The sequence below is a fragment of the Somniosus microcephalus genome, chromosome 24, assembly GCF_052327205.1.
Source record: "Somniosus microcephalus isolate GS21.2 chromosome 24, FLI_Smic_1.0, whole genome shotgun sequence".
In the NCBI taxonomy this organism is placed as follows: domain Eukaryota; kingdom Metazoa; phylum Chordata; class Chondrichthyes; order Squaliformes; family Somniosidae; genus Somniosus; species Somniosus microcephalus.
Window position 1 is genome coordinate 15,284,078 of NC_141010.1, and position 72,089 is coordinate 15,356,166.

At 44.3% G+C, this 72,089-nt stretch overlaps 1 protein-coding gene across 1 annotated transcript; it reads right to left on the reverse strand.

Moving 5' to 3' along the window:
- Positions 1-1,330: 1,330 nt before the first annotated feature.
- sumo1 (small ubiquitin like modifier 1) lies at positions 1,331-56,969 on the reverse strand. Its single transcript, XM_085966251.1, has 5 exons — positions 56,857-56,969; positions 39,765-39,836; positions 39,561-39,638; positions 33,928-33,999; positions 1,331-4,159 (listed from the first exon to the last, which is right to left on the reverse strand). The coding sequence occupies exons 1-5, from the start codon at positions 56,866-56,868 to the stop codon at positions 4,091-4,093; spliced, it is 303 nt and encodes a 100-aa protein (XP_085822377.1). The 5' UTR covers positions 56,869-56,969; the 3' UTR covers positions 1,331-4,090.
- Between the last annotated feature and the right edge of the window lie 15,120 nt (positions 56,970-72,089).

A 72,089-nucleotide genomic window follows, 5' to 3' on the forward strand; every position in this document is an offset into this window, starting at 1 on the left:
TACACCAAAAGATGTGAAAAGTTTACTGGATACCCTGAACATCAATATGAGTAAATGCAGATGTACAAATTCCTTCAGAAATAGGAAAAGGTCATTAGATCGCCTTTCATTGAAAAAGTAATAAGCACACACCTGTTACTTCAGAGGAACACAATGCATATTCAATACGGATGTTTGGAACAGTAACAGTAAACATTTCCAAAGCCCAAATATCATTTCATTTCCAGTTTACTGACACAACTGCAAGTGACAGTAATAGATCAGGCCTTTAGATGCAGTACAAGTCCCCCAGACTGTATGTAACCATATGCTGTTCTGTACAGATTACGTGCCAGAACTCATTGACCTGCTCTGGTTTGAGTACTGGCATCTAACGTGTATAGAACAGGCATTCATCTGCTGATGTGTTTCTGCAGCAATCACCATGAGCTATCTCACTGGGCTGGACATACTCTGCAGAGTTGCACGGCGATTGACGTCATTAAAATACTTGCGGTGAGCGCAGGCAATGGCAGCGCTGCCGACCTGCCCAAAATGGCGGCCACCGCGATCCTTGCTGGAAGCAGGGCAGCCGCCATTTTATTCTTCAAAACCTGCCGGGGCTAAAGGTTCCAATTTCTAGGCCACAGCCATTGGGTGAGCTTGCACACTATTTCCTAACTCTTGGTAATACCATCTCCAAAATAGATTAAATGCTGTACAGAAAGTGTTACCTGGCACACATATGTTTAGAGTATACCTAAAAAAGAAACTGTTGATTCAATTTTTTTCCCTATTTCTCTCATTATGCATCAGCTTTGGTGACATTACATTAAAGTTTATTTTACTGGTTTTCTTCAGATCTAAAATATATTTTGATAGAAAATTACTTTGGTGATAAAGAAATAATCCAGGACCATTTTAGTTAGCTGTGTTTTAGAAGAGTTTAGATATTTCCTTTTGGATTACAAATTTCAGGTCAGTGTTTTATTATAATTGTCTTTTGCAATTTTCGCTAATCCACACTAGTGACCTTTTAAAGCAGCTGAAGGTGGTGGCAATTCAACTTCCAGAAACGGTGTAATGTTGCATTATTGTGCTAAATTAGATCAGGTTTGGCAGAACCCCATGAAAATGGCAGCCTCCAAAGATCAATTATTAAGCCACCGAGATCACTAATGAGCGTGACCACCTTTTTAAAATGTTTGTTATTTGATACGTCCACTGAAAACTGAGCTTTGCCCTTTCTTTATTTTCCACACCTGTATGAAATGTAAAGTTCAGTTCTGAAATTAAAACCATGCACTTTATTTGTAGCAGTGAAAACATTAAGTGAAATAAGCAAGGAATGGACCATCCATAGCATTTATTGTACAATTAATCTTTACATACTTCAAACATGTCAATTTTTGGAGAGTGGGAGGATTTGCCAAAGAATAGAATGCTTTTCCAATTTGAGCACCGAGTCCTAGTATCGAGCATTCCTAGATAAGGTATAACATTGGGTAGGTACAGGGTCCACCTCCCTGTACTCTGGTCAGTAATGTGCTTTATCCTACAAATTCGGAAGACCGACTCCTACAAAGTGTGAATCTTCTATTTCCCACTTGCATTTATATAGCACATTTAACATAGTAAAACGTCCCAAGGTGCTTCACAGGGGCATTATCAAATGAAAATTTGACATCAATTACAAGTGATTACACTTCACAAAGTACTTCATTGGCTGTAAAGCACTTTGGGACGTCCTGAGGTCATGAAAGGTGCTATATAAATGCAAGTCTTTCTTCTACAGAGCAAAATAAGGACAGGTGACCAAAAGTTTGGTCAAAAGAGGTAGGTTTTAAGGTGCGTCTTAAAAGGAGGAGAGGTAGAGGGGGAATTCCACAGCTGAAGGCACGGCTGCCAATGGTGGAGTGATTAAAATCAGGGATGCGAAAGAAGCCAGAATTAGAGGAGCACAGAGATCTTGGAGGATTGTACGGCTGGAGGAGGTTACAGAGATAGGGATTGGTATGATGTGATAGAGGTGTATACCAGCCACTTGTATGATTTTGGTCAATATATTTCCATATTATGGAAAGTATTGTGCTGTGAACTCAATACTCATTAACAAACTAGGTTGAGACTGTTCTAAACTCATTTCATTTAGAACCCTGTCAGCTAATAGACAAAGGTTTTGACTGTATCAGTCTGGGCTGAATTTTAACTTGGGCCCTTGAAGTGAAAGAAAAGAGCTCTAACTCACTACTTATTATTAGTTACCACCTAACAGCCTTTTATTACTGAAAACAACTTACGAGTTTCAGTGTGAGGGTGTTGTTAAACACAAACAAAACTAGCACTTTCTCAATAAGTGTTCTGGTCGCTTATTTTCTCAACATGTTTTTATTCAGCATCTTAACATAAGATTATGTACAAAGTTGAACAACCCTCATTCATATCTTCTTAAGAACTGTGTAAGAAATTTTTGGGATTCCATGAGCATAAGCAAACACAAATAAAAATTGGGTCGCTTAACGGTTTAGATCAAACGACCAAAAGGATTTTTCAACAATTATTTTTTAATTAAAACTGCTCTTACAACATTATATCCGTTGGTTACTTGGGGGTAAACTAGACTCTTCAGCATGTTTATGCAAATGGTTACAATTCTTCTGATGGCATGGTTGTAATGGCAAAGAACTGCACTGGTATAGTCTGCATACAGCTAATCAGAAGACAGCTTCCTCCCCCTTTCTGTACCACATCCATCAAATCCAGTCTGACTGAATCACACCCATGTAGGAGTAGTCAAAAATGTCTCCCATATTTTATCAAGTACAGCGTTCTAAAATCAGTTTACAGCTATTGATAGCTGTTCTCTCAAAAATTCTCAACACTGTTTCTTTCCAACAGATAAGCAGTGTTGAATTTGTGGCCTTAAATGCCTAATGCATATGGGGTACATACAAATAATTAAATTTTTATGTTCATTTTTTTAAAAGTTGCAACAGCTATGATAGTTATACTGCAGCAAATGAAGAAGCAGTGAATGATTGCAAGTAAATTGTGAGGTATTCACTTAAAAGAAACCCTCTCCTGAAATTAAACTAGATCGACTGGTATCTACAATGAACAAGACCAAGTAAATCTGAATTATTTCCTGCCACTTTCTTCTACAAGTAATCTCTACGTAACCCCTTCACTGACTGATTTCACTGAAAAGTCTAGTGTGGCGGTACAGTCTGTCTGTCGTAGTTTGTCTTGAAGTATTTTTTGAACTGCACAGCTTTTTGTGTCTATTACACAAACTAACCATGTTAATTTCACAAAAGAGAAAAAGATACCCGTGCAAAGTTAATTGTAAGTTTTCAGTGTCCCGGAAGCATTTTGCTCCAATAGACAAATAGGTTTAAGCGGTTGAAAGGGTTAAACCAACAGGGAACAGCATGATGAACAATGATCCTGGCACAGTCACTCTGTTTTTCACAAGGGTATTTTCATGCAATACAAAGGCAGTACTGTATGGTTACTGCCGTTGTACCACATTTTTAAACAGCTTGTGAGTTCATAACCACCTTATACATGGTGCAGCGTTTGTGCTTTTTTTCTCCCTAAAAGTTTCTGAACAGAAAACGTTAAAATTTTGTTTGGCCAAATAATTAAGGACCAGAAAGCAAGATAATTTGCTGCTTTTAACTTACAATTTCAGTATGACATTTGGGAATGTATCTTTTAGAACATATCTTTACATGTCAGAAACCTTTACACAGCATTCTTAAATCCATTTTTTCCTACAATTTGAAAAAAAGCACTTCCAAAACGGTCTTTATTTATGTAATGAAAAATATGAATTTATAAAGCCATGGTACTCAAGTCACAAACTTCTATTAAAAAAAACCTCAGTTGGCCTTTTTTTTGGCCATTTATGCTAAATATACGGAATTGGTTGTATTATAGTATATACTGAAAATAAGAACTTCCAGCTGGGCATCAACGTGTCGTACAAACCATATGAAAGTTGCTTGATTTTTTTTCTTTTTTTTTATATAAAATCAGTGATTACAGCCAACAAGAAACAATAAAGAAATTATACAGATGATCGGGATTCTGATACAGTGACCAGGAGTTAGACTCTCAACCACCCTCCTGTCTGTTCCTGATAAACTTCAACCACGTCTTCATCCTCCATGCCAAGCTGTGGAAGCAAAAAAAAAAACTTTTTGTAGCGTTTAGAAACAAAGACAGTTTTCCATAAAAGATACATCATTAAAATTCACACTTTCTCAATTTGTTTTCTTCTGTTCCAACTGAATGTAAAAATTGTCGTAGATAAACATTCTCCTGCTCATGACTACAAAGTTCTAAGACTCCTTGGTTGAATACAACTGATATTTCTCTGCAAACCGTGGTAATATATTACATATTTTTTTGTGTCTCTCCTTCCATAGCTGCTGATATTTCGTCCACATTTTTCTATTTAACTCCATGTAATAATATCAGTAATAAAACAAACTTGAATGAGGTGCATGCAGTAACTGTATTGTTTAAACATGCGATTAAAAGCAAGTAACAGATTAAAAAGTTATCGAAAGATTAATCATGATTAATTTTTAAAAATAATTTGACAGCCCTAAGTTGAATGTGTCTAGACTTTTAGCATATTTTTCCCAGTTGCGTTCTTTAAAAATCTACAAAGCTAACTGAAAGCTTACAATTTAGCCCTGTCCGCAAATCCAGACATTTGGATTCTTTTTCTGAGGTCCAGACCTTGCTCTGTAGAGATGATGTATCATGATGTGGTGCTGGACTTGAGGAGTCGGTGGCTTGCTGGTGCAAGAGGCCTTTACCCTGTACCTCTCTTGCTGACAATGTACTTAGAGGACAGCAAGACAAATACCCAAAAGCTGAAAGTTTGAAAAACCCTCTGGAACCAAGACCATCAAGCTCCAGTCCATGTTGGACTTATAAAAAGGTTAAGGAGCTGAATTTGGGAGTCCAGTAGAGGCTTTGAAAGGAAAGGGTGGGGGTGCTTCGCATCCGTAGACTCTGGGTTTTACAACTAAACCTCCACAGCAAAGGCTGTAGATTTTCTGAGGCCCCAAGAATAGTAGGAAGAAAGAGAGTAATATACTCTGCCAGTTCCTGAACCAAGACATTCACTCTCTTGCTAAAAAGGTCAGCCCTAATTTAGAAGATGCTGGGGAAATGGAAGCTACCGGGTCCGTAGTGATTTTGACCCTTGGGTTTTAAGTAGTCACATTAGTGTGGGGCATCAACTACAACAAACTTACATAATGAACTGATGGATTGAAGACTCACTCAGAATCTGGGGTTAACGGTTGGGCAATTAACACATTATTGAGGGTAACGTCACAGTGCCCCAAGTGCTGGTCAAATTGCCCTCAGATACCTGTGCTCATCAGTCAGTGTCATAGCTACATCCAAACACCAGTTTGAAGTTGGGGCTAGAAATCACCAGATCCTGCATCAGAAGACTTGATGACGTCTGGTACTGGGTATCTCAATGATGGCAGTGCGGAAGGTTTACTTGATGCAGAATGTTTAATGGATACCAAGCACTGTGTTGAGTGTAATTAAAAATCAGTATATTTACGTGCTTGAAAGCTGCTCGAGAAGAAAATTACCAGATGTTGCAAATAGACAACTTCATGTGCCAGTCCCATGCCACACTTAGTCACTCCCCATACCTCCTGGCACCAAGGAAGAGGATGGAGAGAATGATCATCAAAATGGGATGGTGATGTGGTTTTGGAGCATTGAATTGCTATGGCTGGTTGGTGCAAAAAGTCCAATCTTGAACAAGTGGCTTCCTCTTCAACTGGCCTCGTGGATAAAGAGCAGACACACTTCATATGAGTTGGTTATGCATCAAACAACGGCAATGAAGAGTCGCTGTCTACCACCAAACAAAGCCCAGTTACACTTAGAAGGGTACATATATGTAATGAACAAAGGCATTCTTAAACAATACAGAAAAAGAAATGTGCATTTCACATTATCTGGCTGTCCTAAAACAGTTCATAACCAATGGGTGACTTATGAATTGCCGTCACTGATGTTATGTTGGCAAATGCAGCAGCCAATTTGCGCACAGCAAGCAAGACGGCAAATGAATGTTAATTTTTGGTGATGTTTATTGAGTGAATAATGTTGGCCAGGACATGAAGAGGACTCCCTGCTCTTCTCTGAGAAGTGCTTGGGCTCTTTTGCATCTACCTGAGCAGACAGACAGGGCTTCGGTTTAACATCTCATCCAAAAGTTGGTACCTCTGACAATGCAGCACTCCCTCCCAGAGCGTCAATCTAGATTTCATGCTCAAATCTGTATTGAGGCTTGAACCTTGCGACTCAGTGACAAGAGTGCTGCCAAACAGGTACTTAACAAATTCCAAGGAATACAATGACTGAAGTAACCTTTTCCACAAGAAAAAGAAAACTCATGCTTAACAAATCATCACACAGAAAACAGAGGGAAAATGGACTTTACTTTTTACAGCATGGGAAGAGACTCACATTGGCCATTTTGTGACATAATCTCCAGGAAAAATGGGACTGGAATTATGTTCATGTTACTTGGATCTTTTAATAACCTGGGGTTACTATTGTACTATGCAGAGGATACTGAATGAGGTGTGGAAAACAAACAGAAAACAAATAAGAACTGAACTAAGAATGAGAAAGTCAAGGAAGTGAAAAACAGGAAAAGACAAAATAAGGAAACAGGAGAAAATGGAAAAAAACAAACACCTACCAGGCCAGTTAGCAAGATCTTCTTGTAAACCAGTAGAAATAACTTCTAAAATGTTCTCTGACTCGCTGAAAACACAGGCCAGGAAGCCGGACTCCAGATTTAGTGAGCAGATATTTCTACCCTTAGTTTACACCACAAATGTTGTGGCTAATGCCATCAAATGTTAAATATCACTTTGATGAGTTACATGTCGTGCTATTGGTGTGGGAGATTCTTTGCGCTGATAAGCGAGTGACACTCAGAGATAAATGTGGCCCATATAATACGTTTAAAAATTACAAATATACACACACATGCTTGCCAGGGAAGGGGTTAGATCCCAAACCAGAAGTTAAAACCTCTCGTTTATCTATAAAGATTTTTTAAATAAGAAGAATGATTGATTGTATGTTAAACTGGCTTTATGGTTCACTAGAATCCAACACCGAATGATAATCAAATAGATTTACTTCGGTTAAAAAAAGTTACAGGAAACTTTCTGGTATCCGGCACGGATGGGACCGAGCTGGTGCCGTTAGATCAAAACTGCCGTATAAACCAGCGGCAATGTTAAAACATACAGCGCTTTTCAGCTCCGTGTGAATCAACAAACCCTGTTGCTTAGCAACAGCTTCAAAACAGTCGGCTGCAGCTGCAAGTGTCTCTAGCTGAAGCTGTTGCTTAGCTACAGACCTTGCAGAGCCTGACTGGGAAAAAAAATGCAACGAGAAGTAAAAAAACTTATAGAAAACGGCTCCTGAATTTTGCCGGTAGATAGAGCTTTCCGGACTTTTAACCTCCCGTTAAATGAAAGTTTCCTGTACATTCATAGAATCTTCACCTCCATGCTTTAATTTTTCCAGATTGCTTCTAGCTGGTTTTACTCATTTCATACATTGTCAGAAACTGATTGTGAAGAGAATGTCTCTAAATATAAACACACTCAAAATGATGTTAGAAGGTCAATAAATGTCCATTCATCATCATTACAATGCCTACATCAACACTGACTACTGAGAACTAAAGACAACTGCTGTTTTCTGTGACATAGGGGCGGAATTTGCAGTCAGAGGCGTAGCTCCGGCGTACGCCACCGACCCGAAAACAAATACGAACCTACCTGCCGGCTCCCGGGCTTTGGAGACTTCAGGTTCTGGGCCTGCAGGTATACGCCTGCGTAATGGCCCACGGATCCCAGGGACACAGGCGGTTCGGAAGGGTCCCTGGGATTACATGGGCCAGGTCCTCCCATCAGAAAAGGAGGATTCCACTGCAGTCATTTCCAAATGGAATCCCCAATGACAAGCAAATGGAATCCCCAAATAATTAAAGAATTTACACAATTCTAATAAAAATAAATGTTCCTATTTTCACATTTAATTAAAAGGCCCTTTAATGAAGCATTTACAATAAAAATTTAATATTTTGAAAAATAATTTTAAATATTTTAATCTAGACCAAAATTTACATAAACTAATTTTAAATGATTGTGGATGATTTTTAAATTTTTTATTTAACATTTACGTTAACCCTTACCCTGGTAAAAGCAGGCTCTAAACCTGCTTTTACCAGGCATAAGGGTTTTGTGAGCATTTGCTGCGTAGTTGGGCAAATAGTCCAACTTTGCACCAGCGAGAGTGATTTTTCTTTCGGTTCAGAGGATCTGTAAAGGCGAACCTTGACAGACCACAAGTTCCGGGTTTTCGCGCATGCAAGGAGGAGGCCGTCATCAGCCCTGCAAAATCCAGGCCATAATTTCGGGTCTGTTTTAGGTATCCACTCAAGCTCAGTGATACAGGAATGGTAGCATAGTGGTTATGTTACTGGATTAGTAATCCAGAGACGCGAGTTCAAATCCCGCCACAGCAGCTGGGGAATTTAAATTCAGTTAATTAAATAAAGCTGGAATAAAAAGCTAGTATCAGTAATGGTAACCATGAAAGTACGGATTGCCGTAAAAACCCGTCCTTACCCGGTCTGGTCTGTATGTGACTCCAGACCCGCAGCAATGTGGTTGACTCTTAACCACCCTCTGAAATGGCCTAGCAAGTCGCTCAGTTGTAACAAACCGCTACAAGAAACAATAATAATTTTTAAAACGGACAGGTCAACCTCGGCACCAGCTTTGGACACGACAAAGGCATACCCAGCCCAGTCGACCCTGCAAAGTCCTCCTCACAGTCAGAAGGTTGTGGGTTCAAGTCCCACTCCAGAGACATGAGCACAAAAATCTAGGCTGACACTCCCGTGCTGCACTGTCGGAGGTGCCGTCTTTTGGATGAGACGTTGAACCGAGGCCCCGTCTGCTCTCTCAGGTGACACTATTTCGAAGAAGAGCAAGGGAGTTATCCCCGGTGTCCTGGCCAATATATATCCCTCAATCAAAATCACTAAAACAGATTACCTGCTCATTGCTGTTTGTGGGAGCTTGCTGTGCTCAAGTTGGCTGTCACGTTTCCTACAGTGACTACACTTCAAAAAGTACTTCATTGGCTGTGATGCGCTTTGAGACGTCCAGTGGTCGTGAAAGGCGCTATATAAATGCAAGTCTTTCTTTCACTAACATCTGGGCACTTGTGCTAAAATTGGGAGAGCTGTCGCACAGACTACTCAAGCAACAGCCCGACAGTCATACTCACAGAATCATACCAAGCTGATTCGGCTTGAATGCCAGTGTCGGGTTCATCGGGTTCCAGTATCACCGGATCGGAGGTAGATATGGGTATCTCTACTTCATCGTTAGATGTATAGAGTGGTGGTGTAGGCTGTCCCTTTTCGGATGACTTAATGATTTGGTCAGCATGGCGCCTTATTATGCTTTCTCCGATGTCCACGGTATACATCAGTGGTCCTAGTCGTGTGCAGATAGTTCCAGGCTGCCATTTCTCGGTACGGTAGTCCCGGGCCAAAACTTGTTGACCTATCTGGAAGGTTCTAGTTGGCCTTTCATTCATGCCTTGAAACTGCCGGTTCTCCACGTCCCTTCTGATGTTGGGCTTGACCAAATCCAGCCGGCATCTTAGGTTTCTATTGAAGAACATCATGGCGGGAGTTTGGTTGGTAACCATATGTGTTGCATTCCTGTATGCGAATAAGAAGTTATCCACCTTGTGCTGAAGTTTTGTCGTCTTCATTACCCATGGCCTTTATGGCCTTCTTGAAGGTCTGGACAAACCTTTCAGCCAATCCATTGGTGGCGTGATGGTATGGGGCGGACGTGTAGTGCTTAACCCCATTGTTTTTTTAAGAACTTTCTGAATTCTTCGGACACAAATTGCGGTCCATTATCAGAACAGATCTGTTCCGGCAGCCCATTCCTGGCAAATATGGTCCTTAATACTGTGATGGTTTTTTCCGTGGTGGTGGAGGACATCTTTATTACCTCCGGCCACTTGGAGTGTGCATCAACCGCGATCAAGAACATCGAGTCCATAAATGGACCAGCAAAGTCGATGTGTACCCTTTGCCAGGGAGAGGAGGGCCACTCCCATGGATGCAGAGGGGCTTGTGGTGGAGCGTTTTGGACCTTCTGGCATCCTAGGCAGCTCTTGGTCATTTCTTCGATGTCTCCATCGATACCTGGCCACCATACAAACGCCCTGGCTAGGTTCTTCATTTTCACTCCACCCAGGTGCCCCTCGTGAAGCTCCTTTAGCACTTTATCCTGGAGTTTGGGTGGAATCACCACTCTGGATCCACACATCAAGGTTCCTCGGCACACTGACAGCTGTTCTCTTCTTTGCGAGAATGCTGGCAACAGTGGTTCGCCATGTGCTGGCCATCCTTTCACTGTTAAATCGTAGACCCGTGAAAGAGTCGGGTCATTTCTCGTTTCCCTTTCAATGGCAGAATTTGTTACTGGTAGACATTCCACTATGGTAGAGTGGAACATCTCCATTGGGTCCACTGTAGGTGCCTCTTCTACCGTTGGCAACGGTAGGCGCGATAAACCGTCAGCATTCCCATGCTGTTTTGATCCTTTGTATTCTGTGTTGTATTGGTGTGCCCCTAGAAAAAGGGACCACCGCTGTAGCCTTTGTGCTGTCATAATGGGAACACCCTTTTTAGGGTTGAATATGGAGATGAGGGGTTGATGGTCAGTCAACAAGGTAAATTTTTGTCCGTGTAGGTAATGGTTGAATTTCTTTACTCCCCATACCAGGCTGAGTGCTTCCCTGTCGATTTGGGCATAGTTACGCTCAGCTGAGTTCAATGAGCGTGACGCAAAAGCTATCGGCCGTTCCGAGCCATCAGGGAATTTATGCGATAATACCGTAAGGGGATGCATCGCACGCCAGTCTGATTGGCAGTGATGGGTTGTAATGAGCCAAAACTTCTTTGGATGTGATTAAGTCTTTGCATTTATGGAAGGCATTTTTGCAGTCTTCGTTCCATTTCCAAATTACTCCTGTTTGTAGCAGTTCATTAAGAGGGTGTAGAAGAGTTGATAAGTTCAGTAAAAATTTATGATAGTAATTTATTAATCCCAGGAATGACCTTAATTGTGAAACATTTTCAGGTGCTGGGGCTTTTATAACTGCTTCAATTTTTTCAGGTGACTTATGCAACCCTTCATTATTAATTATGTGGCCACAATATATCTGATTTTGGAAAAATTCGCACTTGGGGCGATTTGCTCGTAGGCCCCGTTCTTTCAGCCTAGTGAGCACCTGCTCCAAATTGGCAAGGTGCTCGTTGTCGTTTTCTCCTGTTACAAGGATGTCGTCTAGGTAGCATTGAGTCCCCGGAATCCCTTGGAGGACTTGCTCCATAGCTCTTTGCCAGATAGCTGGAGCGGATGCTACTCCGAAAACCAGTCGATTGTACTGGTACAGACCTTTGTGTGTATTTATCGTGAGATATTTTTTAGAGGCCTCTTCAACCTCCATCTGTAGGTATGCCTGTGCCAAGTCAATTTTGGTGAAACGTTTCCCTCCGGATAGTGAGGCGAAAATATCTTCTATCCTCGGAAGAGGATACTGTACCGTGTGAAGGACCGGGTTTACAGTCACCTTAAACTCTCCACAGATGCGAATTTTTCTCTGTTCTTCAGATCCATCACCCTTCAATGCTTTCTTCATGACTGGGACGATGGGTGTTGCCCACTCGCTCCAATCTATTTTAGATAATACGCCTGCCTTTTCCAAATTCTCCAGCTCTGCCTCGACTGCTGGACGAATTGCGTATGGCACCGGTCTTGCCTTAAAAAACTTGGGAATTGCTGCATCTTCCACTTTTATTGAGGCGGTGATGCCTTTCAAGGTTCCTAGTTTCTCTTGAAACACTTCCTTGGCGTTGGCCAAGATGTCTTTTAATCGTTCAGGTATGACGTCATCATCATTTTTTTCCTTACTGGTCACCGTCAGTGCCTGAATGGAGTGCCAGTCTAAACATATTTTTCTGATCCATTCACGTCCCAACAGCAGTGGACCACCATCTTGTAGAACGTATAAATACAACTTCTGTATTTCCTTGCCGTTGTATACAACGGGCACCCTTATTTTTCCCTTGGGGTATACTTTCTGCCCCATATATGTTTTCAAGATAATGGATGTGTCTTTTAAAGGTATATGCTGAAATAGCCGCTCGTAATCCCGTCGATTTATGACGGTCAGAGCTGATCCTGTATCTAGCTCCATTTTAACTGGGGACCCTGCTAGTGTGAGGGTAACCCAAATGGTCTGGTAATCTTCTTTGGCAATTACATTATGTAATTTGAGAGAGCTTAGTCTCTTGTTCCCGGAGTCGCTATCGCTCTTCTGGTCTTCGGAGCTACTGTCCGTCATCATTTGTACCTTTCTGTGCTTTTCCTTATTGATTCTTTTCCCGTTAGTGGATTTTTTATTTTCAGATCGGCACACACGTGGAATGTGTCCCATCTTTCCGCATCGCCTGTATGCTTTTTCCTTGAACCAGCAGTCCCTCTGGTCATGGGTGGATCTGCCGCAGCGATAACATCTCTTGAAACCCCGTGTCATTTCATGGGTGCCGAAGTCCTGTGGCCTTTGCTGTATCTTTGCAGCTCCTATTGCACTGAAAGCCTTATCCAGTGTTAAATCTTTCTCAGAAGATACCTTTTTTTGTGTTTCTACACTTAGGGGATCGCAGATGAATTTGTCTCGCAGAGAATCTGCCAGTCCTGCCTCGAATTGGCAGTGTAGGGTATCAACAATCTCCTCAAAATTCTTGTCCATCGGTTCGGCTGGAGTGATTAAGTTTCGTAACAGCTTGTATGTCTTTGCGCCCATTAGATCCAGAAGCACTGAAGCTTTTTTTTCCATCTTCTATTCCATTTGCGGTGCAATATACCTCCACTCTTTCCACATGTGGTCCAATCCTCTATCTCGTTATCAAAAACATCAATATTGCCAAAATTAGGCTCTCTTTCGCTATCAAAAGCATCAATATTGCCAGACTTAGGCATTTCAGAAAAGATATGGCGCTTCCCGTGCTTTTTTTTTCTTCTTTGCTGTAGCAAAGATATGGCGCTTCCCGCGCTTTCCCGCCGCTGCTGCCGATAACAACGCTGTTTACTGCGGTTTCTGTTCTCTTTATTTATTTATTTATTTAATTTAATGTTGGAGACTCGTTCCCGCCGGAGGTCTGAACGCTGACCTGCTTGCCGCGCCAGCCGTCTCCCGAGTGCTCCCTCCCAGTCCGTTATTGCTTGCCTCCGATTTCGCTGCCTGTCTCAGCTGTAGAGCCCGCCGCTGGAGCCCCAGCCTGACGCCCAGGAAGGATTAGCGCAGTACCTGCCACCAGCTTGGCTAGCCGGTGAAACCACAGCTTCTCTCACTTCCTTGAGTCTTCTGGACGCCGGAGGAATCGATGTCCTTGAGGTGCTGCCGAATTGCAGGTAAGTCCGTTTCCACTTCGTCGCCACTGTAGTGTCCGTGTGTTGATAAAGACACTGAAGACAGGAGTTGGTTCATAGGTATTTACTAAGCAAAGTCTGGGGGGGGGGGGGGGGGGTTTCTAAAGGATATACACAATACACAGGCTTATATAGCCCAAGTAGCAATTACCGGCATTATGCACACCTGGGGCTCTTAAAGGCACATATACCACAGTGTTGTGTGGCACTACCACCGTGCTAAATGGGATAGGTTCAGAACAGATCTAGCAGCTCAAAACTGGGCAATCATGAGGCGCTGTGGGCCATCAGCAGCAGCAGAATTGTACTCCACCACAATCTGTAAACTCATGGCCCGTCATATCCCTCACTCTACCATTACCATCAAGCCATGGGGCCAACCCTGGCTCAATAAGGAGTGCAGGAGCAGCACCAGGCATACCTAAAAATGAGATGCCAACCTAGGGAAGCTGCAACACAGGACTACATGCATGCTAAAAAAGGGAAGCAGCATGCTACAGACAGGGCTAACTGATCCCACAATCAACGGATCAGATCAAGGCTCTACAGTCCTGCCACATCCAGTCATGAATGCTGGTGGGCAATTAAACAACTAACGGGAGGAGGCGGCTCCATGAATATCCCCATCCTCAATGATGGGGGAGCCCAGCACGCGAGTGCAAAAGACAAGGCTGAAACGTTTGCAACCATCTTCAGCCAGAAGTGCCGAGTGGATGATCCATATCGGCCTCCTCCAGAGGTCCCCACCATCACAGAAGCCAGTCTTCAGCCAATTCGATTCACTCCACGTGATATCAAGAAAAGGCTGAGCGCACTGGATACCGCAAAGGCTGTGGGCCCCGACAACATCCTGGCTATCGTGCTGAAGACTTGGGCTCCAGAACTAGCAGTGTCTCCAGTCAAGCTGTTCCAGTACAGCGACAACACTGGCATCTACCAAGCAATGTGGAAAACTGCCCAGGTATGTCCTGTCCACAAAAAGCAGGACAAATCCAATTTGGCCAATTTGCACCCCATCAGTCTACTCTCAATCATCAGCAAACTGCTGGAAGGTGTTGTCGACAGTGCTGTCAAGCAGCACTTACTCACCAATAACCTGCTCACTGATGCTCAGTTTGGGTTCCGCCAGGACCACTCGGCTCCAGACCTCATTACAGCCTTGGTCCAAGCATAAACAAAGGAGCTGAATTCCAGAGGTGAGGCGAGAGTGACTGCCCTTGACATTAAGGCAGTCTTTGACCGAGTATGGCATCAAGGAGCCCGAGTAAAATTGAAGTCAATGGGAATCAGGGGGAAAACTCTCCACTGGCTGGAGTCATACCTAGCACAAAGGAAGATGGTTGTGGTTGTTGGAGGCCAATCATCTCAGCCCCAGGACATTGTTGCAGGAGTTCCTCAGGGCAGTGTCCTAGGCCAAACCATCTTCAGCTGTTTCATCAATAACTTTCCCTCCATCACAAGGTCAGAAGTGGGGATGTTCGCTGATGATTGCACAGTGTTCAGTGCCATTCGCAACTCCTCAGAAAATGAAGCAGTGTATGCCCGCATGCGGCAAAACCTGGACGACATTCAGGCTTGGGCTGATAAGTGGCAAGTAATATTCGTGCCACACAAGTGCCAGGCAATGAATATCTCCAACAAGAGAGCGTCTAACCACCGCCACTTGACATTCAACGGCACTACCATCGCCGATTCCCCCAACATCAACGTCCTGGGGGGGTCACCATTGACTAGCAACTTAACTGGACCAGCCACATAAATACTGTGGCTACAAGAGCAGGTCAGAGGCTGGGTATTCAGCGGCGAGTGTCTCACCGCGACTCCCCAAAGCCTTTCCACCATCTACAAGGCACAAGTTAGGAGTGTGATGGAATATTCTCCACTTGCCTGGAAGAGTGCAAGTCCAATGACACTCAAGAAGCTTGACACAATCCAAGACAAAGCAGCCCGCTTGATTGGCGCCCCATCCATCACCATAAACATTCACTCCCTCCACCACCGGTGTACCGTGGCTGCAGAGTGCACCACCTACAAGATGCACTGCAGCAACTCGCCAAGGCTTCTTCGATAGCACCTCTCAACCCCGTGACCTCTACCACCTAGAAGGACAAGGGCAGCAGACGCATGGGAACACCATCACCTCCAAATTCCCCTCCAAGTCACACACCATCCTGACTTGAAAATATATAGCTGTTCCTTCATCATCGCTGGGTCAAAATCCTGGAACTCCCTCCCTCACAGCACTATGGGAGTACCTTTACCACGCAGACTGCAGCGGTTCAGGAAGGCAACTCACCACCTTCTCAAGGGCAATTAGAGATGGGCAATTAGAGATGGGCCTTGCCAGCAACGCTCACACCCCAGGAAGGAATATAAAAACTCTCAGTTGCTCCCTGCTGCCAATTTCCTGGACGTCAAGACTACGCTTCTCCACTGGACTACACTGTAAGACTCAGCTGCTGTGTCTTTGATCTGTTATTCAGTTGTTTAAGTTTTAAGGTAACTAACTTTGTCTAGCTTACAGCCTATCCCCCACCGCTGCTGTTACCTGCTAAGCTTGTGACTGCCCTACTGGTCTTTCAGCTTCAGCTAGTCTGGTTCGTGGCCAGAAATTCACTCTCCTGGGCCGAAGTTCATTTCTCCGCTGCCTCTGGATCTTATAGTGACCTCCAAATTCGCCATCATTTTTCTGCCCCACGATCGATGCTACACCTTTCTTGGCTCTTCATTCCCATGGAAATACCTCTAGCAGTGCGTCCTCCGATACTATACCCATCAAATAGCTTCTGGACTTACTCGCCCTCCACACCTGTCTCCGAACCTGGACATCAGTTCGTTGATGCTCCAAGCTGACTCCACACTATATATGTCAACTTTATCCCACCACAGGACCCCTGACTTTAACTCTGGACTCCATTCTATTGTCTCCTCTCTATTCCTCGTTTATTACCAAGGCATATCTATCCTGATCTTGCTATGCAACCAGGCCTATGCACCTTGAATTTCCATGTGGCCTTTCACATGTGTGTTTTGGCTGCCGCTCCAGACCCGAGCTCATCACTTCATTTCCCCTTTTTTACTCCCCCATTTTTTTCTTTACCCCTCCCAGGCCCCTCTTTCCTGTCGTCATGCGTCCTTTCATTTCTCCCCTCGGCTACTTTGCCCTCCCAAATCCCTACCCTAACCCTTCAGCACTCCTCCACCTTCCTACTCTCCTGCTGCCATCTCAGGCTTGACTCCCTCTTAGATAAGCCTACAGCTTCCTCCTGTGCCTCTCTGAAGGGCACATCGAGGCCATCCTTACAAGCAGCAACCCCAACTGCTCCATTCTACTCTCTCGACGACCTTCCCACCCAGTGCACCTGCTGGGGGCTAAACTTTCCAATCTTTTTCCCGTCCCACTTACCCCTCCCAATGCTGACCCTGTGGACTCTCCAACGGATCAGCCATTAGCGCCCCTCTCCGCGTCTCCCTCCAGAATGTCCGTTCACTTGTGAACAAGGCCCTTGGCATCCATGAGCTTATTGTGGATGATTGCATTCACATCAATGACAAAAACCTTGCTATGGGTTGATGACACCTTCTCCCTTAAATGAAGCCTCTCCGACTGGCTATACCTTCCATCACCAGCCCCACCCAGACCGCCGCGGTGGCAGTGTGGCTCTTATCACCAAATCACACCTTGGTCGGTCCCCCCACTCCTCTGGCACCTTCTCCTCCTTTGAGCATCTCACCTTGTTCCACCCCTCTTGCCTCTCATTTAAACTCCTTGTTCCCTACCGCTTACTCAAGTACCACGCCTAGTTTCTCATCGCGTTATCTTTACTGCTTTCCTCCCTCAGCCTCTGCTCTGAGTGACTTCTCATCCTTGATGATTTCAACCTCCATCTCATCATGCTCTCTCTCCTGAGTTCAGTATTCCCCTATCCTTCCTTAATCTCTCCCTCCATATAAACTCCCCATATTCACGGCTACCCCCTTGACCTTGCCAGCTCACGTGACCTCGCTACTCCCATCGTGTCAAATCACAGATATGCCATATCTGATCACTTCCTTGTATCGCTCTCCACACACCTCCCCCTTCCCAACCCCAATTCCTTCTGTGTCCGCCTCTGGAAAAAACTCCCCCCCCCAAAAGTCATTTCCAACTGCACTTTCAAATTCCAACTGTCTAGCCTTTGACCCTCCATTCACCACGACATTTCTGCAGCTACCAATCTGCTCAATCACACCCTCACCTCTGCCTTTGATGTCCTTGTCCCCATTAAAACTGTTACTCTCTCACACCCTATTCCAGGATCATCCTGAAATGCAAATAAAACAACGACTTCACATCAAACCGTCTTCTTAAACCCCTCTTCCCTGTCCCTTCCACCCTCACCTCCAACAAGTGCGAGGAGCTCATTGACTTCTCTTGTTACCAAGACCGAGACCACCCGTTCAGGTGCCTCCGCTGCTTCCCTCCCTTCCCCTTCCCCACCGGGTCAGAATTCCCCATATGTTCCCCGCTGCCCAAGCCCTGAACTCACATCCTTCTCTAGTTTCTCTCCTATTTCCCTTCATGCTCTCTCCGAGCTCACCTTATCTACGAGACCGACCTCCTGCTCCATCGAACCCTATTCTCACCAAACCGCTGACCACCCAACTTTCCTCCTGGCCCCTACGTTAGCTGATATTGTTAACGGTTCCCTCTCCTCAGGTACTGTCCTCCTCCCCTTCAAATCTGCCATCATCATCAATGTTCCCGCTAAGCTGAGCAACCGTGCGGCGATCTGCAGATCCTGCTTGGGTCCGCTCAACGGTGTTATAATGGGGGGGCAAAAATTGAGCATGCGCGGTAATTTGAAGGGGCCGCACACCCCCAAAAAATTAGCAGGAACATTGGTCATCACCCTTCTAAAAAAAAAAAACACCTTGACCCGTCTGTCTTTGCAAACTACCACCCAACCTCCCTTTTCTCTCCAAAGTCCTTGAACATGTCGCCTCCCAAATCCGTGCCCACCTTTCCACAACTTCATGTTTGATCCCCTCCAATCAGATTTCCGCCCTGCCACAGTACTGAAACGGACCTTAAAGTCACAAGTGACATTCTATGTAACTGTGCCTGTGGTAAACTTTTCCTCCTCGTCCTTCTCGACCTATCTGCAGCCTTTCACACGGCTGACCACACCATCCTCCTCCAACACCTTTCCTCCGTCACCCAGTTGGATGGGACTGCACTCACCTGGTTCTATTCTTATCTATCTAGTCGCAGCCAGAGAATCACCTGCAATGGCTTCTCTTCTCGCTCCCACACTGTTACCTCTGGAGTCTCCCAAGGACCTATCCTTAGCCCCGTCCTATTTCTCATTTACATGCTGCCTCTCGGTGACATCATCCGAAACATCAAGTTCCACATGTACGCTGATGACACTCAGCTCTACCTCACGACCACCTCTCTCACCACTCCAATGTCTCTGATTTATCACACTGCTTGTCCAATATCCAGTAATGGATGAGCAGAAATTTCCTCCAACTAAATATTGGGAAGACCAAAGCCACTGGGGAGAATTTTAACCCCCAAAAACGGGTGGGTTTGGGTCAGGTGGGAAGTAAAAATGTAAAACATCTCAAACCCGAACCCAACCTGCCTCGAGCCCACTTCCGGTTTTAATGGAGGTGGGCAACCAACCCACTTTCAGGAAGCGGGCCGTTCATTTAAATATTTTAATGAAGCTGCGTACCTCAGATTTTTTTCTCTGTTCCAACTTTAACGCTGGCCAGCCGGGTTTCCCAGGCCTCAGGAAACCCGGCATTTAAAGGGGGGCAAGGACTGCTGCATGTAAAAAAAGTAAATGCATTTCCAGCACTGCTTGTGGGCCAGGAGGAGCAGGAGTGTTTCTCCCCTGTAGAAAGTATATACAGGCCCTTAATTTTTAATATTTCTTGAAATGCTTTGCCAGGCCAAAAGGGTTTTTTCAAAGTGAAATAAAGTTGTCACTGATAAGGGACATGGGATTTGCTTTGATAGACAACAGAGATAAACAAACCCCCTTAGTTTTGCAGACATCGTGGGCTGGATTTTCTCAATGGGGAGCTTTTGGAGGCAGGACTCCCACTTGTCGAGTTTTAGTCCCGCCTCCATCGACTTGTGGCCAACCCACGCTATTTTCCCTTGATAGGCCTTGTTAAGCCCGCCCAGCGGGCTTAGCGGGCCAATTAAGGGAAAGCCGGTTACAGGTGACGTCAGCGAGTGACGTTTCATCTGTCAAGAGCTTTTGACAGATGAAATGTCAGCGTTTGACGGCTCTGTGAAGCTGTCAAACATTGACAATCTGTCCTCTAAGTTGAGTCCTTCCACTCAGGCTCAGTTAGAGATCTCTCCTGAGCAGAAAGCAGAAGGCTGCAGCTTTTGACAGTTCAGCGGCCATTCTGCTTTCTGTGCCGGTGAGATGAGGGACTCCTGAGACCTGAAGGGGTGAAGTCTGCAGGAAGAAGTAAAGGTAAGTAAAACTTTTTAAAAACACTTTACACTCACCTCACACAAATACCTCTCCACACTTGCACTCATCACTACACCTGCACAAAGGACATCTCGACCCCTCCGACCCCCGCAGACCGACGGCCCGCCTCGCTGACCCTGGTGAGGTTCGGAGCCGTCGGAAAGCTCACACTTCAGGGCTGAAAATAGGGATTCTCCAAAAAACTGCTTGTTAACTACCTGTTAACAGGCAATTAATAGACACTAATCCCCTTCCCGCCTTGGGGAGGCGGCTCCCAGCGCGGGTCGGGTATCCGCCTCCTGAGAAGATGGCACAGAGGCAGGTTGGGTACCCGCCCCCCAGATTCTGCCATTTTCCCAGCAGTCCCACCTCCTTACCCGCCTCCCCAGGGCTGGCAAAAGTCCCCCCCGAGTCTCTGATGATTTTTCGGAGGTTAAAGGGGAGAAGTCAAACCCTTGAAGTTTTGGAATGCGGAATACGACATAACTCATGAACCTAACCAAGTGCTTTTCTGCCACTTTTGTAAACTTTAGGAGTGAACGAACAATTTTGGGCTGTGATAAGGACAACTAATGGATAGAGACACAGGATGTGTGAGTGTGAACGTTTGACAGCTCAGACCAACATTAAAAGGAACATTGTCACTATCTCTGAATGATTGATTTACTGCAAAAGGCAAGGAAAGCTGTATAAAACACAGTGGCTAAAGAATGTCGGCACTGCAGTCAGAAGAAGGTGGTTTGGCCAGTCATTTCGCCTGCAAGGATCAGGCTACAGTCGGAAGGAGGGGCCTAGCCAGTCTTTTCGCTTACGAGGACCTACAATCAACGCTGGACCGATCACCAGCGGGTGGTGTATGTATGATTTCCTGTAATATTATTGGTGAACTGCTCGAATAATGGTTGGGGTTTTGAATCTGTCTTAGGAACAATAAAAGGTTAAAGGCAGAACCCGTGTGTCTGGTGTAATTTCTCATAAGTCTAAAGCCCGAACTCTACAACCTGTTGGACAGAGCAATGGGGTAATTCCACACGCCTTACACCCCGGACCCCAAGCAAACCTGTTAATTCCCCAGCGATCGGACCCCCACCCCACGATCTGATGCCCTCCCGATGTCCTTCACAGCCCGCGATCTCCTCCCGGCCCCACTCATGTCCTCCAAGGTCCCCCGCGATCCTCCCCCCTCTTTCCCCGATCTCTCTGGCCCTTTCATGATCTTCTCCCCTCCTCCCCGATACGTCCAGGCCCCCCCCCCCCCCTCCAATCGATGTGTGTTCCCCCTCCCCGCCCCCAGCCTTGATCTCTCCGGCCCCCCACATCGAATCCCCTCCCAACCTCTCCAGCACGCCATCGATGCCCCCCTGATCTCTCTCTCCTCCCCCCCCCACCTGATCGATGCCCCCCATCTTTCCCTCCCTCCCTCCTTTCCGCTCCCCGGTTGCAGCCGGACAGCCTCTCAATCTGGCTGGCTGAGCCCAGGAAAAGGATTCAGAAAATGGTAATCAGGTCCTGCCGCTCTTTCAGGTGCCCCCACCCGCTAATATTAAGGCCATTGTCTTCGGTCCCCACCACATGCTCCGTTCCCTCGCCACCGGTGCAAAACAACTGGCCTTCCAACTTTTAAAATCACCTCTCAGTTTCCTATGGATGCCTATCCCAGCATTGGGCTCTCCAAGCAAACTACTCCATCAGGTCAACTTCTGCCCATAATACATATCAATATCACTTTTGTCTAAGTGTTATATTGTGGGGGAAAGAAAATCACAAACAGATATTTTTGATAAAACTATACATTACAGTATGAATTTATTATGCTTAATAATCTCCACTATACAAATCTGATTGGTAATAATACAATTATAATAACCTTCATATTCTTTTTATTAAGGGGGCATCCATAATTGGTATATTTCACAAGAGTATTCTTACTGCATCAACCTCACCATCTCAAATTGATTACAGGTACTGTAAAAATAAATAGGAAAACTGATCCATATATACTGGTGGAGCTCTTATGGGATTGCTTACAGTGAGTGAGAGGACATGGTAGAACAGAGAGAGAGAGAGAGAGAAGTGGATATTGGTGCTGTTTTTGATTAGCTCACATTTCCCAGGAGCCAATCAGCAATCAGGATAAGCGTTTAGTGGTGAAATGTTTTTAATTGGTTCAAATTTCGGTCAGTTTTTTTTAATTGGTTGCTGGCAATTTAGAGCCAATCAGAATAAGGTGACAACATTCTGATGGTGCACATGCATTGGGGAGAATTTAAAAATAAATTAGATCTCAAAGCCAACCCCAACCCATCCAGTTCCGGTTTTAATGGAAGCGGTTCGAGATATGGGGGGGGGGGGGAAGAGATCAAGCCACTCTTAGGAAGTAGGTTGGTCAGTAAAATATTTTAAGGAGCCTCCATTTTAACAGGATTTTTATTTTTAACCTATGGAGACCAGGTTTCCCGGGGCTCAGGAATACCGACAGTTAAAGGAGGCGAGATGGGCCGGATCCATCAGGTAAGTACATTTACAGCACTGCATGTGGGCCGGGAGGAGCAGGAGTGTTTACTCCAGGCCCAACAAGCAAACCTCTTTACACACCCCACAATCTCAGACAGCTCCCACCCCCCGTGATATCTGACTCCCCCCCCCCCCCACGATATCCGACTCCACCCATCCTCTGAACATCTCCTGTAAAATGGCCAGTCAGGTTGTGTAGCCAGTTCCTCAGTGCTGACTTACATCTATTGCGTTAATGTTTCCATCAGATCTCTAGAGGTGCTACCTCACTCCAATTTGGAAGTAACCAGTTTAAAATAAATGAGCTACTGCCAGCATTAAAGTAATGCCAATCAGAAAATCCAGATTTAACTGCATGAAACAACACTAAAAACTCTGTAAACGTTGTGCATGTTCACCGATAACTAATAGGTTAAGCACAAGTGATTATTAAAGCTATATTTAGTTACTGTAATCCATAATGCAGTGGGTTCCCTTGTCGCAAAAAGTCTCATTTTTCAGGCACCGTCACTTTGAGTTGTTTCAATGTAACCAAAGTAATTTTACACTTACCAAGTGTGTAGAAACAGAAAAAATATTTCTACACTATCATAGCTTTAACTGACACATTAAAATTACATTATTAAAAAAGTAATTCATTTGTAAAATAAAAATCAGCTTTAAATATAATTGCTGTGTATTTCTGAACTGTCGACTTATGTGCACAAGTTCTGGAGCAAGACTTGTACATCAACTACCATGGTGGCATCGACAATAGCGAGAATGGCATTATGGGCTACATAAATTGAAGGCTTTGCAATTACAAATGCAGCAGAACTCCCATAAAATGGATGGATGCTTGGCCAAGATTTTTGATTTATATTTTGCCGTAATACTTTCTTAAAATAGATCACAAAACAGGAACAAATAGCTCATTCAAACCAGTGATGACTGCAGCTTCATTCAACTCTGACAGAATTTGCATTCAGAAAGTTAAACTGCATACTAGTACCCATCTCCTCCTTCAATAAGCAAGAAACGCTGCAGCATGGGAGGGGGAGGAATATAGCGTTCACCATGGGATAACAGCAAGGTGGTGCAACTCTGACAAACCTTCATAAATGTTAAATATTGATTATATTTGGTGTTCTTTGATAACCGAGATTGGATAAATTCTATTGCCCATACGGGATGCCCATGAATCAATTCTCAGATACTGCATCTATCTGTATGCTATGTTAGTGTGTATTCTGGCTCTGGGACTTATTTACTGCAGGATTCTTTCTACAGTGGACGGACATTACCGAGAAAAAATGGGCTGGAGAGGGAGAAAATCTTCCACTGTTGAGTGACAGGATAGTAGTTAGAGACTTGCCAATTGGTTTCCATTAGTTTTTTTTCAATGACTTTCCTTGTTTACCGGGAGCTGGTATTGATGATACTTAGTGTAAGAAGTCACTGCATTTTCATAAATGAATGCATCTGGAAGATTTTTTTTTCAAATATCAACTCCCCCAGAAAGGTGTCCGTGGCCAGGAAACTGTTACTATCCGTTCTGACAAATGGTTCCTGAACTCAAGAGTTATGTATATTTGGTTCCACCCAGAGGCTGAATGGTAACTGCTAACTGTTCACTACACAGGGGTGGCAAGGTAATGGACTTTACTGTCACCTCAGAGTTATGCACTGCAGAAACTATTATTGTCATTAACTGTTGCCTCCTACCCACACAATTTTTCATTTTACCCGAGCTTCCAATCATTGCCCATTAGCTGCACGTTACAATTCCCAGCACTCCCGATCAGCATTACCTAGTTCCGTAGGAGAATAAGTGTCCAGCAATACCCACTGACTAACACAATAAAAGAGCTGTCAGGAAACTGTTTATTTTCCTTTATTAGCCAAGGCATAGAATATTAAGCATCAGAGGGAGGCTATGCTTGAACTGTATAAAACACTAGTTAGGCCACAGCTGGAGTACTGCGTACAATTCTGGTCACCACATTACAGGAAAGATGTGATTGCACTAGAGAGAGCACAGAGGAGATTTACGAGGATGTTGCCAGGACTGGAGAATTTTAGCTACGAGGAAAGATTGGATAGGCTGGGGTTGTTTTCTTTGGAACAGAGGAGGCTGAGGGGAGACTTAATTGAGGTGTATAAAATTATGAGGGGCCCAGATAGAGTGGATAGAAAGGACCTACAGGAAACTTTGTGATATCCGGCACCGACGGGTCCGAGCTGTTGCCGTTAGATCAAAACTGCCGGACACGTTGAAACATACGGAGATTTTCAGTTCCGTGTGAATCAACAAACCCTGTTGCTTAGCAACAGCTTCAAAACAGTTGGCTGCAGCTTAAAAGCGTCTCTAGCTGAAGCTGTTGCTTAGCTACAGACCTTGCAGAGCCTGACTGGAAAAAAAAGCAACGAGAAGTAAAAATACTTATAGGAAACGGCTCCTGAATTTTGCCGGTAGTTAGAACTTTCCGGACTTTTAACCTCCGGATAAACCAAAGTTTCCTGTATTTCCCTTAGCAGAGAGGTCAATAACCAGGGGGCATAGATTTAAAGTAATTGGTAGAAGGATTAGAGGGGAGTTGAGGAGACATTTTTTCACCCAGAAGGTGATGGGGGTCTGGAACGCACTGCCTGAAAGGGTGTTAGAGGCAGAAACCCTCATCACATTTAAGAAGTACAGGAAACTTCGCGATATCCGGCACCGACGGGACCGAGCTGCTGCCGATCTATCAAAACTTCCGGATAGACCAGCGCTAATGTTGAAGGATACGGAGGTTTTCATCTCCGTATCCGACAACAAACACTGTTGCTTAGCAACAGCTTATAAACACTTGGCCCGTACCTTGGAAGCGTCTCTGAAGCTGTTGCTAAGCTACAGAGACACTTTCCAGAGCCTGACTGTTAAAAAAAATGCTAGGAGAAGAAAAAAAACCTAACCAAAACGGCTGCTGATTTCTGCCGTTAGATCGAGGTTTCCGGACATACAACCTCCGGATAAACCAAAGTTTCCTGTACTTGGATATGTACTTGAGGTGCCGTAACCTACAGAGCTACGGACCAAAAGCTGGAAAGTGGGATTAGGCTGGATAGCTCTTTTTTGGCCAGCACAGACATGATGGGTCGAATGGCCTCCTTCTGTGCTGTAAACTTCTATGATTCTATGAAACCGAGTCTGCGAGCTAGTAATGCAACAGTCGAAACTCCATGCTCGATGGCTGGCAAAGTGCAGGTGTTGCTGTATGAAGTGGGTGTGGAGAGCCACCCTGATGGCCATTCTACCAATGGCTGGCAGAACAAGACGGCCAGGCTCAATGGGAACATAGTTACCGAGGTAAGCCTATCCAACGGTTCCATTTACCATGCACATGGCCCATGTCAAGCAACCTGTTGAACATTTATCATTGACCAATGCCAAGCTCTCACACAAGCAAGCAGTGAACCATGCAGTTCTTTCATTCATATTATATATATCACATAAAGTACATATTACAGCCATTACAACTGAAAGCCTTGGCGCATCTTTAAAGGGTTTCACGCACTAAACAATTTAGCTGCTTGTTGCATCCTCATTTAACAACTGCGATGGGCTGCCAACATTGGCACATGTCGGTCACAGTGTGTATGTGCTTCAATCAACTTACAACACATCAAGACTACTTCTTGCATGACAAGATGGCACTTAAAATAAATGAACAGGCCTGAAAAAGGATAAGCCCTTGACTTCCTTGAAGGAGGCCACACTGAACAACCTGCCTATAAGAGCATCAAGAGGGTAAGAGAAGGTGAAGCAGTGGATCAGTAGCATCCAGTTAATAATATAATTTTTCTTTAACTTTACACACAAAGAGAAGTATACTTTTTGATTTGAGGTAAGAGTGCCCAGGGATATAAAGGTCCAATTTAGACACAATGGGGCAAATTTTAACCTAAAAAAAAAAACAGGTGGGTTTAGAGCATAGGTATGGGAAATTGTTAAACATCAAAATCCCGACCTAAACCCGCCCACTTCCGGTTTTAACAGAGGCGGGACAGGACGGGGGGAGGGTAGGGTTGGTGGCGTGGGATGGGGCGGACAGCCAACCCGCTGCCAGGAGGCGGGACCTCAATTTAAATATTTTAATGAGGCTAGAAGCCTCTTCTTTAACTTCCATTTTGTTTTTAATGGCAGCTGGACAGGTTCTCGTAAAACCCGGCAGTTACAGCAAGGCAAGTACTGCTGCAGCCAGGAGGGGAGTGCCTTTACACCTACCTCCTGGATCCTGCCTAACACAGCCCCCGTGATTGGGGACACCCTCACGATCGCCTTCTCGCCGCCCCCCCCCCCCGCCCACCCGCAACGATGATCTGGTGGCCGGCCATTTTCAGTGCTCCAGCTAAAAACTGGTTTATTTGTTAATAGAATGTCTCTGAATTACATACTAAAGTAAAGAGACATATATAAATGCTCACACTGTATAATTCCAAGCGAGCTCTCCCGGTGTTTCTAGAAGCAGCTCTGGTGAAAGCCACTGCCTGCTGAACGTGATCCTTGAGGCATCGGAGACGAGGAGAGAAACATTGAAATTCCACCTCTGGTCAGTTACCTTTACTGATATCTGACTGAAACTGACATAGTATTCTTGGAGATTGGGAGGATTGGAAAATACCTATGGATGTTTCGGGAAGGAGAAGAGGAAGTGCAGATCAAGGGAACTTTCAGTAACCAGTAGGGCAGTGAAGCGCAGATATCAAGAGAAGTGGGTTGCATTTTTCCACTGGTTACATTTGGGAGATGTTTAGGAGTGTTTTTTGAGGGGGCAAGCATCAGGATCACGTTTTACATTTATCTTTCTCTTAGGCAGTCCCTTGGAACTGAGGACTCGCTGCCACATTAAAAATGAGTTCTCAGGTGACTGATGAGTCCAATGCAGGACCTACAGTCTCTGTCACAGGTGGGGCAGACGGTGGTTGAAGGGGCGGGTGGGTGGGGTGCTTGGGTTGACGTGCGCTCCTTCCGCTGGGCTTCCGCTTGCTCCCGGCGAAGAGATTTGTGGTGTTCGGCACCTTCCCGGATGTTTCTCTTCCACTTTGTGCGGTTTTGGGCCAGGGATTCCCAGGTGTCGGTGGAGATGTTGCACTTTTTCAAGGAGGTTTTGAGGGCGTCCTTGAAGCGTTTCTTCTGCCCACCTGGGGCTCTCTTGCCGTGTCGGAGCTCCGAGTAGAGCGCTTGTTTTGGGAATCTCGTATCGGGCATGCGGACAATATGACCCGTCCATCGGAGCTGATCGAGCGTGGTCAAAGCTTTGATGTTGGCCTGAGCGAGAACATTGACGTTGGTGCGCCTATCCTGCCAATGGATTTGCAGGATCTTGCGGAGGCAGCGTTGGTGGTACCTCTCCAGTGCTGTGAGGTGCCTGCTGTACATGGTCCATGTCTCTGAGGCATACAGGAGGGCAGGTATCACTGCTGCTCTGTAGACCATGAGCTTGGTGCCGGGTTTGAGGTCCTTGTCTTCAAACACTCTCTTCCTCAGGCGACCGAAGGCTGCACTGGCACACTGAAGGCGGTGTTGGACTTCCGTCATCGACGTCTGCCCTTGTTGACAGTAGGCTCCCGAGGTTATGGAAAGTGGTCCACGTTGTCCAAGGCCTTGTCGTGGATTTTGATAACCGGGGGGGGGGGGGGGGCAGTACTGTGCCTTTATGACTATTTTATGAGCTGCAAGTTTATATTATACTACAGGAAACTTTCTGGTATCCGGCACTGACGCGACCGAGCTGGTGCCGTCCCATCAAAACTGCCGTAGAAACCAGCGCCAATGTTAAAACATACGGAGCTTCTGAGCTCCGTCTGAAGCAACAAACTCTGTGCTTCAAAACAGTCGGCGCAGCTTGTAAGCGTCTCTGTAGCTAAGCAACAGCTTCAGCTAGACGCTTGCAGAGCCTGACTGGAGGAAAAAAGCGACGAAAAGTTAAAAAAAACTTATCTGCACCGACTCCTGAATTTTGCCGGTGGATAGAGCTTTCCGGACATTTAACCGAAAGTTTCCTGTATAGTGTAATTGAAGAACATTGGCCCGGATTTTACGGGGCCCATGACGGCGCATACACGGTTGTAAGCGCCCCACAAGTTCCGGGTTTCCGCATGCGATGCACATGCACGAAAACCCGTAACTTGCGAGCTGTCAAGTTTCAGCTTGACAGATCCTACGAATCCATAGGAAATGGCCAATCGCTGGCGCAGAGTTGGGCTATTTGCCGAACTACTGCCCAGCAAATGCCCACGAAACCCTTACGTCTGGTAAAAGTGGGCCTAGGGCCTTCTTTTACCAGCGTAAGGGTTTAAATAAATATTAAAATAATTTTTTTAAATGATTTAACCATACAAAAACCTTTAAAATTAATTTAGGTTATTTTTGGCCCCTTGAAAAAAATTTAAATTTATTTTTCAAAAAATTAAATTTTTGTTTTAAATGTTTAATTAAACTGGATTTTAATTAATTTTGACCATGTGATGATTTATTTTTATTTCAGTGTTGTGAAAATGTGTTTCTTAGGGGATTCCTATTATGTTTATGGGGATTCCGTATGTTATGAATCTTATGATCCATGAAGAAAGAGTCATGAAATAACACTGGACGGCCACATCTTGAGTATTGTGTGCAGTTTTGGTCGCCTTATCTGAGGAAGGATGTTCTTGCCATGGAAGGAGTTCAGCGAAGATTCACCAGGCTGATACCTGGGATGGCAGGAATGGCGTAAGAGGAGAGATTGGGTCGATTGGACTTGTGCTCGCTGGAGTTTAGAAGAATGAGAGGGGATCTCATTGAAACTTATAAAATTCTAACAGGACTAGACAGACTAGATGCAGGAAGGATGTTCCCGATGGCGGTGAGTCCAGAACCAGGGGTCACAGTCTAAGGATAAGGGGTAAGCCATTTAGGACAGAAATGAGGAGGAATTTCTTCACCCAGAGAGTGGTGAACCTGTGGAATTCTCTACCACAGAAGGCAGTTGAGGCCAATTCATTAAATATATTCAAGAAGGAGTTGGATATATTTCTTAAGGCTAAAGGGATCAAAGGATATGGGGAGAAAGCAGGGATAGGATACTGAGTTTGGATGATCAGCCATGATCGCATTGAATGGCGGAGCAGGCTCGAGGGGCCGAATGGCCTACTCCTGCTCCTATCTTCTATGTTTCTAGGAGTATAAATACTCGGGCGTGGACCCAGCTTGCCCAGGACATTTTGTAAACAGGAACTAGTGAAAGATAACTAGACCTCCATGTTTTAAAACAAGTTGATTAAAGCCTTGCTTTATACTCGAACCAAGTGCGTAGTGAGTTTTATTACGTCACCGTACATAAATGGAATCCCCATAAGCATAAATAGGAATCCCTCTTTGCCATTGGTTGGGCTGACCCACATAATCCCAGGGACACTTGCAGGCCCAGGAGCGCGAGTCTTCGAAGGTACAGAGGTACCAGGTAGGTGTGGAGTTACTTGTGGTTCGGAGGCATTCGCCCGCAGGAAGCCTCTGTCCACAATTTCCAGCCCAATATTTTGCCATTACGTTGCAATGATAAAAGTCCTTAAAACATATAAAAGGGAGTACGAGGGGAAATTTTTTTATCAAAAGAAATGGTAAAGTATTTTATAGGGTGGCAGAAAAAGATTCAACAGTAACTTTCACAAGGGAATTGGATATATACTTGAAAAGGAAAAAAATTGCAGGGCTATGGGGAAAGTGTGGGACTAATTGGAGAGCTCTTTCAAAGAGCCGGCACAGGCACGATGGGCTGAATGGCCTCCTTCTGTGTTGTAAGATACTATTCTATACAAATCAAGTTACAGAAAGCACAGAATCACAGATCACTTTTAATCTCCAAGAGAATTTCTGAATTCATGGTATTTCTGGAATTAGCTTCACCCGGGCCTCAGTTGGTTTAATCAGTGATTGGCTGAGACATACAGCCATGAAGACTTGAGCTTCAAGTGCCAGTCTGTGTGGCGTTAGCCGACCTCTGTTGAGGCAGCAGCAAGGGTACTTCAAACAGGAGCAAGCTAAAATGTTTTCCCTGGTCAAAGGGAAAATAACTGGCTTGCTCCTGATCACGACCCAGTGACTCTGCTGGAAATGCATATATATGTGGATGTCAGGTGAAGACTAGAACAGGCTTGGCAATGGTGTCTAACATGATTAACAGCTTGCTGACATTCAACGACAGACATGAATAATGGCCACTCAGGTGAGGTATTGGGAAGTGCCTGATGTCCACAGAACCATACTTCAGCAAAAGAGGAGGAATAGGGAAAACTCTGCAAACTAAAATTAGCAAGCAAGAAAAATCTTCAGGGGGCTGTGTGTCATAGTAGGTTAGAATATTGTTCTTGCACTTGGGCATCCAAATCTGGCTCAGAGTAATAGGATGAAAAGCTCATCTCTCTGATTGCTGCAAGTGTCCCAGATAAAAATAATTTTACGCAGTCTCCACTCAGTTCCTGGATCCACAGTTCAAAACTATGCACAATACTGCACCAAATGTCACTAAATTGATAAACTGGCTGCTCAGAGAAGCTATAAGGATGGCAGGTGTGGCAAGTGAACATTTTCACACTGGTTTGATACGATGGCTGGGATTTTGCTGACCTCGGCGGGTCTGGGCCGGGCGATGTCAGTGGCGGGTCGCAGCCTCGCTGGTGGCTCCGTCCCGCTGTCCAAAATGACTTTACTTTGATAGGGCTCTTTAAGCCCGCCCAGCGCGTTTCCTGGTCCAATTAGAGGAAGCGGATCTAGTGACGTCATTCATGACACGTCATCAGCCGATTTCCTTAAAGGGACCATGGCCACCTTACATTTGACGTTTGTGCTGTCGGTGCTCTACAGCATTGAAGTGCTGCAAACACTGACAAGCACGGCAGAGAGATGCAGGGCTGCACCCAGGTTCTCCCATGACTCCCTCCATATGCTTATAGAGTCAGAGCACACAGGGAGGTCGTCTTCCCTTCCAATGGGTGGAAGACACCTCCCCAGGAGACCAACACAGCCTGGTTGCACATTGCAGAGGAGGTCACAAGTAGGGATGTGGTCAGGAGGACCTGGGTGCAGTGGCACAAACCTTTCAATTATCTCATTAGATCACGAAACGTTAGTACTCTCTCTCACATGACAGCTGTCGATCATTCTGCCATTGTCATTTATACTTCATCTCGAGTCATCTTTTGTTTCTTAACTTGTCCCATTACCATCTCCTTTTGCCTCGCACCATCATCCCTTTTGTCTCTTAATCTCTCCTGCCTTCCATCCTATCACAAACCTTCCCTTTTGTTCTTTCCTCCGCTCCCCCCTTTCCCTGCCCGTACACTTGCTTAAAAACCTGTTCCATCTCCAACTTTTTCCAGTTCTGACGAAGGGTCATTAACCTGAAACGTTAACTCTGTTTCTCTCTCCACAGATACTGCCTGACCTCCTGAGTATTTCCAGCATTTTCTGCTTTTATTTCAGATTTCCAGCATCCACAGCATTTTGCTTTAGTACAAAGCCACACTCACCTTCATCCCCCTGTGCCTCTCATCACAACCCCGTCACTCTGCCTTCCCTACCCTACTCCTGCACATCCTTACTCACACCAACTTACCTTACACCTCCACCCATCCCGCTCTATCTACATTATCACTTCCCCAGCTCACTAGCCACCCCTCACACTCAGCCTCATCCTAGTGCAATCATACCAACTAACAACACACAAGGGTAGCCACTTGGGTGTTTTATGCAATGTTCATGTAAAGATTGTTAATGTGGTGTCAAACATTGAAACCTTTATTTTCAACACTTTGCGTTCTTGGACAGATTTGTGTGGACCTTTGGAAGTGATTTAGTGAGTTGCAGTGAATGGTGAGACATAACGGTACCCCCCACAACGGTGGCAAGTGTGAAAGGAATGGCTTAGTCATTGTAGGGATGCGTTATTACGGTGCTGGTGTGGGGTGGTGCCAACCTGGCGCATCATGTGACAGCCAGCGTATACAGCGTCAAGTGAAAGTGCTTTTACTGTACATTTGAAGCTGTCAAGTAATCAGCTGGAGCAATGACCACTGAACTCCCGCCTCAGGTAGACAGATGAAGTTAATGTTAAAAAAAGCCTGTTCAGGGTCTGTTAAGTACATTATAATGAGTTTAATTAGGTCACCCACTGCTGCCTGTCGGGTCTGCTCAGCGCTGACAGACCTGACAATGGGAAAGGCATGTTGCGGCAGGCTAACAGCGGGTTCCTGACCCGGTCAAAAAAAAACACTTTCCCACCCAACCCGCCACCGATCCCGCCCACTGACACCCTGGAAAATTTCAGCCAAAGTCTTTTATCTACGTTTGGGGTTAAGAAACATTTTTGGGATAGAGTTTGAGGAAGTTTTACTTTGCATCTGATTGTGCAATACCCCGACCAGGAGTGTTTGATGCGGATACTTGATGTCAGACATGGAACATAAGAACATAAGAAATAGGAGCAGGAGTAGGCCAATCGGCCCCTCGAGCCTGCTCCGCCATTCAATAAGATCATGGCTGATCTGATCCTAACCGCCAATCTACTATCACAGAACCATCTCCTGAATCTAACAGAATTAGACACACGAAATAGGAGCAGGATCAGGCTACACGGCCTCTGGGCCCGCTCCGCCACCCACAGGGCCATGTCCGATCCAAACCTAGACTCATGTCCAAATTCCTGCCCGCTCCCCGTAACCTTTAATTCCCTTTACTTCTAGGAAACTGTCTATTTCTGTTTTAAATTTATGTAATGATGTAGCTTCTACAGCTTTTTGGGGCAGCATATTCCATGGACCTACCACCCTCTGAATGAAGTAGTTCCTCCTCATCTCAGTTTTGAAAGAGCAGCCCCTTATTCTAAGACTATGCCCCCTAGTTCTAGTTTCACCCATCATCGGGAACATCCTCCCCGCATCCACCTGATCCAACCCCTTCACAATCTTATATGTTTCAATAAGATCGCCTCTCATTCTTCTGAACTCCAATGAGTAGAGTCCCAATCTACTCAACCTCTCCTCATATGTCCATCCCCTCATCCCCGGGATTAACTGAGTGAACCTTCTTTGTACTGACTCGAGAGCAAGTATGTCTTTTCTTAAGTATGGACACCAAAACTGTATGCAGTATTCCAGGAAGAGTGTTCTAATCTCCAGCATCGACATCCCTCACCCAAACAAAATCATCACTTCTTAAAGACACATTGCTGCAGAAGTGCTGCCGCAAAGGATTAAATAAATCTTTGGCAGTTCTGGCACTCTTTTAGCAGCTCCAAGATACTTGAGGTTTCTCAGTAAAATGTTAGAAAATAATGCTCCCATACCTCTTTAGGTGTTTGGTGATCTGTGATCCGCTGACCCTCAAACAAAAATCGAAGTGAATTTGGTGGAACGCCCTACATCAAGAGGCAAAAAATATAAAATTAAACACAGTGCTTCATTTAGAAAATTATATTTGATATAAGAAGTTTTTCTTGTACAATTTGTGGGAGTTATTAAAAATGACCGTTTGAAATGTACAGTAGTAGGATGCAGGTTTATGCCACGATTCACCTAAAGCAAAATACTTCCTCACCAGGAAAGTGAGAAAATTAGAGGCCAGTCATTCCATTTCACATTCCCTTGTAAATGATCAGGCCCAAAGCTGCACTGGCAGATCTGTTAGCTTTGTTGAGGCCTGTGGAAAAAAATGGGGCTTTGCTGTGAATTTTCAAAAAACACTGCTTTGTCTTGAGAAATACAGATATTGAGCTGACCACTGTTTGGCACAAGAGTGACAATTAAGCTTTTAGTGCTTTAGGCCTGCTTAGGTGTGTACAAAGGAATGTCACGTACCATTTAATTAAATGTTCCCATTAAGTTGCCTACATCTCAAGTTGCTGATACCAACAACAGCAACAACTTGTATTTATATAGCGCCTTTAACAAAGTAAAACGTCCCAAGGTGCTTCACAGGAGCATTATCAAACAAATTTTGACACCGAGCCATATAAGGAGATATCAGGGTAGAGGTAAGTTTTAAGGAGCGTTTTAAAGGAGGAAATATAGGTAGAGAGGCGGAGAGGTTTAAGGAGGGAATTCCAGAGCTTAGCGCCTCGGCAGCTGAAGGCACGGCCGCCAATGGTGGGGCGATTAAAATCGGGGATGTGCAAGAGGCCAGATTTGGAGGAGCGCAGATATCTTGGAGGGTTGTAAGGCTAGAGGAGGTTACAGCGATAGGGAGGGGAGAAGCCATGGAGGGATTTGCAAACAAGAATGAGAATTTTAAAATCGAGATGCTGCTCAACCGGGAGCCAATGTAGGTCAGCGAGCACAGGGGTGATGGGTGAACAGGACTTAGTGCAAGTTAGGATACGGGCAGCAGAGTTTTGGATGAGCTTAAATTTATGGAGGGTGGAAAATGGGAGGCCGGCCAGGAGTGCGTTGGAATAGTTAAGTCTAGAGGTAACAAAGGCATGGATGAGGGTTTCAGCAGCAGATGAGCTGAGGCAGGGGCGGAGACGGGCAATGTTATGGAGGTGGAAGTAGGTGGTCTTAGTGAAGGCTATGTGTTCGGAAACTCATCTTGGGGTCAAATACAAAACCAAGGTTACGAACAGTCTGGTTCAGCCTCAAGACAGTTGCCAGGGAGAGGGATGGAGTCGGTGGCTAGGGAAAGGAGTTTGTGGCGGGGACCGAAGACAATGGCTTCGGTCTTCCCAATATTCAGTTGGAGGAAATTTCTGCTCAGCCAGTACTGGATGCCGGACAAGCAGTCAAACAAGTTAGAGACAGTGCAGGAGTTGAGAGAGGCGGTGGTGGTGGTGAGGTAGAGCCGGGTATCGTCGGCATACGTGTGGAAACTCATGCTGTGTTTTCAGATGATGTCGCCGAGGGGCAGCATGTAGATGAGAAACAGACCTTTGTGTTCTGATTTAGGATCTGTTCATTAACGAGGCAACATCAAGAAGAGTTCTTCCCAAACTCCAAGCCCACAAAATTCTTAATGGAAACTAGCAAATAAGAAATGCAAATAGAATGGAGACGCCTGAGCTTTGTTGCTGGATTACCAGGGCCCATGGACTATGTGTGGCGCAGGCTGTAGTTTGGACAATTCTAATTTAGCACATTAATCAGTTTCACCATGGGAAGTCTGTAAAAACAATCAATTGCAACGGATTGTGATGAACTTTCAGTCCTTAAGTCTCGATTTTCTTTTAACCAACTTTGTATATTCATGAAGTACTGATGATATAATCATCAAGGGAAATGGGCGAGAAGAGAGCTACTCAGCAAGACAATATAATGGCGTCAAATCAACATCCACAGCCAATACAATGAAATTAAATTGTCATGTATTAAATTATTATTAATTCAGCTCTCCAGCACTGCCAGGTTCGAGAACAGCTCCCAGCCACCTCTCCGAATTATATTAGCTCTTAATGTTTAAATACAAATACTCAAAAATCAACAGAAACAGGCACAAAAACACAAGGATGTTTAGGTTTAGGTTTATCATAATCCATGCAACAGTTTAATCTTTGAAAGGAATACACATTGATACTCCCTCTTTCTCCTCCCAATTTATGTATTTAACTGGTAAAATACCATATGTGGTAAGACTTTTTTGAACTTGCACTTAAAATCTGAGAAAAGATCAGAGATTCCTGCTTCTTGAAAATGTAGATTTATAATCATGCTTAAGGTAGCAAAGAAAAACTTTCATACTATGAATCCATGTGGCCCGGTCCGAAGCAAGATATTAGGCTGTACATGTCAGCCTTGGCTCAGTGATAGACCTCTCGCCTCCGAGTCAGAAGGCTGTGGGTTCAGCTCCACTCGAGAGTCTTGAGCACATAATTCAGGCTGACGCTCCAATGCAGTACTGAGGGAGTGCCGCACTGTTGGAGGTGCCGTCTTTCAGAGGAGACGTTAAACCGAGGCTCCGCCTGCCCTCTGAGATAGACATAAAAGATCCCATATAACAGAAAATGCTGGAAAAACTCAGCAGGCCAGGCAACATCCGTGGAGAGAAATTAGAGTCGCCGTTTCGGGTCGAAACCCTTTTTCAAAACTGGAAAGGAAATGAAATAGATCGAAAGGCAGGGCTGGGAGGGAACAAAAGAAGTGAAGAGACATTAAGAGGTATTCAAAACCAGACGAGATGGTGATAGGACTAGTGGAGACAAAAGACGGCTCAGATTAGGTGTGAAATGTTCTGGCAGAATGAGAGACAGCTGCCATGTGGGAGAGAGAAACAAAGGAAAGGGGGGGGGGGGAAAAAAAGAGGGAAAACCCAAAACAAAGGGGTGGATAAAAAATATAAGTAAAAATGTAATAGGGGCCGAGGTTATGATCTGAAATGTTGAACTCGATATTGAGTCCGGAAGGCTGTAAAGTGCCTAATCGGAAGATGAGGTGCTGTTCCTCGAGTTTACGTTTTGCTATCATAAAAGATCCCATGGCAGTCTTCGTAAAACAGCAGGGAAGTGCTCCCAGTTTCCTGGCCAATATTTATCCCCCAACCAACATGACTGAAACGTACATCTCATTGTTGTTTGTGGGACCTTGCTGTGTGCAAATTGGCTGTCACATTTCCCTACATTACAACACTTCAAAAGTTCTTCATTGGCTGAAAAGCCAATGGGAAGTCCAGATGTCGTGAAAGACGCTATGAAAATGCAGGTTCTTTCTTTTACGCCCTCTACATCCATACATTAAAGAAATCTAGAATGCCGCTATGTATGGGATTACTGTACAATCTTTTATTTAATAAAATCAGAAGATTATTAAAAGTAAACTCCATGGTCAGACAACAGGCCAGCACAAGGAACAGACGGGAAAGGTTCATATTTGTTGCTACAAAAGATCAGGCTCAGCTAAAGTACTGAAAAAAAAATAGACCAAGTACCTTAATTAATGGAGACTCTCTAACCCATGGATTCACAGACCAATGTTTTAGTTTTATTCGTTCATGGGATGTGGGTGTCGCTGGCAAGGCCAGCATTTATTGCTCAACATAAGAAATAGGAGCAGGAGTAGGCCAATCGGCCCCTCGAGCCTGCTCCGCCATTCAATAAGATCATGGCTGATCTGATCCTAACCGCCAATCTACTATAACAGAACCATCTCCTGAATCTAACAGAATTAGACACACGAAATAGGAGCAGGATCAGGCTACACGGCCCCTGGGCCCGCTCCGCTACCCACAGGGCCATGACTGATCCGAACCTAGACTCATGTCCAAATTCCTGCCCGCTCCCCGTAACCCTTAATTCCCTTACTTCTAGGAAACTGTCTATTTCTGTTTTAAATTTATGTAATGATGTAGCTTCTACAGTTTTTTGGGGCAGCATATTCCATGGACCTACCACCCTCTGAGTGAAGTAGTTCCTCCTCGTCTCAGTTTTGAAAGAGCAGCCCCTTATTCTAAGACTATGCCCCCTAGTTCTAGTTTCACCCACCATCGGGAACATCTTCCCTGCATCCACCCGATCCAATCCCTTCACAATCTTACATGTTTCAATAAGATCGCCTCTCATTCTTCTGAACTCCAATGAGTAGAGTCCCAATCTACTCAACCTCTCCTCATATGTCCATCCCCTCATCCCCGGGATTAACCGAGTGAACCCTAAATAAGTACCAATATGGTGGAATAAAACAGCAATTTAGGAGGTGGCTCAACAGGTAAAACCATTTACCAATGGGGAATTAAACCTTACAGGCCTGGAAGAGCCCAGATTGGAACCCAGGTTGGTGCTGAGATTGATGATCTCAGTTAAAGAAAGACTTGCATTTATATAGCGCCTTTCACGACCACCAGACATCCCAAAGCGCTTTACTTTTTTTTGAAGTGTAGCCACTGTTGTAATGTAGGAAACGCGGCAACCAAAATTGCGCACAGCAAGCTCCCACAAACAGCAATGTGATAATGACCACATTGTTTTTAGCAATGTTGATTGAGGGATAAATACTGGCTAGGACATCGGGGATAACTCCCTCGCTCTTTGAACTAGTGCCATAAGATCTTTTATGTCCACCTCAGTGGGCAGACAGGGCCTCGGTTTAATGTCTCATCTGCAAGACAGCATGTCCAACAGTGCAGCACTCCCGCAGCACTGCCCTGGGAGTGTCAGCCTAGATTTTTGTGCTCAAGTCTCTGGAGTGGGACTTGAACCCACAACCTTCTGACTCAGAGGCGAGGGTGCTACCCACTGAGCCACGGCTGACACTTAAGGGTATCACAATTGGCCTCAGTGCCTCTGGGCTAGGGGAGGGGGAAATCAGCCAGGGTTCATACTCCTGATAGCTATCGAGGTGAGCCGTACTGGAAGGCACACTTGTATGGACATCAGGCGAGAGCAGAACCAGATTTTGCTGAGACATACACAAGCCATACAATACCAGATGTGAATTAATTGTCTGCATCCACCCACTGTGTACTGTGCGCGTGGCTTTAAATAGCAGGTCTCTTTAAGGTTGTACTTCTAATCTAACTTCAGAAACTGTTTGGATCAAAGTGCTACATTCCCCAGTGTTTACATATAGAGTAAATTAGATTTCAATATACTGTGCAGCAATTTTAGTAAAGTAGGTGTTTGAAATCTCTGCACTACATCCAATTCAATTGTGAAAAGCACCTAGCATTACAATTATAGACACTGTCCTTCTCAACTAGTTATACCTGCAGAGAGCATTTTGAGCTATATGGCACGATAAGGTAAAGTGCACTTTTAGTTAGAGGTCTATCACTGGTGGCAATACTATTTGCGGTGATAAATTAAGAATATCAGAGCAAGAGCATTGGCATGACATTAAAGTATACTGGCCTAAGCATGGTTTCCTTATAATGGTACTGAACAATAAAATAAACTGCTGAAAACATTGTTGAATATCTCATGACAATTGTAACGCTGCTTGAAATTGTTTTTTCTCCCTGTAAGGAGGACAGTGACAGGACTTCTCTCTGTGCTCTTACCTGTCGCTGACAGTAGGACTCCTTCAGCTTTCTTAGCTGTGTGGTCATTTTCACTTTGAAATGGATCTCACTGTTGTCCTTTAAAAATATAAATATATTTATTTTGTAATCCTTATACTTTGTTTAGCTGCAGTACAGTAAATTCAATAGCCTTAAGCAAAACTGAATTAGACAAAGGTATTGGATCAGTGATAAGACACTTACCTGGCCTATAACTTTTAACTTAATGTATTCCCCATCCTTCTTCTCTCCTGATTGGCTGGAAGGCTTTGCCTCCTGTTCACAATACAAAAAGGAGAAATTAGGTCAGAAAAATAAATTTGGTTAAATCACTTCAGACAGAAGATCAATGATCAGGTGGATACACCCTGCAATCTTGGCATTGTATTGTAATGTAAATCATATTTAATCCTGCTTTCTTGACAAGAGCAATGCTAAGCTTTTCTTCTACCGAATGCAGCAGAAACAGAGAATGATTTCATACTTTATTTTGCAGCCAATAGTGTTTTACAATAGGTAGGAAATACATGTCACAATATGGCAAGATGTTATGCAGTGGGAGAGATACAGCTGAATGTATAGAAACAGCAGGCACTCTCTTCAGCAAGTGCTTGCTGTAATCAAAAATGCTGTTTAGTGGCATACGTAAAATGTGACTTAATGTTGTTTGCACTAACTTAACGTACAAACAAGTCCTGCAGTAGCAGCAGCTTCAGCCCAAGGCGCCACTAACGTAGGCAGGTATGCCAAAAGTGTATATTTTTCAACTTGAATGGGAAATCAGCAATCCAGGCTCGCGCTGAAGAAGCTGGTTTGCCACCCCAGAGGATCTTGCCAACTCACCTCCAACCTGACACTGCTGCTTCACTCTGAGAGGCGTCAGGCTCCCATGCAACGAGGGCAGGAATTCCTGACCTTGCGATGGTTTTTCCCCACCTGCAAAGCACAGCATAAAGTCCACTGCCAGAGCAAAGCAACAGCGCCAAGTCAGAGGTGGAGCCAGGGCCAGCAGTGAGTAACACATGAAGGAGGGAGAGCATCTTGTCTGCAAGAGGGAGGGAGGGGAGGAATGCCTCTTAAAGTGACTGCTCAGGTATTTTTAGAAGCAGTCATGGTTTAGTTAGATTAACCCGAATGTCATTTATTTTACCTATAATTAAAAAAAAAAAAATCTAGCAATGATGAATTAACAAAATGCAGCAAAATTAAAATGCAGCACTACAATGCAAAATTCAAAATTCTCCAGGGAGCATATTCTTGGATCACTCTAGAAATGTGTGCACAAAGCAGCATTTGGAAGGAGTCTGTACAATTCTAGTTTTGCTGGTGACACCCCTGAAAGACACAAAACAAATCTTTTCCGACCGCATAAAGTGAAATGGATATTCCCGTTAAACACACCATGAGTGAGTGATTCCTCACCAACCTTGCATGAATCATTTACTTAGCAATCATCTGTAAAACTAAATGCTTCACTGTATCATGCAAAATGATCTCACTGGTCATTAAATGTCAAGTCTTCCAAGCCTCCATAAATAATGAAATTCCAATTTTCTAATAATGTGACAAAAGAATGCAGTAAGTTTGCTGGGTGATGTTTGACAAATGATGAACTATTAGATGGAAAACACTTCAGGCCCAGCATTTTACAGCAACTGAACCACTGAGTGGTGCAAAAGCCCACAATTCACAAGTGCTGCAAACAACAAGTTGTGCTGGTTAATTCACAAATAATTTATCTGACATAATATTCCGTTTGTATCGCATTTCTACATCTATTTAGTTAAGTGTAATGCACAATCTGATGCTCACAATTAAAAGTTGTGTTTTAATTATCCATTCTTTGCAGACGTGGAATGGGTCACAGTTTAATATGTTGGCGATGTCCATCATAGTTCTTTCAACAATTACATGCTCACTGTGTCTTTGTGAAAGCCACTTTTTTTTTATATTGTGGAGCTCTCTACAGGAGAGGGGAAGAAAAAGAGAAAGAGGCAGAGGGAGCGAGAGATAGACACACACAAACACACAGTAAGCTGGTGACATGTCAAGAGAGAAAAGAGAAAAGAGAAGAAAGAAAAGAAAGAAGTGATAAGAGAGCACCCAGGAAAGAAAGAGAAGGTATGTGCACGCTTGTGGTGGTACGCACAAATGCTGAATGAAGAATGAGACAAATGAAAGATTAGGAAGGAGAAACAGAACTCAGCAGAGAAATAGCAATTGTGGAGAAGATACAAACCCAAGTGACAATCAGGCAGATTAAGAAAGAAAATAAAAGAGAAAACATTGAGATATAAGAGCCACTGCTGGGCCCAGCACGTGTTTAAATGATGTTTTAACTCTATTGTTTTTAACTAGAAATCTAGTTTTACGTGATCATGCACTGCTTTCTACAACATTTTCCAAAACTGCATTGTCCAGAAGAGGCTGCTTGTGGAACATATTCTTACAATTAACAAGCTATGAAATTAATGATAACTGAAAAATAAAAATGTAACGTGTAATCCAGTAAGGATAAAGGATGATTCTGACTGAGAAACACATTAATACCCAGACAACTTCCCCGTGGCACCAACAGGAACATTGTGGAAAACACAAAGGACTGTGGCCTAGAAATTCAGTTAGGGGCGCCCAGCTCGCCTGGGCGCCGGAATTACCGCTGCGCGCGGAGCCACTTGCGCCAGCGGGAAATTCAGTTTCAGCGCCCCAAGTGGAAGCCGGCCGCTAAACAAGGGTTTCAGCGCCCTGCTTGGGGCACTGAAACTGAATATCGGCGTGTAAAGTGCCGCAGCGCCACCCGCTGCGGCACGGCAGCCTGCGGTACTGCAGGCCTTCCTCTCATTCTTAAGGGGGAGGTGCCTGCAACAGCGCGATCCCCGCTCGCGAGTGCCGGCAAATGAGCCCGGCACCAAGGAGAAGTGCCGGGCTCTCTGGAAACAGCCGGCAATGCCGCGGGGGGGGGGGGGGGTGTAGGAGGCCGGGGAAGGAGGTGCGGGCAGGCGGCCGCCGAAAAAGCGGCCGGCCACACCTCCACCTTAACTCGCCCCACTACCGGCACAGGTAGGCCCCGTGTACCGGTCGCTGTTTGCGGCCGGCGCGGGGAAGGCGGCAGCAACCAAATATGGCCAGCGGGGCGATAGCGGAGCGCTGCGCACACCGATGACGTCATCGGTGGCGGCGCAGCGCTACTGGCCAACGCTGCCATTAGCGCCCCGCTAAATATGGCGGTAGGTTTGCACAGTGGCACAAAAGCCCTCTTTGGGCGCAAACTGGTGGCACAGGCCACTGAATTTTTAGCCCTGTGTTTCTAAAAGGCTAGCAAGTTGATTGGCTGCCTGTACTGCATACTTTCAAAACCAGTAGTGATCGAATAACTGTCTCTTCATAAAGCCTCACCCTATTATGTGTTTGCAGCAAATGTGGCTTTCTTATTTATTTCAAAGAGAAAGGTTAATGTTTCGGGTACGACCCTTCATCAGAACTTGCCCTGCTGTTTTTATTGCACCCTGGTATTTGTTGATTCAAGTTAGGCACCAGTATGGTGAAAAGCTATGACAAATGCAATTTTTCATTCAGCTTCAGCACCTTTTACTGTTCTGCTTCAGAGCTGTTGCTGTGAATTTGAGAGTCACAGAACATACCAGGAGATAAATATAAACTCAACTTAAAAGTGAAGAGACAGATATCTACAATCTAAAGGCCATTATGGCACAAATGTATGAATTTATCTAGGTGTACTAGGGTCCATTTTTGCACTTAGTATTTGTTCCTCTGTCAATGTTGAATTTACTTTAATTCCTGGAATACAAGCACACCATCATTCCTTGAAAAATACATTGGGGTCGATTTTCATTGACCCGTGGAGTCGGGATTGGAGGCGTGTGGGGGGTTAAAGTCCCAAATTCGGGGATCCCGACACCGTCCCGCCCCCAACCTGCCTCCATGTAAGTTTCAAAGGAGGCGGGTACCCACCCAGCACTGGGACCCGCCTACCCGAGGCGGGAAGGGATTAGTGCCAATTAACTGCCTGTTAACAGGTAGTTAACAGGCAGTTTTTAGCCTAATCCCTATTTTAAAGCTTGAAGTGGGATTCCCGACGGCTCCAAACCATGCCAAGTTAGAGGAGTCGGGCTGAAGGACTTGGAGGGGTCGCGATGTCGGTGTTCAGGTGAGTGATGGGTGCATGAGTGCAAAGGTAAGTGTGTTTGGTGTGTCTAAAGTGTGTAAAGAAGTTTAAATGACCTTTTCTTACCTTTACAGCCTTCCTTCCTCTAGGTTTCGGGAGTCCATCATCTAACCGGCACAGAAGGCAAAATGGCTGCGAACTGTCAAAAGTGACAGCCTGCAGCTTTCTGTGCCGGTGAGATTTCTAACGGAGTCTGTGTAGAAGGACTCAGGTTAGAAGTAAGACGGTCAGTGTTTGACAGCTTCAAACAGCTGTGAAAAGCTGATATTTCATCTGTCAAAACGTCTTGACAGATGAAATTTCAGTCTGTGACGTCACCTGTTGCCGGGTGGCCCTTAATTGGCGGGCTCAACAAGGTCAATCAAGGGAAAATCGCGTGGATTGGCCGCATCTCGAAGGAGGCGGGACTACAACCCCGAAAGTTGTAGTCCCACCTCCTTCCCGACTTCTGAATGAAAATCACCCCCATTATCTGAGTGACATTTTAAAATTAATCAACACTGATTTATACCAAACTAGCTCGGGGCGCCCGGCGTTGCCTCGGCTTTTTTGTAGAACGGCAGTTTACAGGGCCGCGCGGTTGACGGCCGGCTGCTGCCGCTCCCCCACTCTGTGTCTTGGGCCGAGCGGTTGTCAGGCCCGGCCCAAGTGAGCCCAACTCACCTCCCGCGGGCCGGGAGCGGGATACTGTGCCGGAGCTGCAATGTGGGGGTTTGTTGTGCTGGTGCGGTCGGTATTTTAAAAATGGCGGTGACGTTTCGGGAGGCTGCAGGATTAGGCCCGCCCACACACGGAATGAAACGCCCCCCGTGACGCACCGATTGGTCAACCATCAAGTCACTGAACTGTAGGATTGGTCAACCATCACGTCACTCAACGCTAATGAGCGGTAGGATTGGTCAACCACTAATGAGCGGATTTTTGAACGTTTTTTGTATACTGTCCAAACAATTTTTGTCTGACCAAAAAGTAAATACGCCTATGACTCTCCCCTGATCATCAGCTTTCTTTTGATATAACATATGTGTAGGTACGCTCTATAACTTTTGAGTGTATAGCGGACAGACAGACGGACAGACATACATACATACGGACAGACAGACGGACAGACACCACTATCCTTTTTTATATCTATCTATTTATATCTATCTATATATATCTATCTATTCTATATATATAAAATAAAAGGATCGATCTGTCTGTCTGTCTGTCCTCCGGTGTGCGTCTGTCCAGCTATGCGCTTGAAGGTTATAGGGCGTACCTGCCCGCGCGTTACCTCCAAAGAAAGCTTACGCTTCCGGGACGGTCGTAAGCGTATTTACTTTTCGGTCGGACGAAAATTGTTCGCGCCTTATACAAGAAACCTTCAAAATTAAACTCATTATCTGCTACTTAGCATTGATTGACTGACGTCAAGGTTCGTCCAATCCTGTGCCGTCACGATTGACCAATCCTACAGTTCGGTCACCTGATGGTTGGCCAATCGCTGCGTCTGTGGGCGGGACTAATCGTTTTCATCTCAGGGATGTGGCAGCCATTGCCTCAAGCTAAAAACCCCATTTACTTCCAGCTCAAAATCTGCTCATCCAGCTTTGAAAAAGTTAGTATCTCTTTTAAAAATAACATAAGATTTACCAAAAACGTTTTATAAGTACTTTCACTTTCATCTTTCAAGGTATTAAAAAGGTAGAAATGTTGCCCGGCAGCAGATTGAAATAGGGACACAGACAGGGCCCAAAAGCCTGGGACTCGATTTAAAATGTTGCCCGGCAGCAGATTCACAGAGGGACACAGAGAGGCCCCAAAGCCTCAAAACAGAAATTTGTTTCAGCCAGTTTAACAGAACGCACATATAGTTAGCACCAATACATCTCTTCTCTGTTCCGCACTCTACACCATCTTTCCATTTAACACGCATATTAGCCAATGCTAATTATTATGCATTCATCCACAATGAAGTGGTTTCCTCATATTCTGTAAGTGTATACTGATAGCTTAGATGATATGGGATAATATTTATCGATAGATGATTAACAGAAATACTACAAATTTCGTGCCACTTTTACATTATGAATGTATGGTAGTATAGTGGTTACGTTACTGGCCTAGTAATTCAGAGGCCTGGACTTATGATCTAGAGACATGAGTTCAAATCTTACAACGGCAGCTAGGGAATTTAAATACAATTAAAAAAAATTTAAATCTGGAATAAAACCATGAAATTATTGGATTGTTGTAAAAACACATCTGGTTCACTAATGTCCTTTAAGGAAGGAAACCTGCCGTCCTTACCCAGCCTGGCCTATATATGACTCCAGACCCACAGCAATGTGGTTGATATCAATTTTCCATACAGTCCTAGTACTATTTCCAAACCATGAATGGGTTATACAGTACTACAAATCTGGCATTATTGTAGAGCAAACCATAATGCTGCATTAACACCAAACATGCAATACAAGTAGAAAATAATACTTGTGGTCACAGAATCATAGAATAGTACAGCACAGAAGGAGGCCATTCAGCCCATCAAGTCTGTGCTGGCTCTTTCAAAGAGTAATCCAGTTAGTTCCACTCCCCCGCTCGTTCCCCGTATCCCTTCATTTTTTTCTCAAGTATTTATCCAATTCCCTTTTGAAGGCTACTATTGAATCTGTATCCCCCAGCCTGTCAGGCAGTGCATTCCAAATCCTAACCACTCGTTGCGTGAAAAAGTTTTTCCTCATGTCACCTCTGGTTCTTTTGCCAATCACTTTAAATGTGTGCCCTGTGGTTAGCGACCCTTTAGGTCCAGTCTAGAGAGATCTGTCATAAACAACCGTGCTGTGCTGTTATTGGGGAAGGATTGTCTGCTGTGGATAATAGGTTAATAGTTGATATTAAATTTGCTTTTGCACTGTTAGTTTTATTTTTTAATCTATATTATTCAAATGAACTCTACACTCTTGAACATTTTCCAGGGCCAAAATGGGTGCCACAACATTGAACTCTGCGGCATGACGTTTTGTGCTGGAGCGACACTGGAAGTGCGACTAGCGCCCTATTGGTTCGGGCACCTGAAGGCAGCCTACAACAAATGGAGGCATCATTTAAATATGTTAATAATAAAGGTCCTGCACTTGAATCAGGACCCTCTTGTCAAATTGGTGCTCATGCACGCCTGAAACATCACTTCCTTAACCCACCCGGCAAATCATGGAGTGGGGTGGGAACGGTTGGGAAACAGTTTTCACAAGCGGAATTTAAAAGAATTCTCACCTCTATTAAGGCTCTGTTTTTGGACCAAGTTTTTGGCTGTTTTGGCAAATGTTTGTCTGTGAGATATTTTTGCGGAGTGAGTTTGTGGAGGACACAAACTGTTTCACGGGATTTGCTTGTTCTGAATTACTGAACTTGGGAATGCTGCTGGGCTTACCACTGAAGCTGCCAAATCAGGAGGAGGAGGAGCAGCACCAAGAAAGGCAGCAAAGACCTACACAGGCTGCAAGAAGAGGGGAAGGAGGCAAGGGTGCAGGGGGCATTACAGTATGCAGGTATTCAGAAACACAGCATCATACCTGAACATCACAGAAGTATGCAAGGTGGCCAAGTTTCAAATGGGTGACATTCACCTACCTGTGCTACCTGTTGGAGCGAGAATTGGAGCCCAACACCAGAGCATACGCTGCACTGCCTCTGGCAGTGAAGGTCACTGTGGCTATAAATTTATGCTTCTAGATCCTTCCAAATTACTTCTGGTGACAACAACATCAGCCAGGTGGCTGTGCACACAGCGATCTAGTTGGTCAATGATGTACTGTTTGTGAGGTGACAACAGTTCAGTAGCTTCCCAATGGAGTCTGACAAGCAGGAAGGAAGAGCACTGACATTCAATAAAGTTCCACGCAAAAGACTATTGGGAAAAAATGAGCGCGCACAGAATTGGATGTAGCCTTTTGACTTGGGGTATAAATTGATTGGGAGGTAGGAGATAGAGAATGGGATAAAGGGTAGGTACTCAGATTGGCAGGATGTGACAAAGGATATTACCCAGGGATCTGTCCCGGGGCCTCAACTTTTCACCATATTTATTAATGACTTGGATGAAGGAATAGAAAATTGTGTATTCAAGTTCGCAGATGACACTACATTAGGAGGGACAGTAAATAGTGCAGGTGGGAGCAGGCAGTTGCAAAGGGACATAGTCAGATTAAGTGAGTGGGCAAAACTATGGCAGTTAGAGTTTAATATGGCAAGTGTGAGGTCATCCATTTTGGACCCAAGAAAGATAAATTGGGGTATTTTATAAATGGTGAGAAACTGGAAATTTGGAGGAGCAGAGAGATTTGGGAGTCCCAGGGGTCGATTTTGTTGAACCTGTCGGGAAGAAGGCAGGAGTTCCCCTTTCGGGTTTTTGACCCGCCTACTTCGACATCCGGCCAATCCGCGTGATTTTCCCTTGATTGACCTTGTTGAGCCCGCCCAGCGGGCTCAGCAGGCCAATTAAGGGCCACCGGCAACAGGTGACGTCACAGACTGAAATCTCATCTGTCAAGAGTTCTTGACAGATGAAATATCAGCGTCTCACAGCTGTTTGAAGCTGTGAAACACCGACAGTCTGAGTTCTAAGATGAGTCCTTCTGCGCAGACTCATTTAGAACTCTCACCGGCACTCAAAGCTGAAGGCTGTCACTTTTGACAGATCGCAGCCGTTCAGCTTTCAGTTCCGGCTGAGTGATGCGCGCCCGACGACTAAAGGAAGAAAGGCTGTTAAGGTAAGTACAGGTAAGTAAAAGTTCTTTACACACTTTAGACACACCAAACACACTTACCTTTACACTCATGCACCCATCACTCACCTGAGCGCCGGCATCGCGACCCCCTCCAACTCATTCAACCTTTCAGTACCTATCTGCTAGCTTTAAATGGTTAGTGTACTTGGGGCTAAATTTTCAGGGAGCCGTCAGGCGGGGTTTCAGGCGTGTGGGGGGGGGGGGGGGGGAAATCCCAACTTTGAGGGTCCCGACACCACCCCGCCCAAAACCCCGCCCCACGTAAGTTTCAGGGGCAGCGGGTACCCGCCCCGCACTGGGACCCGCCGAAACCAGGCGGGAAGGGATTAGTGCCAATTAACTGCCTGTTAACAGGTAGTTAACAGGCAGTTTTTAGCCTAATCCCCATTTTGAGGGGTTTCGTTTTCCGCCTTGCTAACCTGGCGTGGTTTGGAGCCATCGGGAAACCCACACGAAACCCCTCAAAATGGGGATTAGGCTAAAAACTGCCTGTTAACTACCTGTTAACAGGCAGTTAATTGGCACTAATCCCTTCCCGCCTGGTTTCGGCGGGTCCCAGTGCGGGGCGGGTACCCGCTGCCCCTGAAACTTACGTGGGGCGGGGTTTTGGGCGGGATGCTGTCGGGACCCCCAAAGTCGGGATTTCCCCCCCCCCACACGCCTGAAACCCCGCCTGACGGCTCCCCGAAAATCTAGCCCCAAGTACACAAACCATTTAAAGCTAGCAGATAGGTACTGAAAGCAATCAAAAAGGCTAATGGAATGTTGGCCTTTATCGCAAGGGTGCTGGATTACAAACGGGAGGAAGTTATGCTTCAGTTTTACAGAGCCGTGGTCGGATCCCATCTGGAGTATTGCATTCAGTTTTGGGCACCGCACCTCAGGAAGAATATATTTGCATTGGAGGGTGTACAATGCAGATTCACCAGAATGATAATCAGGGCTTAACATAGAAACATAGAAGATAGGAGCAGGAGTAGGCCATTCGGCCCCTCGAGCCTGCTCCGCCATTCAATGCGATCATGGCTGATCATCCAAACTCAGTACCCTGTCACTGCTTTCTCCCCATATCCCTTGACCCCCTTAGCCTTAAGAAATATATCCAACTCCTTCTTGAATATATAAAAGGTTAAATTATGAGGACAAGTTGCATAAACTTGGCTTGGATTTCCTTGACTATAGTAGAATGAAGGGTGATCTGACTGAGGTGCTTAAAATGTTAAACAAATTCGATAGGGTAGACACATATTTCCTCTGGTGGAGGGATCAAGAACAATGGGACATAATCTTAAAATTAGAGCCAGGTCATTTAAGGAGGAAATCAAAAGCACTTTTTCCACAAAGTGTAGTAGAAACCTGGAATTCTCTCCTCCAAAAGGCTGTGGACGCTGGGACAACTGGAGCTTTCAAGACTGAGATCAGTGGATTTTTGTTAGGTAAGGGTATCACGGGATACAGAACTCTCCACTGGCTGGAGTCACACCTAGCACAAAGGAAGATGGTTGTGGTGATTGAAGGTCAATCATCACAGCCCCAGGACATCGCTGCAGGAGTTCCTCAGGGCAGTGTCCTAGGCCCAACCATCTTCAGCTGCTTCATCAATGACCTTCCCTCCAACATAAAGGTCAGAAATGGGGATGTTCGCTGATGACTGCATAGTGTTCAGTGCCATTCACAACTCCTCAGATAATGAAGCAGTCCATGCCCGCATGCAACAAGACCTGGATGACGTTCAGGCTTGGGCTGATAAGTGGCAGGTAACATTCGTGCCACAGAAGTACCAGGCAATGACTATCTCCAACAAGCGAGAGTCTAACCACTGCCCCATGATATTCAATGGCATTACTATCGCCGAATCCCCCACCATCAACATCCTGGGGGGTCACCATTGACCAGAAACTTAACTGGACCAGCCACATAAATATTGTGGCAACAAGAGCAGGTCAGAGGCTAGGTATTCTGCGGCAAGTGCCTCACCTCCTGACTCCCCAAAGCCTTTCCACCATCTACAAGGCACAAGTCAGGAGTGTGATGGAATACTCCCCACTTGCCTGGATGAGTGCAACTCCAACAACACTCAAGGAGCTCGACACCATCCAGGACAAAGCAGCCCGCTTGATTGGCACCCCATCCACCACCTTAAACATTCACTCCCTCCACCACCGGCGTATCGTGGCTGCAGTGTGTACCATCTACAAGATGCACTGCAGCAACTCGCCAAGGCTTCTTCGGCAGCACCTCCCAAACCCGCGACCTCTACCACCTAGAAGGACAAGGGCAGCAGGCACATGGGAACACCACCACCTCCAAGTTCCCCTCCAAGTCACACACCATCCTGACTTAGAAGTATATCACCGATCCTTCATCGTCGCTGGGTCAAAATCCTGGAACTCCCTACCTAACAGCACTGTGGGAGTACCTTCACCAGGGACTGCAGCGGTTCAAGAAGGTGGCTCACCACCACATTGTCAAGGGCAATTAGGGATGGGCAATAAATGCTGACCTTTCCAGCGACGCCCACATCCCATTAACGAATTTTTCTTTAAATGACAGGTAAATGGAGTTGAGGTATAAATCAGCCATGATCTAATTGAATGATGGAGTAGGCTCGAGCAGCTGGATGGCCTATTCCTGCTCCTATCTCGTAAAACAAAGGACCTATACAACTGCACCAAGACTAAATTCCAAAAAAAAAGTCGACGAGCTTCCAGCCTTTTGATTTTGGTTAATCTGTTTTTTTACTGAAGTTTTCCAATAAAAGGTACAAGTTAAAGTAACAACACAACAAACATTACACTAAGAATTTGCCTAATAATTTTATGTAACAATTCCTATACATTGTAGCCCTGATCCTTACCAGATAATAGAACAAATTCAGCAAGGCTGTGCTCCTAGTGCAGTGCCGTACTGGACAGCGGAACAGGTCAGACAATAAGACCTGCAGTATTGTAGCTCTAACTCCGACTCATGCTCCCATCACGGCAAACGCAAACTCGTCAAATTTGCTTAATATCTCAATCCAAAAATAAATGTGCCTCAATTATTACTGTATTAATTCACCAATGCGATCTCTAAGTTCATGTGACCAAGGGCCCTCTGATCCTACAGCTAATATCAAAGGCAATATATTCTATCTCTCTCCCCCCGCCACCCCACATTAAAAAAAATTTTTCCTGGACTAAGTAGAAGGAAAGAAATCACCACCAAGGTTCCTGCTCCTAATCGCTACCAGTAACAATTGTTGAGGTATATGTGCTGAAAACGTGATGGAACAAATTATATATAATATATGTGTGTATACACTCTCGTAGATCTCCTGTGGTGTTGCTCGTGTTGTGTCATAGGATACAGTGGAATTACAGGGTCACCAAATGACTAGTCTGCAGCTATCGTGTCACCTGGGCCTCTTTACATCGAGAAATCACATTCCAGACCTAGGCATTACATCTATAATGTGTTTAAAATCTTACATCTGTGCACACTGCCTGTCAACTTTTACCATTATAAATTCCTACGTCCACATTTGTTATGAAAACAGCCCATGTAAAATTGTCATGCTTTAATTACACCTTCTGGTCAATGGTGTCAGCCATGGCTCAGTGGGTACCACCTTCACCTCTGAGTCATCAGAGAAATTAAAAGAAATTAAAGCTGGTATTAAGTCAAAGGAGGAAGCTTATAAAGTTGCCAGAAAAAGCGGTCAGCCTGAGGATTGGGATCTTTTTAGAAATCAGCAAAGGAGGAACCAAGAAACTGATAAAGAAAGGGAAAATGGAATATGAGCACAAACTAGCGAAAAATATAAAAACGGATTGTAAAAGCTTCTATAGGTATGTGAAAAGGAAAAGACTGGCGAAGGTAAATGAAGGTCCTCTACAGTCAGAGACGGGAGAATTTATAATGGGGAATGAAGAAATGGCAATTAAATAAATACAAAAAGAAAATACTGCAGATGCTGGAAATCTGAAATAAAAACAGAAAATGCTGGAGATACTCAGCAGGTCAGGCAGCATCTGTGAAGAGAGAAACAGAGTTAACGTTTCAGGTCGATGACCTTTCGCCAGAACTGGAAAAAAGCAGGAAATGGAACAGATTTTTAAGCAAGTATAGGGTCTGGGAAATGGGGGAGCGAATGAAAGAACAAAAGGGAAGGTCTGTGATAGGATAGAAGGCAGGAGAAGTTAAGAGACATTGAGATATTCAAGGCAAAAGGAAATGGTAATGAGACAGGTTAAGAAACAAATACTTTGGTTCTGTCTTCACAGAGGAAGACACAAAAAAACCTCCCAGAAATACGAGAAAACCAAGGGTGTGGTGAGAATGAGGAACTTAAAGAAATTAAAAAACAGTGCTAGCAAAATTAATGGGACTAAATGTCGATAAATCTCAAGGACTGGATGACCTACATCCTAGGGTTTTGAAAGAGGTGGCCATTGGGATAGTGGACGCATTGGTTGTCATCTTCCAAAATTCTACAGATTCTGGAACAGTTCCTGCAGATTGGAGGATAGCAAATGTAACCCCGCTATTTAAGAAAGGAGGGAGAGAGAAAACGTGGAACTACAGGCCTGTTAGCCTCACATTAGTAGTTGGGAAAATGCTGGAATCTATTATAAAGGATGCAATAACTGGGCACTTAGAAACTACCAGTAAGATTGGGCAGAGTAAACATGGATTTATGAAAGGGAAAGGAAAGATTATCCTGTTTGACAAATCTATTGGAGTTCTTTGAGGATGTAATTAGAGTAGACAAAGGGGAACCGGTAGATGTGGTGTATTTGGATTTTCAGAAGGCCTTCGATAAAGGTCCCACACAAGAGGTTGGTGAACAAAATTAGGGCACGTGGAATTGGGGGTAATATACTAGCATGGATTGAGACTTGGTTAACAAACAGAAAACAAAGAGTAGGGATAAACGGGTCTTTTTCAGGATGGCAGGCTGTGACTAGTGAGGTACTGCAAGGATCGGTGCTTGGGCCCCAGCTATTCACAATCTATATCAATGATTTGGATGAGGGGACTAAATGTAACATTTCCAAATTTGCTGATGACACAAAGCTAGGTGTCAGTGTCAGTTGCGAAGAGGCTTCAAGGGGATCTCGACAGGCTCAGTGAGTGGGCGAGAACATAGCAGATGGATTATAATGTGGATAAATGTGAAGTTATCCACTTTGGTAGAAAAAACAGAAAGGCAGAGTATTTCCTAAATGGTGAAAGATTGGGGAATGCCGATGCTCAAAGGGACCTGGGTCCTTGTACATGAGTCACTGAAAGTGAATGTGCAGGTGCAGCAAGCCATTAGGAAGGCAAATGGTATGCTGGCCTTCATTACAAGAGGGTTTGAGTATAGGAGTAAAGAAGCCTTACTCCAATTATATAGGGCCTTGGTGAGACCACACCTGGAGTACTGTGTACAATTTTGGTCTCCTTACCTAAGGAAGGATATACTTGCCATAGAGGGAGTGCAACGAAGGTTCACGAGATTGATTCCTGGGATGGCGGGATTGTCGTATGAGAAGAGATTGAGTAAGCTAAGCCTATATTCTCTTAAATTCAGAAGAATGAGAGGGGATCTTATTGAAGCATACAAAATTATTACAGGGCTTGATAGGGTGGATGCTGGGAGAATGGTTCCCTTGGCTGTGGAGTCTGAACCAGGGGCCACAGCCTCAGGATAAAGGGTAGGCCATTCAGGACTGAGATGAGAAGAAATTTCTTCACACAGAGGGTGGTGAATCTTTGGAATTCTCTACCCCAGAGGGCTGTGGAGGCTCAGTCATTGGGTATATTCAAAACAGAAGTTGATAGATTTCTGACTAGTAAGGGCATCAAGGGATATGGCGATAGGGCCGGTGAATGGAGTTGAGGCAGAAGATCAGCCATGATCTCACTGAATGGCGGAGCAGGCTCGAAGGGCCGAATGGCCTACTCCTGCTCCTATTTCTTATGTTCTTAGAAGGTTGTGGGTTCAAGTCCCATGCCAGAGACTTGAGCACAAAAATCTAGGCTGACACTCCAGGGCAGTACTGAGGGAGTTCTGACCTTTTGGAGGTGCCGTCTTCTGTATGAGACTTTAAACCAAGGCTCCATCTGCCCTCTCAGGTGGACGTAAAAGATCCCATGGCAGTATTTCGAAGAAGAGCAGGGGAGTTATCCCTGGTGTCCTGGCCAATATATATCCCTCAATCAACATCACTTTAACAGATTATCTGGTCATTATCACATTGCTGTTTGGGGATTCTTGCTGCGTGCAAATCGGCTGCTGCGTTTCCTACATTACAACAGTGATTACACCGCAAAACAAAAAGTACTTCATTGACTGTAAAGCGCTTTGGGACATCTGGTGGTCATGAAAAGCGCTATATAAATGTACGTCGTTCTTTTTTCTTTTTTATAGCACCTTCATTTTGCCTCTCCCAGCTCCTCAGCCTATGCGTCAACCAATTTTACTTCTCAGCTTCCCAAATTGCCATTATTTTGCTATTTAACGAGAAATATGAAATCAAAATACCAAATAAAAATTAAGATTGGAATTTATGATACACATACATTCTATGTCGAGGCTGGCCTTTTGGATTTCCAGATTGACTATGGAGCTATGGAAAGGCTTTTTGAAACCAATACAGATCAGCATCCTTTCTGGCTCTGAATGCTGACTGAAAGGCCACACTTTGCTGAGACTGAAGTTTCCCCAATTTTATCAATTCCATTTAGTCCCAGGACCAGAAAAATGCCAAACTGTACTGTTCCCAATGAAACCTCTGTTCCTTTTAAGTCTGGAGACCAAAAAGGCATGTATTACAGCAGATGAGAAATTGCCTTAAATTCAAAACAATTACTGGGCAGTACAATGTTTTTAAAATATAAGTGTGTGTGTGTGTGTGAGAGTGAGTGGGGGATGGTACTTCTGTAAGGGTTTGTAGATCCACAATTTTACTTTCAATGAACTTTTGGAGAAAGTCTGTTTTCTCCATAATTAACTGTCCAATAATGAAAATCATATTCTCAGAAATCAGACATTTCACACTTGTGTATTCCCACAATTTTAATATTGTTAATTAGAGAAAAAAACAAGCTTTCTTCAGTTTTTAATTAAAGAGGAATTTCAGATCCTAAACATGGCTTGGTTTCCTCAACAAAAACAGTTATGGGTATTTCAAACAGCATGGAATGTGGAAACACCTGGGACCTCAGAAACAAAGCTTTAGGAGAGTTCCTCGTCTCAACGGATTAATTAAAATATAAGTAATGAGCTTGTTATTAAGCCAACCAGTACAATATGGATCTGGTAGAAGTGTACACACTTAATTTGTTAACTCACACCATTATTATGAATGGATTTTTAATTTTGTATTTGATTTGTTATGCAGAACATTGTGCACAATGAGTTAAAACTCTGCTCGCTCATATCTTGTGCTGTTTCAACCCATGTACATTAACAGTACACGGTAAACTGGTTAAATAGTATAAATGAGAGCAGGATAAACTCTGTTGGTGACAAGAGGAGTCAGCATTGTTTTGTCCAGTATCTCAAACAGGTATAAAAAACACATTAACTGTATATATTGCAGTCACAGATGATGCAGAAGTATACTGGAGGCAATAATTGAAAAATAAAATCAGATTCAAGCAGCGGTTCATTTAACAGTAAGTGCACATATTACTGAACATAGGCACCTCATACTTGTATCAGTTCGCTGTCCCCTAGTCTAACTGAGAACCTAGTCAATCTTGCACTCTAGTTTTAATAAATCCCAAAGTCCTTGAGCATGAGTTGACAGATCTGATTGTGAGAAACACAACATAATACATTTTTATTAAAAATTAGTAGTTATTGATATATAGCCATGGATTTGGTAATTGCATACTCTCTTAAATAGTGTACACTATATTGTCTGTGCAATTTATAAATATCCCACTTTGTACTTAAAAAAAACTCTATCCAGGAAGATTAAGTACCAACTATAATTTACACATATACATAGACAGGGAGACAATACCAAGCAAAATGGAGCTGCAATTCAGCTCTAGCTCCCCAACTTCACTGATCAGTCCTTAAGCAGCAATTAGGAAACCTCTTAAAGTTGCACTTTCACCATAAAATCTACATTATGCAACCGATTTAGACCAAAACAGAGCTGCAGGGCGCGTCCCCGATCTACGAGGCGCGCACCCAAGCCTCACTCAGCTTCCTTCCCTTCCGCCTCCATTTGAACCCCGTGTTTGGATGCAATGGTCCCATCGTTAGACTCCTCGACCGAAAACAACAACACAGCCCAACCCATCGGCCCGATGTTTTTTGCTTTTTTTTTAAATAAAAAAAAGAGTAAACACCCACCTGATCGGACATCTCAGCGCCGGGCGGCTGTAGTTGAAGGAGGAATCCAATCGCCAATAAATATCAACACTCTCACCGGCCACTTCTGCGCACCGACCAAGCACGGCGACGCGCGTCCTGTGCGTCAAGGCGCACCGCGGCGTCACTGCGTACGACGCTTCCGTTCACTGCCTTCTGGGAGTTGCAGTTTTTATGCGAGGACCATTTCCCACTCATTCACGGTCTCCACCACAGCGCCGCCGTTTGCAGGATGGGTGACTGGTTCCGGCTGCGCTTTCTGTTCCGTCATCGGCAGCTGTAACAAGAGAAACAGCACTTCACACAAGGAACTCTGGGAGCAAGCTTTATTTTAAAATGCTGGTTGGTAAGGCCCAGACAGTCTAATCACACACGTTTGTCTAAATGTATTATTTTGTTTTGTGTGTGTGTGGTCTAGGCACATAATTACCAACTTGCAAGAACTTTGTTTTTCATTTTGTGGTATGCAGGCGAGCTAGACGGTTTGGTAGACTTCTGACTTGTTTTTTTTTAAAGTTGTTAGTATTGGGGGAGTGGCAGCCAGATGTGCTTGAAAATCCTGCAAATACTCAGCAGGTCAGGCAGCATCTGTGGAGAGAGAAACAGAATTAACGTTTCAGGTGGATAACTTTTCATCAGAGTCATAGAGTTATACAGCACAGAAAGAGGCCCATCGCGTCTGCGCCGGCCATCAAGCCCTATCTAATCCCATTTTCCAGCATTTGGTCCGTAGCCTTGTATGCTATGGCATTTCAAGTGCTCATCCAAATGCTTCTTGAATGTTGTGAGGGTTCCTGCCTCTACCACCCTTTCAGGCAGTGAGTTCCAGATTCCAACCACCCTCTGGGTGAAAAAGTTCTTCCTCAAATCCCCTCTAAACCTCCTGCCCTTTACCTTGAATCTATGCCCCCTTGTTATTGACCCCTCTACTAAGGGGAAAAGTTCCTTTCTATCTACCCTATCTATGCCCCTCAATTTTGTATACCTCAATCAGGTCTCCCCTCAGCCTTCTCTGCTCCAAGGAAAACAACCCCAGCCTGTCCAGTCTTTCTTCATAGCTGAAGCGCTCCAGCCCAGGTAACCTCCTGGTAAATCTCCTCTGCACCCTCTCCAAAGCAATCACATCCTTCCTATAGTGTGGCGACCAGAACTGCACACAGTACTCCAGCTGTGGCCTTACCAGCGTTTTGTACAGCTCCATCATAACCTCCCTGCTCTTATACTCTATGCCTCGGCTAATGAAGGCAAGTATCCCATATGTCTTTTTAACCACCTTATCCACCTGTTCTGCTGCCTTCAGGGATCTATGTACATGCACACCAAGGTCCCTCTGATCCTCTGTCTTTCCTAGGGTCTTACCATTCATTGTGTATTCCCTTGCCTTGTTAGTCCGTCCAAAATGCATCATCTCACACTTTTCAGGGTTAAATTCCATTTGCCACTGTTCCGCCCATCTGACCAACCCATCTATATCGTCCTGTAGCCTGAGGCTTCCCTCCTCGCTATTTACCACCCCACCAATTTTCGTGTCATCTGCGAACTTACTGATCATACCTTTTACATTCACATCCAAATCATTAATGTAGACCACAAACAGCAAGGAACCCAGCACTGATCCCTGCGGTACCCCACTGGACACAGGCTTCCAGTCACAAAAACAACCTTCCACCATCGCCTTCTGCCACTAAGCCAGTTTTGGATCCAATGTGCCAAGGCACCCTGGATCCCATGGGCTCTTACCTTCCTGACCAGTCTCCTATGCGGGACTTTATCAAAAGCCTTACTGAAATCCATGTAAACCACATCCACTGCACTACCCTCATCCACACGCCCAGTCACCCCCTCGAAAAATTCAATCAAATTGGTCAGACATGATCTTTCCTTGACAAAGCCATGCTGGCTATCCCTAATTAATCCTTGCCTCTCCAAGTGGAGACTAATTCTGTCCCTCAGAATTTTTTCCAATAATTTCCCTACCACTGATGTTAGGCTCACTGGCCTGTTTATCCCTACTACCCTTCTTGAATAATGGTACTACGTTAGCTGTTCTCCAGTCCTCTGGCACATCCCCTGTGGCCAGAGAGGTTCTGAAAATTTGTGTCAGAGCCCCTGCAATCTGCTCCTTTGCCTCACATAGTAGCCTGGGATACATCTCGTCCGGGCCTGGGGATTTATCTACTTTTAAGCCTGCTTAAAACCGCTAGTACCTCCTCCCTCTCGATGCTAATATGTTCAAGTATATCACAGTCCCCTTGCCCGATTTCTATGTCCACATCATCCTTCTCCATAGTGAACACAGATGCAAAAAATTCATTTAAAACCCCACCTACATCTTCTGGCTCCACACACAGATTGCCACTTTGGTCAATAATGGGCCCTACTCTTTTTCCCTAGTTATCCTCTTGCCCTTAATATACTTATATAAAACACGTTAGGATTTTCCTTCATTTTGCTCACCAGTGTTATTTCATGGCCCCTCCTCGCTCTCCTAATTTCTCTTTTAAGTATCCCCCTGCACTTTTTATACTCCTCTAGGGCTTCCTCTGTCTTTAGTCCTTTGTATCTGCCAAAAGCCCCCCTTTTTTTCCTAATCCATTCTTGTATATCCCTTGACATCCAAGGTTCCCTGGGCTTGTTGGTCCCACCCTTGACATTTACGGGAACATGTTGCCATTGTACTCTCTCAATTTCCTTTCTGAAAGACTCCCATTGCTCCGATGTGGATTTTCCTTCAAGTAGCTGATCCCAGTCCACATTGACCAGATCCTGCCGTATCATATTAAAATCAGCCTTCCCCCAATTTAGAACCTTTATTTCCGGTCCATCCTTGTCCTTTTCCATGACTACCTTAAATCGCACCGAATTATGGTCACTGTCACCAAAGTGCTCACCTACTAACACTTCTACCACTTGCCCGGCCACATTCCCTAGAATTAGGTCCAGTACTGCCCCCTCTCTTGTAGGACTTTCTACATGCTGGCTCAAAAAGCTCTCCTGGATGTACTTTAAGAATTCTGCACCCTCTAAGCCTTTCACACTCTGACTATCCCAGTTAATATTGGGGAAGTTGAAATCCCCCACTATTATTACCCTATTATTTGCACACTTCTCTGAGATTTGCCTACATATCTGTTCCTCTATCTCCCCCTGGCTGTTTGGGGGCCTATAGTACACTCCCAGCAAAGTGCTAGCCCCCTTTTTGTTTTTAAGTTCAACCCATATGGCCTCATTAGAGGAACCTGTTAATATATCATCCCTCCTTACAGCAGTAATTGACTCCTTAATTAATATTGCGACACCCCCTCTTTTTACCCCCCCCCCCCCCCCGGTCTCGCCTGAAGATTCTATACCCCGGAATATTGAGTTGCCAGTCTTGCCCCTCCCTCAACCATGTCTCCGTGATAGCAACAATATCATACTCCCATGTGTTCATCAACAACTTCAGTTCATCCACCTTATTCGTAAGACTCCTTGCATCAAAATAAATGCCATTCAGCCTTGCCCTACTCCCTTGTGCCGTTACATATTTGCTCTGCCTTCCAGTCTGACTTGTTTTTTCCTCTATATTTGGCTGTACATCACCCATTATAACTCCACTCTGTATCCCAGCTTGATGCTATTGGAGGTGAACAGCTTTTAATCCAAAAAAGGGGGGCCAGGGAAAAAACAAAAGGGAGAGGTCTCAGATAGGGTGGAGGGCAGGAGTAACTAAATGACAAAAGGGATAATGATTACATAAAACCTCATCTCAACCACCATTCACTTAGAAACTTTCTTTAATAGATTAAACTGTATAAAATGTAGCTGAAGTAGGTAGTGCATGCCAGGATTAAATCTAGTGGAAGTGAGACCTAGCAGTTTATACGATATGGTTTTGAATGGTGCAATGAAACACAGATCAATTAGTTGTGACTTTTTCAAGTGGCAAATTAAAATTTGGGGCCTTTCAGTCCTTATGTGAAGTTTGAGCAGCCAAGCCAGTTCCAGCACACTGCAGCAAAGTGTGGCAGCAATACTCCTGTTGGGGCGGGTACCCCAGATGTGTAGAAATGGTGTGAGTGCCTGCCAAAAATATGCTGATCTCAGGATTTTTGATTCGGTCAGCATCAGGGCCACTTAGCTACAGAGGTCCCGCCATGCTCCACTTCCAGCAGCACAGGGAATCGTTTTGGGGCTTTTATTTTTAACTCAACTGAGTGTAAAAGGGTAATGGTAGCCTAAAACTGCATGAAGAAATTATGAGCAATTTTGTGATACTTGCTGGTTCTTGAAAGGTAGTTTTGAAAAAAATATTACGGCTTTTTTTGGCTTGATGGATGTACATTATACTAAAGGAGATTAGAATTCCTGAGGTTACATTGAGAAACCAGTGGGGGTGGAAAAACTGGGTAGATGCCGCCTCCCCACACACTGCCACAAGTGATGTCAGTGCATAATATGCCCGTGAGTATTATAATCACAGGCAAATGACAGACAATTTACAATGGATCTCCAATCACTTACGCCCTAGTAATGCTGGGCACCTGCATCCAGTGTTGCAATGGGCCACCGCCGGATGTCGGGAATTAAAATTTTAAGATCCAGTTCTAGAGTGATCAATTGCATTATGGAAACCAGTTGTTCCCCGATTTCCCCATGACCATGGACCCACTTATGCTGCACCAGGACATTGCAATTAATTCCATTCCCCTCCCCCTCCTCCTGAGGTGTGTATCGTAAATGCTGCTGTCACACACCTAAAATATTCAAACATCCTTGACCCTGGGATATGGGTTGGGGTCATGGATGTAGACAATCGGATCCACTACAAAGTGGCCTACCCTGTAATTTCCAGCCTCAGACCTTCATTTATATAGATCCTTTCTTTAGCATCTGAATAAAATTGCAACATGGGAGTGCTGGATGCTAGCAGTGTCCTAAATCCCTTCCCCTTCCCATCTCCCTCTTCACAAGTGTGAATGCTCTTCTTCAACTGTGCTCCCAACTCAGTTTCTGCTTTCCCTCGTGCTTGCTATCCATTTTTTTCAAGTATTTTTTGTATTACAGTTTCCATTAAGCAGAACTGAAACCTGTGCCTTTATCTTCTATATGGGTTAGTATAGCCTGGATTTATTGACCTCAAATCATTTAGTGGAGAGTATGTAAAATACCAAAAGAGTTCTGTCGCCTCAAAAGCCAAAAGAACACTGCATATAGTTTAAGACGAGCATTCTGATTTTATTTATAGATACATTTAGATACAGGACTAAAGACAGACAAAACCTGAACTGTAACCGGTGTCTTGAAGAGCTTTCCAGAGCAGATGAAAAAACAAAACTTGCACTTTATACAAACTGGACTGACTTTAACAAAGTAGTGTCTATTATTCTTGCTGCTGCTCTCCGCATGTTCTTGGAAACACACTCCAATGGTAAATTCCGTAACTACTTTTTATGGGTCCTTATTGCCACCTGTACGTATTTCAGGTGTGGCAACCAGAAAACTGAAGCCCTCGAGGGTCCCGGAATTATAAGGGTGTTTTCTTTGACGTAAAAGCAATTTCTTTGAAGATTGGCATTAACAAACAGTATTTCAGCAGACACGTTATAGCAAACAATGTGTTACTGGCCTAGGAAATGTGTCATTTAGCGGCGTTCAGAACTTCTGAGCTTGATAAAGAGATAGCATTTTGAGACAATTATCACTAAGATGCTTTCACATAAAGTGGCCCTGCAGTAGGCCTCATCGACACAAACAACGAACTATATTTTGTGTGGCCTGACATGGATTGAAACAACAAAGAAATCCCATTGGGACAGTTTTCTCATTGAATAATTCAACAAGCATAATTGCAATGCAGCCAGCCAAGTGTACTGACCATCTACATCTCAACTTTGCTAGACAACAAAGAGAACTTCTAGCAAATATTTTGGAGACACAGCTGACATTTTTAATTCAGATTTACCCTATTTAAACTCAAAGCAGAAAAGAGACAGAACTTTCTGTGTTCATCACTACATCTTTCTGTACATGAGGAATGTGATAGAAATGTAAATTTGTGTCATTAACACTCCTATATATATTTTTGTATGTATATATTGGTTCAAACATATTTATGTGTGTTACATGACAGTGGCATATTAAGGGGTTCATCAAAAGGGGGATGTTTGAATGATTTATCAACACCATAATGCTCAGGATGCTTTAGTTCCTTGAAACATGTGCTTTGTATATTTAAAAGTTACAGTTTTATGGAAACCTGTACCAAATTTGAGTGGTAATTCCCAGATGACAGACACCTGCAATTCTTTCACATGACTTAAACTGCAGTAATATTACACCACCTGACTCATACTGCAGTGAAAAAAATCTTGACAGTAGATAGAGCATTTTCTGTAATTCACCACCCAGAATAATTAGAAAATACTGCTCTAATCATATTCTGTACAGTTCAATGTCGTGCAGTGCACCATAATAAGGAATACAAAATTGCAGAAATAACCATTCTATTATATTAAAACTCACTATCCATTGGATATATTGAAGATAATGGATGCCTATCAGTGAATTTTACAATTAGAAAAAAAGTCAGTATTTTTCCTGCTCTTTGAGGTGATAGTGTTAGCGTTGGGTAATGGAACATTTCCCATTTCAATGACAATTATTGTGAATATCAAGCACTCCCAGGTCAAGTATAGCATAGTTAGATGTAAAGTTTGCTCTACTCTGATTCAGAATTCCAAAATTCAGAACAGCACTCCCTATTGCACTAGTGTAACATTTTTCCATTTACCAACCAGCCATCCTGAGGCCTCAGTGAGACTGACAATTTAGGAACAGTTTTGTTCAGTGAAACTGTGCCCACCAGGAACTGAATTGAAGCTGCACAAATTCGTTTCACATTGGACCCTTGCAATCAAAAATCAGAGATCACTGAATTTCAGCTCGGGTTCAAGAAGTGAAACGCCAATCAATGTCTAATTCACATGTGTACCATCTGCTCCCAAATTAATATACAACATTTTCCAATCTCAAGGTTCAGTTAAGCAACCTACACCACTCAAGTTTATGGTGTCATCTGAACCCTTCACTTGGAAATCCTTGTTTTGAGAATGAGCTACATCTTTATTTCACAGAATGTTAGATGGAGATATAATGCACTGCAAACAAAAACAACTTACATTTATATAGCATCTTTAACATAGTAAAACGTCCCAAGGTGCTTCACAAGAGTGTTATCAAACAAAATTTGACATCGAGGCACAGGAGGAGATATCAGGACAGATGACCAAAAGCTTGGTCAAAGAGGTAGGTTTTATGGAGCATCTTAAAGGAGAGGTAGAGAGGCGGAGAGGTTTAGGGAGGGAATTCCAGAGCTTAGGGCCAAGGCAGCTAAAAGCATAGCCGCCAATAGTGGAGTGATTAAAATGGAGAATCCGCAAGATGCCAGAATTGGAGGAGCGCAGAGATCTCGAAGGCTTGTAGGGCTGGAGGAGGTTTCAGAGATGGGGTGAGGCCATGGAGGGATTTGAAAACAAGGATGAGAATTTTAAAGTTGAGACGTTGCCTGACCAGGAGCCAATGTAGGTCAGCAAGCACAGGGGTGATGGGTGAATGGGACATGTTAAGATTCGGGCAGTAGAGTTTTAGATGTAGGGTGGAAGCTGGGAGGCTAGACAGGAGAGCATTGGAACAGTCAAGTCTAGAGAGAACAAAGCCATGGATGAGGGTCTCGGCAGCAGATGGGCAGGGTCGGAGTCGAGTGATGTTAGGGAGGATGGACTAGGTAGTCTTAGTGATGGAGCGGATATGTGGTCGGAAGCTCATATCGGGGTCAAACACAACAACAAGGTGGCAGATGAAATTTAACGCAGAAAAGTGCGAAGTGATACATTTTGGTAGGAAGAACGAGGAGAGGCAATATAAACTAAAGGGTCCAATTCTAAAGGGGGTGCATGAACAGAGAGACCTGGGGGTATATGCGCACAAATCATTGAAGGTGGTAGGGCAGGTTGAGAAAGCGGTTAAAAGAAATATGGGATCCTGGGCTTCATAAATAGAGGCATAGAGCACAAAAGCAAGGAAGTAATGATGAACCTTTATAAAACACTGGTTTGGCCTCAACTGGAGTATTGTGTCTAATTCTGGGCACTGCACTTTAGGAAGGACGTGAAGGCTTTAGAGAGGGTGCAGAAAAGATTTACAAGAATGGTTCCAGGGATGAGGAACTTTAGTAATGTGGACAGACTGGATAAGCTGGGGTTGTTCTCCTTAGAGCAGAGAAGGTTGAGAGGAGATTTGATAGAGGTGTTCAAAATCATGAGGGGTCTAGATAGCGTAGAGAGAAACTGTTCCCATTGGCAGAAGGGTCGAGAACCAGAGGACACGGATTTAAGGTGATTGGCAGAAGAACCAAAGGCGACATGAGGAAAAACATTTTTACGCAGCGAGTGGTTAGGTTCTGGAATGCACTGCCTGAAAGGGTGCAGGAGGTAGATTCAATCATGGCTTTCAAAAGGGAATTGTATAAGTACCTGAAGGAAAAACATTTTCAGGGCTATGGGGAAAGGACGGGGGAGTGGGACTAGCTGAAGTGCTCTTGCAGAGAGCCGGCATGGGCTCGACAGACCGAATGGCCTCCTGTGCTGTAACCATTCGATGATTCTGTGATTCTAACCGTTAACAATATCAGCTAACATGGGGACCAGGAAGGGAAGTTGTTTGGTGAGAATAGGGTCGAGGGGGCAGGAGGTGGGTCTCATGGACAAGATGAGCTCAGAGAGAGCATGATGGGAGATGGGCTAGAATCTAGAGAAAGTTGAGAGTTCAGGGCTAGGGCAGCAGGCAACATTAGAAGTCTGGCCCGGTGGGCTAGGGGATGGGAGGGAAGTGACAGATGCAGCTGAATGGATGGTCTCAATCTTTGTGACAAAACCATGAGCTCCTCGCATTTGTTATTGGGAGTGAGGGTGGAAGAGGTGTGGGAGGGTGGTTTAAGAAGACGGTTTGTGGTGAAGAGAAGCCGGAGGTTATCTTTGGATTCCAGAATGATCTTTGAATAGTGAGCGTATTGGCAAAGGAGAGCAGGACCCAATTGTGCTTTATGTGGCCCAACAAGATCTGGCGGTGGATGGTTAAGCCAGTTAGGTAAACAGCACCAGATGCAGTAGTGGCTCAATCTCAGCTGTTATCCTGTTACGATTTGTGTCACAGGCACTAGTTTTGTGCATGCAGACCAGCTTCTCAATTGACAAATGTTAGAATGCCAGCCAAATGTAAATTCTAAGGATCTCAGCTGCCTCCAAAATGAGATGATTTCAAGTCTGAGTATTTCATAGCCTTCCTATCTCTCCTGTAACTGCCATCATTAGTGACCTTAGGACTATGCTGCCAAAGCAGCTACATAGTGCTGTACACTTCAGGAGGCTCCATACTAATTGTTTCATAAACTTACATAGAGATAGGCTGCGAGTAGTGATTTCTCAAGTCACGGTGATTTTCACAGCAGAATGCCACCTCTAATGTCTGATTTAATAAGATTATATGCCCAAGAGAATAGGAGAGCGAGTGCTACGCAATTGCTACAAGCATTGTAATTCATCCTGAGTAAGAGTCTCTTCTGTTCATTTTTTACTACTCGTCACTTCCCCTCATCAACTTTCATTTGGATAAGTTAACTTTAATTCGGTTTTGGTGCTAGAACAGTAATTCAGTACACATTAGTCAGCGGCATTTTATACGCGGTAACTTTATTCAAGGTATCATCTGTTTGAGTTTCACAATTGTTGAATGCAGCAGAAAGTGACAGGGATATAATTATACCCCCAGAGTGCAAAAAAGGAAAAGGAGTAGTGAAAAATGTTAGAAAGAAGTCACATTGCATCTTATAATTGTGTCACAGCCTAAGGCACAGTCAGCATTTGGGGAGTAAAATAGAAGAGGATCACTCAAATGCCAGCAATACCAACAAAGCAATCAGACGATTGTATCGCTTACTCCTAAATGTAGTAGAGTCCAAATTTGATGATGTTGAACTTAATTCAGGATTACCTCAAATACATGAAAAAGCTGTTGTATTACTCAACAATAGATTTAGAAGTATTTTATTGCTTACAACAATCAGTTCAATTGGTATAATTCTTCAGTACTCAGGTTTCAGATCTGAATAACATACAGAAAGCTATGGAAATTCCATATAAACATAATTTCAATGCTGAAGGGGCCATGCAAAGTTCAAGACTGGCCCTGACTGTAATAATAAAATACATCAGATATTAACATAATATTTTAGCAAATTATTTTGACATTAATAAAGATTGACTATATTTTCCTTATGCGTGCATCTCTTGGTCTACTACTCAACCACAGAGCACTTTGGTTCCTTTTATATCAATTTGTATTTGTATGCTTGGTGCTATTTTTTTTTATTTGTGACCAGTGAAGAAAACATTTTCAAAAAAATATATGTTGACAAATTTCCTAAGAATAACTTCCAGTTCAGCATGTACAGGGCCTTGGTGAGACCGCACCTTGAGTACTGTGTGCAGTTTTGGTCACCTTATCTGAGGAAGGACGTTCTTGCCATGGAAGGAGTGCAGCGAAGATTCACCAGGCTGATACCTGGGATGGCAGGAATGACGTATGAGGAGAGATTGGGTCGATTGGGCTTATACTCACTGGAGTTTAGAAGAATGAGAGGGGATCTCATCGAAACTTATAAAATTCTGTCAGGCCTGGACAGACTTGATGCAGGAAGGATGTTCCCGATGGCGGGGGAGTCCAGAACCAGGGGTCACAGTCTAAGGATAAGGGGTAAGCCATTTAGGACTGAAATGAGGAGGAATTTCTTCACCCAGAGAGTGGTGAACCTGTGGAATTCTCTGCCACAGAAGGCAGTAGAGGCCAATTCATTAAATATATTCAAGAAAGAGTTGGATATATTTCTTAAGGCTAAAGGGATCAAGGGATATGGGGAGAAAGCAGGGACAGGGTACTGAATTTGGATGATCAGCCATGATCTCATTGAATGGCGGAACAGGCTCGAAGGGCCGAATGGCCTACTCCTGCTCCTATCTTCTATGTTTCTATGTTTCAATGCACAAGTTGTCACATGTGGAGAGGCCTTTTTTAAAATCTGTGCATGGGATGTGGGCATCGCTGGCAAGGCCAGCATTTATTGCCCATCCCTAATTGCCCTTGCGAAGGCCTATCTGTTTCCAAGATGTTCTTCCCATTAACATGTCATAAAGATATTGAAATTTTCACAATGGAGCCAATATTGGCAATGCATGTTTTATGCTGCTAGCTCTTTGCTTCTAGATAGCAGATAATCATGTAGGAACAAGTCAGCAATAAAAGGCATTATTTAACTCTAGCATTCCAGAAATGAGCCATCCATGGTCCCAGCAGCACAAGAACAAGTCCTCTTTTCACACACCAATTCACAATGAGATTAAACAAATACAGGAAACTTTTGATTAACCGGCCCCTAAATAACCGGAACTCTCTATCCACCGGCAAAATTCAGGAGTCGGTTCAGGTAACTTTTTTTTACTTTTAGTTACTTTTTTTACTCCATTTGTTGCTGTGCAAGGGTGTAGCTGCAGCTGTTGCTAAGCTACAGAGACGCTTGCAACTTGTGCCGATTGTTTTGAAGCTGTTAGGGTTTGTTGCTTTATACGGAGCTCTGAGCTCCGTATCTTTTACTATAGCGTTCGGTTATCCGGAATTGTTGATGAACCGGCAACACGTCGGTCCCGTCCGTGCCGGATACCAGAAAGTTTCCTGTACGTGACTATAAGTCAAAGGGGGCTTGAAATAAAGAGTAGATTGCCTTTCAAAAGCTAGGCTTTATTAACCTTAAAAAAACCAGCAAGTACATGTTGAGCACCCAGTCTCAACCACTGTAGAAAACTGAATTTAAGATGGCCACCACAGGTCACATGGAATCAACTAACCAATAAGTTTACAGCATATATCTCAAGGCAGGAAAACAGGCAACCAATTACAATGCTTCTTATAAAACAAGAATAATCACCACATTTACCCCTCCTTTTAAAATATACTTCAACCTAGGTAGCCTTTACAGTTTACAATGTTATTTATGACTAGAGCAATACATGTATAATGCCTTCAACAATTTTAAAATTTTACTATTAATTTATTAATTATTTTAAAAGTCCATTTTTAATCGGTCGACCGGATATCTTGTTCGTGTCGACCTTCTTAGCCTTGATGGAGTTCCTTGCCCTCCCACACCAGGAGACACAGAAATATCTTCTGCAGGGAGGCTATCAATATCGCGATTATCAACGGTTTCCAAATTGGAAGTCCCATTAGAAGGTAGACTGGGAGGGTCATGAACATCCATCGGGGGCAGACTAAGAGAATTGTAAGTGTCTGCAATAGGATTGGAAATGTTCGTAGTATCTGTGACGACATCAACATTATCTGAATTATGGCTATTGTTAATGTCCTCAGGAGAGGGCTGGCCACCACAGTGAGCTAAGTCTTTAACTGAAACCGTACTTTCTTTCCCATCTTGGAATCGAATGTGAGCATATTGGGAATTTGCCTCCAATAGCTCCACCTCCTCCACTAAAGGATCATACTTTGACAGTCTAACATGGCGTCGGAGCAGCACAGGTCCCTGCATAGTAAGCCATGAAGGTACCGAATATCCCGTAGTGGATCTCCGCGGATAGTTGAAGAGCCTTTCATGGGGGGTCACATTAGTAGCCGTTGAAAGCAATGATCTAATGGAATGCAGGGCATCAGGCAGTACCATTTCCCACTGTGTATTCTTAAGGTTCCGGGATGTCAAAGCCAACATAACTGCCTTCCAGATCACCCCATTGTATCGTTCGCACTGTCCATTACCCTGGGGATTATACGGGGTAGTTCTGCTAGTAGAAATTCCCCGACTCTGGAGGTATTCCTTCAACTGGGAAGACATAAAAGAACTTCCCTGATCTGAATGGATATACGCAGGCATCCCAAAGATGACAAAAAGTTGAGTCAGACATTTAATAACTGTAGCAGCTGATACATCTGCACAAGGAAAAGCAAAAGGGAACCTTGAAAACTCATCCACAACAGTAAATATATATCGATTCTGAGTCGTTGAAGGAAGAGGCCCCTTAAAATCAACGCTCAGGCGTTCAAAGGGAGAAGTAGCCTTTATAAGATGAGCTCGTTGAGGCTTAAAGAAATTCGGTTTACACTGGGCGCAGACAGAGCATGACGAAGTCATCCGCTTGACGTCTTCAACTGAAAAGGGCAAATTCTTACTGCGTACCAAGTGTATCATCCTCATAACACCAGGATGGCACAAAACATTATGAAGATTAATAAGCGTATCTCCGTGAAGCACAGAACAATAAGCCCTCGACAGCGCATCAGCGGCAACATTATCCTTCCCCGGGCGATAGACTATATCGAAATGATAGCATGTCAACTCGATCCTCCACCTCATTATTTTATCATGCTTAATCTTTCCGAAATGTTTGACATCAAACATGAAGGACACAGATTTTTGGTCAGTTACTAACGTAAAATGTCGCCCAGATAAATAATGTCTCCATTTACGCAGTGCTTCTACTATTGCGTACGCCTCTTTCTCTATTGATGAATGTCTCTGCTCACTATTGCTCAGAGTACATGAGAAAAAGGCCACAGGTCTTCCATTTTGGTTCAGGGTAGCCCCAATTGCAAAATCAGAAGCGTCCGTCTCAATCACAAAGGGAACCTGCTCATCAATAGAATGCACAACTACTCCAAGGATATCCTTTTTAAGATTATCAAAACACATCCTGGCCTCCCATGATAGAGGATATGTCGTAACCCGAATAAGGGGCCGGATCTTCTGCGAGAAGTTTGCAATCCAATTAGAATAATAAGAAAACAGTCCAACAACTCGTTGCAAGGCCTTAGAATTAGTAGGGCAAGGTAACTCAATCAGTGGTCGCAGCCGTTCTGGATCTGGTTTAATCTTGTTTCCCGAGATAATATACCCCAGTAAATTTACCTCGGTGGTCGAAAAGATACACTTCTCTTTATTGAAAGTTAAGCCAACTTTTTCCGCAACTTGAAGGAATCTTTCTAGATTAAAATCGTGCTCCACCCTTGATTTGCCACACACCGTGATGTCATCATCTAAATATGAGAAGGTGTCAGAGAGAGCGTTATCACTTATAAAAGCATCCATTGCCCGTTGAAAACAGGCGACACCGTTAGTAACACCGAATGGTACTCGGCAAAACTGGTACAGCTTTCCGCCAGCTTCAAAGGCCGTATATGGTTTGTCCCTCTTAGCGATAGGAATCTGATGATAAGCACTCTTTAGGTCAATAGTGCTAAAAACCTTATACTGAGATACTTTATTGATAAGCTCATCAATCTTAGGCAGGGGGTACGCATCTAATTGAGTATACCTGTTAATAGTTTGAGAGTAGTCTATCACCATTCGCTTCTTATGTCTCTCATTAGTGGTGACAACTACCTGTGCCCGCTAGGGCGAAAAACTAGGTTCAATGATTCCTTCCGATAAAAGACGTTGAACTTCAGAATTAATAAATTCTTTATCCTGACTGCTATACCTTCTTGACTTGGTAGCAATTGGCTTACAGTCCGGCATCAAATTAGAAAAAAGTGATAATGGAGAAATGAATAAAGAAGTTAATCCACAAATAGACAAAGCTGGCTTGGTTCCTCCGAAAGAAAGACTGAGGGACTCATGTAATTGAAGCACATCATGACCAATCAAAATGTCCACACAGAGATTAGGCAGAACAGATAGGCGTATATCAGTATACGTATTACCTAGGAGAATTAATTTCACAAGGCAACAACCAGCTACTTGTGAGGTGAGAGTCGTCTGAGCCATACACACCTGATAGGAAACAGGCGAAACTTTCAAACGCTTCTCTCTCACAAACTGAAGACTTATAAAGCTCTCAGTACTGCCCGTATCTATAAGGGCCTTCACTTCTAACCCATTAACTTGGGCCATAACTATAGCTTTGTTTAGGCCATGGGAAAAGGCGGCAGAAACTGATGCAATAAACGCCCTATCTAAAGGCTGAATGGTCGCAGAGGAGGCAACCGATTTGCAAACACGTGCATAATGACCTCCCTTGCCGCATTTACTACACACAGCCTCCCGGGCAGGGCACTTCAGACGGGGGTGCCGGGCGTTCCCGCAAAAATAACACTTCTGAATCCTAGAGGCAACAGCT

Excerpts from the sequence above, each read along its gene's own strand:
- sumo1 (XM_085966251.1), bottom strand. Across the intron at positions 39,639-39,764 it reads AGTTAAAAGTTATAGGCCAG|GACAACAGTGAGATCCATTT; the intron begins GTAAGTGTCTTA and ends ATATTTTTAAAG. Across the intron at positions 4,160-33,927 it reads ATCACCAAACACCTAAAGAG|CTTGGCATGGAGGATGAAGA; the intron begins GTATGGGAGCAT and ends TTGCTTCCACAG.